Source organism: Ochotona curzoniae, unplaced genomic scaffold, assembly GCF_017591425.1.
Source record: "Ochotona curzoniae isolate NIBS_2020 unplaced genomic scaffold, NIBS_Ocur_1.0 contig_3520, whole genome shotgun sequence".
Classification (NCBI taxonomy): domain Eukaryota; kingdom Metazoa; phylum Chordata; class Mammalia; order Lagomorpha; family Ochotonidae; genus Ochotona; species Ochotona curzoniae.
The window spans coordinates 446,478-517,209 of NW_024465894.1; the positions used below are offsets into that span (position 1 = coordinate 446,478).

General features: G+C 50.4%; 1 protein-coding gene across 1 annotated transcript; it reads right to left on the bottom strand.

Annotated features, from left to right (window-relative positions):
• Positions 1-20,834: 20,834 nt before the first annotated feature.
• MC3R (melanocortin 3 receptor) lies at positions 20,835-21,906 on the bottom strand. The gene has a single exon (XM_040981042.1). It carries the CDS (start codon positions 21,816-21,818, stop codon positions 20,835-20,837), a length of 984 nt encoding a protein of 327 aa, XP_040836976.1. The 5' UTR covers positions 21,819-21,906.
• Positions 21,907-70,732: the final 48,826 nt, after the last annotated feature.

Genomic DNA, 70,732 nt, shown 5'->3' on the forward strand with positions numbered 1-70,732 from the left:
AGCAGGTGTGTTTGTGGGTGATGCTTGGTCGGAGATTGTCTTGCAGACAGTCTTCTGTGGGGTTCTTCTGTAATCCCCACAAAAGTGTGCTGGATGGAGTTTTTGACAAACTCATTTTTCAAAAAAGGAAGGGGCCTGCAGGAAGGGGCTTCTGTGCTTGGTTGTGAGAGCGGTAGATGGTCACACAGCTCCTGTAAGGTTGTGAGGTCCGGAGTGAGGGTTGGTCTGGATGTGAATGGAGTAGGCAGATGCTAAACTCACACACCATTTCCACCCCACCACTCCAACACCCCGCCACTCCATCATAATTGTTGCGGGTGAATCATGTCTACTTGCGCAAGTTTCAGCCAAGTTATGTTAGGTAATTTTTTACATAATATTTATAAAAACTTCCTGTAATTGTGACTCATGGTCATGCTTCTGCTCAGAATTTTGTTAAAGCTGAGCATTTAAAGGAGAAAAATGCCTGACTGATGCTAGAAACCTTTCAGAGAACTCAATTAAGGAAGGGAGATGGTCAAGGCCCTCATCTTGTTGCAAGTGCCCTTAGTTACTGAGCCCCAGCCGCACAGTTGCTAATTATGGCTCTGTTATAGTCCCCTTCATTTTTCTGGAATCAAAAAGCAATAACACGTACACAATGGTCAGAATGCCCAGAGGTTCTGTAAATGTATAAAGCGGTTAGAGCACACTGCCTTACCTCCCCTCTCCTGACTGTACCCCAGGGAGTAGCCACAGTCGGCTCTAATAAACACTCCTCAGGATTTCTCTGTTGTGAACACACACTTGAAAATGAGCAGTTCACATTTTTCTTCAAGTGATACAAGTGTGGAAAAAGTATATGGAAACATTTTTTTAAGTTTTTTTTTTTTATTGGAAAGGCAGATTAGATTTATGGAGAGGAGAAACAGAAAGATCTTCCATCTACTCGTTCACTTCCCGTATGATCGCAACAGCAGGAGCTGAGCTGATCTGAAGCCAGGAGCCTTCCCTGGATTTCCTGTGCAGGTACAGGGTCCCGAGGTTTTGGGCCATCTTTGCTTCTTTCCCGGGTCATAATCAGGGAGCTGGATGGGAAGTGGAGCAGCTGGGACACGAACTGGCACCCATACGGAATCCTGGCACTTGCAAGGTGAGGATTTAGCCACTGAGCCACGGCGCCAGGTCCTCCCCTGCTCTCTGATAGCCTGGTGCACCTGTCTGGGAAGGTAGCAGTGACAAACTAATCTGCGATGCTCACACCAGAGAATGGGCATCTCAAACTCCCAATCGCAATTCCTTGTGCTTCCCCCTCTGTCCTCCCACATATTCTTAATGGGCACAGGTTGTTTTTGGTGACAGGACTGTGCACCAGCTTTGTGCAGCAGGGGTCAAGCCATCACTTTTGATGCTGGTATCCCAGATGAGCACTGGCTTGAGTTTGGCTGCTCAACTTCTGATCCAGCTCCCTACTAATGTGCCTGGGGAAGCAACAGCACAAGATGGTTCAAGTGCTTGGGCCCCTGCACCCATGTGGGAGACCAGGGTGGAGTTATTAGCTACTGGCTTCAGCCTGACCCAGGCCCAGCTGTTGTAATCATTTGGGGGAATGAACTAGAGGATGGAGAATCTCCTCCATCTTTCAGGGACTATCTCTGCCTTTCAAATGAATAACTACAACAACAAAAACAATAAAAATAAGCCAGAAACCCATGGCATGCACAGGGCTGGAGTCACCGATGGTGCCTGGAGAATTTCATCTCCTTGCCTTCCACTTTGAATCAGTGTGTGGCATAGCAGTTAATCTTATGTGCTGACTTTATGGTGACAAGGTATTTGGTCAGACATTCCAGATACTTCTTTTTGGGCTGATGTATGAATTGGTACATTCTGAGTATACCAGAATGAAAACATAATGGAGGTTATCTCACCCCGTCAGCCGAGGATGAGGAGAGAAGGCTTTCTTGGGGGTTGATTGGCATCTCGTCCTGGGTCTCCAGCATGCCTGCCTGCTCCACAGATTTTGTACTTGCCAAGCCTCTCCAATTGTATGAGCCAATTCCTTAAAATAATTTTCTCTCTCTCCACACCTTCCATTGATTTTTTTTTAGAGAACCCTGGCTAACACATGTGGTAATTGTAAACCTTATTCTCCATGCTGGGATACTTTTTAGGTTAATCACCTGTTAAACACCTTTGATCTTTAATAGATTTTGTATTTTAATTTTGCCAACTAACTCAGTAAGGTCCTTTGTCACATTCTTTCCCTCCACAACAGGATCCAGTCTAAGGCCGTGCATGGCATTTTGTTCTCCTGCCTACTTAAGTCTCCTGGAACATTTCTGTGACCTTTCTTTGTCTTAAGGTTTTGGAATTTCTTGAAAAGAGACTTATTTATTTTGAAAGTCTTAGAGGGAGAGACAGATGCCTTCCATCTGCTGATTCATTCCCAAGATGGCCAAAATGGCCTGCACTGGGCCAAGGTGAAGCCAGGAGCCTTATCTGGGTCTCCCGTATGGTTCTAGGAGCTCCAAGGACTTCGGCCATCTTCTGCCTTTCCCAGGTACATTAGCAGAGAACTATACCAGAAGTGGATCAGCAGGGATATGAACCAGTGCCCATATATGATGGCATTGCAACTTGTGGCTTAACCCACTATACCACAATGCTAACCCAAGGCTTTGGGCGGTTTTGAGTTGCATGGGTACCTGCCCCTATTCCTCACTCACCCCCTTCTCTTAGTGATATTACTTCTTCTTTTTAAAAAATATGTATTCATTATTTTATTGGAAAGTCAGATATACAGAGGAGAGACAGCAAGATCCTCCAGCTGATGATTCACTCCCTAAGTGTCTACACTGGCCAGAGCTAAGCCGATCTGAAGTCAGGAGCCAGGAGCTTCTTCTGGGTCTCCTACATGGGTGCAGGGCCCCAAGGCTTTGGGCCGTCCTTGACTGCCTTCCCAGGCCACAAGCAGGGAGCTGGATGGGAAGCGGGGCTGCTGGAATTATAACTGGTGTCCATATGGGATCCTGGCACATTCAAGGAGAGGATTTTAGCCACTAGGCCATGGTGCCGAGCCCGACCCAGCATTCTTGAGTGGATTCTGTCTGACTAGTCTCTGTTTTTATGGTTGCAACCTGATGATGTTACAGATCTGCCACACCCTCTGCCAGGTGGCAGTTAGTACCCTACCAGAGATAAGGAACCAGCTTTTCATTTTATTTTTGTATTTATTTATTTCTCTGTTTCTCACAGAGTTGTCCCAAGGAGCCCTTTCTCATGGCTTACAATGCACCCTGTCCTTAATCATCTGGGGCCCAAGTAGTCCTGAATTCAGCTCAGTGGGGACTTTGTGGCACTTTGTGCTTTCTGGTGTGACAAGATGTCCCAGGGCTGCCTGTACTCTGCCTGCTGTAGACTGAAGGCAACCACTTCTCCCGAGAGCTCTTATTCCTTTCAGTGGGGAAGAATTTTGGAGACCCAGGTTTGGGCTCTGGATGTATGCATTGCTTTTGAGCTGCTTTTGCTTCAAAGTCTTTCCAGTAGACACACACACACATACATCTGTACATGGACACACGTGCACACATACAGACACATGACATACTCTTTAGTAATGGGTTCAGGGCCTGGCACGGTAGCCTAGCACCTTAAACGCGCCAGGATCCCACATGGGTGCCAATTCTAATCCCGGTGACCCCACTTCCCATCCAGCTTCCTGCTTGTGGCCTGGGAAAGCAGTAGAGGATGGACCAAAGCCTTGGGACCCTGTATCTGCGTGGGAGACCTGGAAGAAGCTCCTGGCTCCTGGCTTCGGATTGGCACAGCACTGGTCGTTGTGGTCACTTGGGGAGTGAATCATAGGACAGAAGATTTTCCTCTCTTTTTCTCCTCCTCTCTGTAATCTGACTTTCCAATAAATAAATAAATAAAAAAAGAAATGATGAGTTCATAGTGATGCCTTCAATTCCAGTGCATCCCGAAAGTTTGACCTTGCCTTTTCTCATTTGTTACTTATGTCTCGAACTGAACACTTTTCTGAGTGACAGGGTGCACTGTCAGTCATTCCACATGGACAGAGCAGAGAGGATCGCAGGGCAAGGAGGGCATGTGGTCATCTTCGTTCACTAAGTCAAGCCCTGCCTTGGCCATTTTCACTTTTTTGACCTTGTTGGACAAGTCCTTTAAAAATTTCGTAAGGTTGATTTCCTTTCTTTTAAAATGGAAGTTGTAGCTTGCTCTTTATAGTTAGTCTTGGGAGGTGAAGGCAAGAAGAATGTAAGCTTAGAATGTGAGCTTTCCTTTGAAAGTAGGCACAGACCTTTGGAATCCTTGTCATTCTGCTGACTGGTTGGCCCTGCTCCTGTCTCTTCTTGGGCGCTCTGCAGATGCCTTGAAAGGAGTCTCATTAGATGTCGTGGAGGGAACACCATTGTGGCACGGTGGGTTAACCACAGTCTGTGATGCTGGCCCCCATAGGAGGGCTGGGTTTGGTCTTGGTGGCTTCACTTCTGATCCAGCTCCCTGCTAATGGTCCTAGGAAGGTGGAGGAGGATGGCCCAGGTGCTTTGGTCCTTGATCCCCATGTGGGGGACCTGGATGGAGTTGCAGCTTCCTGGCTTCAGCCTGGGCCAGGCCTGGCTTTGTGGCCATTTCATGGGGAGGATTAAGCCAGTGGGCGGAAGATTTCTCTCTTACTTTCTTCTTCTGTCTCTCCCCTCTCCACAGCTCCGTGTTTCAAATAAATGTATGTATGTATGTTTGTGTTTTTGTTATGTGGAACTTGCCTTGCGCAGTGTGCCTCCCTGCCTCCTCCAAGGAAGTTTGCAATAACTTAAATTAGTAAATTTTACTGAAAACAAGACAAGAATGCAGAGATCAAATCTCATTCCTTGCTGCTTATTTTGCTTCAGATGAGGATTGTCGTTGTCTCTGTCTGCTGGCAATCTTCTATGTCTCTTCGCACGTTCATGTTCAATGATGCCATGGTAGACAAGCGCTCTAAGTCAGGGCTTGTTTCCTGGCCCCCTCAGTTATAGAATCTGGTCTGTTTCACTCTAAACTCTTGGTAATACTTTTGCTTGCTTATTTGATTGTGTAGGATCCATGCATTTGGGATCTTCTATCTTCTTGATGCTGTATACCCGCTACCTGCTACAACAATCGGTGTGACTTTGGTGCTTGAACAAAGCCATTTAACAAACATCGTTCATTGCCCAAGGGAGCGGGGGAGAATTATCATTGGTGCTGCTAAAGTCAGCCAAGACATTGTGTTGGAGGCAGCTGTCAGTGAAAAGTCTTTAATTAGGAAGGAGACGGGCAGGTATGTGGCAAAGTGGTTCAGATGCCACTTGGAACACTCATAGGCTACATTGGAGTACCCGAGTTCAAGTCTGACTCCAGGCTCCAAGGGTCTTCAAGGCCAAGGACAGTGTAACACCTGTGCATCCGGGCTGGTGCGGACAGCAACTGATCCCTGCTGCTCACCTGGGATACCTGGATTGGGTTTGGGGAATGGACCAGCAGGTGGAAACCTGCCCATGCTCCCCCTCAAATAAAAATAAACATAATTTTAAGCAAGGAGTGGGAATATTTGTAGTCCAGGATTACTCCAAGTTGCCAGGGAAGTGTGAATTCCACTGGAAGCTCAGGCCATTCTGCTTATAGTTTGGTTTTCAGGGCATATTTGAATTTCTTTGAGAGAAATTCAATGTGTGAAGCAGTGGGATTTCTGTTTTTCGCTAAAGCAAAAATGCCAATAAGTATAAATAGAAGTACATTTTTTAAAAAATGTGGCCTTTTCCTGCACCTATTGAGTGCTATTTTCTTCTTAGTACATAAAAAGCACGTTGCTGTTCCATTTCAAGCATTACAAACACCGAAGGGGTTACTAAGTGAGTCATCATTTTGCTTCTTACAAGGTCTGGAGCTATGACTTAATAAAAGAAAACATGTCGATGCTCTGTAGGGCGAGAGGGCGTGCTTCATTGTTTCATCCGTCCCCGGGTCCTGCTCACCAACCCTAAACAAAAGGCAGGTTCACAAGGGAAAAGCCAAGCGTGTTTACGTCATCAAACCTTCAGAAATGAAGGCCTTGGAGACCCAGAGGCAACATGGTCAGCCCTTCAGAGATGTGATTGGATGGAAGGTGACACTGGATAGGGATCGCTTGAGGGGGACCCCGGCCACGTTTGTGTGTCCAGCTCTTTGGCAGCCTCTGGTGAGCAGGACCTCTCTGGAACAAGGGTCTTCAAGGCCAAGGACAGAAGCGAGAGACCTTTCCATGCTTGGTGGCTGATTTGGGGGAAGGTGTTCTAGTTTCTGTGACCCACCTGGTGAAAGAGAGGTTCTGATCGCTCTGGTTTGCTTAGGGGAAGAAGGGGCTGAGACGGAAGGCTTGAGTCTGAGACACTCTAGCTTCCAAAGTTCACCGTGTTCAGCCTACTGTGACAGGTAAACTCGAACTCTGAGCCCCTCTAGCTGTTACAGCATGTGATCAGAATGCAGGCTTTGGTTGCCTTAACACCCTCAAGTGATTCTCAAATGTTTGTCTTCACGCGTTCACGTACTGTGGAGTTTATTCTCACACATTCGCATACAGTAGAGTCCTATAATGAGGAGAGACCATGGCCATTACCCGAGGAGCCCTGGATTCCAGCTGTGTGGTGGTGCTCACAAAGCTTCAGAATTCTCACCTGCTGCAGATGAGAAGTGAGACTCATGTGGAAGTGTGGAGATCTCATGAGTTGTGTACTTAATATTACCACCATGGTGCTGTAGAGCCCTTTCCATGTTTTTTCTTTAGGGATAGCAGTTCTTGCTGAATTGTTTATTATTTTTTTGGTGACGCGTATCTGATAACCGTCTGACGTGGGTTCGGACATCTCATCCCTGCGCCCCTGAAGAGGACAAAGAAGTTTTCTCTTGCTGAATCACAACTCGCCTCAAGTCTGCTTGATTCTACTTTTTTGGGACAGTTTTGGTTGAATCCTGCTCTGGTCCAGGTTCTGTAGCCCGCACAGGGATATGGAGGGGAACAAAGCAGGCGGGTCTATTTGGTGGTTGTGCCAGGCAGCATTGCTGGTTGTTGCACTAGGTAACTTCTGATTTTCCTCCAGATCTATCTTGACTCCTCTGCACCTGGTCACTACCTGAAAGGGTTGACCACATCAAGGGCCTTGTTGCCCCCTGGTTTCTGGTACGGCTCAGCCAGTGGGCATGGGCAGGAGATTAGAGATAGGAATGGCTGGGGGCGGTGGAGGGTTGGGTCCCTCTGGCTTCCTGGCTGCGCCCCTTGGCGGATAGCTGCAGTTCTGACTAGATCAGCCTTGTCTTTACTCTGCTTCACAGTACCCTCTCCCTTCCTCATCCAGCAGTGCTCTGAGTTACTTCCATATCTCTAGTGAGTCCCCCAGACGTAGACCTTGCCAACAAGGCTTTTATGAATCAGCCCTCTCTGAATTCTCTTCATTGGAAATATGCCTCTGCTTTCTCCTGTGGCACTGAGTACTGTAGCGTGAGATGCATATTACTGAAGTAGCATTTCCCACATTCAAAAGATTTCCCCAGGCTTCTGTTCTCTCTGAAATCCGTGGAGGTATCCAGTAAGGGGTGAGTTCCATCTGTGAGGACTTTCCATCTATGAATTCTTTTCTGTACAAGGAAGTGTGTATTATTTTGGAAAGAGTTTCTCACAGTGGCTGCACTCATGAGACTTCTGCACCATGTGGATTTTATGACCTCCAGTGAGATATGGTTTGTGGCTGAAGGCTCCCCTACCTCACCGCCCGACTACATTCACAGGGCTTGAGGCTGTGGTCATTTTCTTGAGTTAAAAATGCTGGTCCCCACCCCCGCCAGCCGTTACCTTGTTGTGGTTCTCTCTGCCGTGTTAACGAAGTTGTACTTCTTTCTGAAGCCTTTTTTACTTTAGCGATTACATTTCCTAGGCCTTTACTCTCATGTTGGAAGAGCTATAGCAGAATTATTTTCCACCTCCAGATGACGTGGTCCTTGCATAATTTCGCTGATGATGAATCAAGTGCAAATTATATTTCAAATTCAGTCTAAGAGGATCACATTGATGGGATTTCAGTTCTTGGGGAAATAAGTTTGGAAATTAAAATAGTTTTCCAATTGTTATACTTGCTGCCAAGTACCTTAGTCTGGGGTTTCCTGTAAGTGAATGCCACCTGTGTGGAAAGGCATGTCTGCTTGCCCCTTGCCAGCTGTTAGTCATTATTCCGTGTAGGTTTTTCTAAAGTAGAATGTAACCAGCTGCTCTTTGTGAATCTTTACCTGTGCATGAGGACTGGACACATCTTAAAAAATGGGTTGCTGGAGATTTGGCAAAGGAAATACTGTCTCCTTGTCTCTGTTCCTCATTGTAAGAAGAGACACGCTGGATTGAGCCTTCTTGGATTTATCGCTTTCTTTTCATTTTATTTATTTGAAATGGAGGGAGAAAGTGAGGGGATGGGGAGAAAGAGGAAGGATCCACTCCCATTCATTTTGTTCATCCTCTAACTGCCCATACCAGCTGGAGCTGGGCCATGCTGAAGCCAGGAGCCTGGAGCTGTGCTGGGTCTCCCAAGATGGTGGCAGGGACCCGAGTGCTTGAGACATCACCCGGGGCCTTCCAGAATATACATTAATAGGAAGATGAAGTTGGAAGTGGAGCTGGGGGTCCAACCAAAGCATTTGGATAAGGGGCCTGGACACTCCAAGCTGTCATACCACATGCCTGCCCTGATTTTCTTCCTTTCATCCCTGACTTTCCTCTGTTTCTGTAGAGGGTCTCTGTGCTTTTCTCGCCCTCATTGTGTAGAATCTATAGCTATATTCTGATAGTGTAATGGGTGCCTGACCCTTTCTCCTTTCAGAGTCTCCTTGGGGAAGAGAAGGATGCAGTGAAGGTGGAGCTGGCCCGTCCAGCAGTGGAGTAAAGCAAGGCAGGGGCATGTTGGGAGCCTTCATTTCTTTGAAAGGTGAGGGTGAGGTCAGGCTCCCAAATCTTGAGATACTTCTGGGGTCTCTAAGCTCTATGTTTGAAGTCTTGCTGCAGATGTTGGGGCCAAGGGTGTCTCCTCTCCAGAAAGATTCCTGCCAAGAGTCGTGGCCTTTGGAGCTGATGTGCAGCACTCCCTTCAGACCCCGAGTTTAGTGGCAGAGTTTTCTCTCTGCCAACATGTGCAGCATGCAGTGCGCGTTTGCCAGGAGGCCAGACCAGAGCTGACTCTAAGCTCATTCTCTTTATCCTTGCTTTCTTCCTAAGTAGTTCCTAAGTGTCTATGTATTTCTTGATAACAGCACCAGAGGTAGGATTCCATCCAACTCTTCTTGGCTCTTTTTAATCTGTTGCTATTTATCTTCTCACTGCTGATTCTAGGGTGAGGGAGCAGCCCCTGTCTGGAATCCTGTGCTGTCAGAGGCAAGAAATCAAAATGGCTGGGTTAAATAATGAAAAAATATTATTAAAGCTTCTCTTTGGATATGCAAAGTGTCCTATCTGTCATGACACACAAGAAGCAAAGTCCAAGAGCTGGAGAAGCTGTTTGCTTCCCACGGGGTACAGGAGCAAGCCAGGCATTTAAGTTTATTATGAAGAGGACCAAAAGTTATAAACATCCATCTAATTCAAATATGCGTTAGCTTCACGTTGGCTTTAAGCCTCAGTCTTTCGTTTTCTTTCTCCTGCCTTTAGTCCTTCTGTGTAGCCATCATATTGAGTTTTGCTAAGTGGGAGGTAGAGAGCCATGTTTGGGGCGGAAGCCTGGCCACCGCCTGATCCCGAGGTGTGCTCCGTGCACCTCTGTTCCCTGCCCAGACTGTTTAGGATGTAAAGGCAGAGGTGCAGCTTTCGAAATCCATCAAAACACCAAAGGCACAACTCGGCTGCTGGAGTGGCTAATGACCTGTGTGGCAGTTTCACCGGGGCTGGACAGTCTGACCTTTCTGCTTGGACATGTGTAATTATGGAGGGTTTTTTTTTTTTCCTTCCCTGTCACTTCGTGTTGCATTTAATCCAATCAGTTGGCTTTTTTGGAGTGTTCTGAACATCTTGCTATTATCCAGTCACAGAACTGTAAAGCTAGACAAGAGACAAGTGTTATTCCTTTTTATCTTCCTGAGTATCGTTTTACCCATTGAAATCCCCATGTAATCACAGTCACTCCTGGATATGTGGCAAGTGGTTCAGACTTTGAAATTTGGGATTTTCTTTTTCTAAAGACATGTGGTCTTTGCCTTTGTAAACAGCTGTGATCTCTCCTTCCAGTGCCAGCCGCGTTACTGGGTGGGGCTCAGGCTTTGGGCTCAGACCCTTCTAGCTTTGGGGTCTCAGTTATTCTGAGTCTCAGTGTTTGCTTGGGCAAAGTGGAGGGTTTCTGGATTCCTGTTGTCTCAGGATGAAACAAAATGAAGGGGACACATGGATTCAGGGCTGTGTAGGTATCAGCACAGTGAGTGCCACAGAGGCAGGCGGGGCTGGCTGCTGGCTGGGTGAGAACCCCTGGGGACAGCTGCCATCCTTCATCTTTCTGCCTGGACTACCTCTCCAGCCCTCCCCTCCTGCCTACCAGTCTGTCTTCCCTCTGATCTGGAATTGTCGTGATGGGTATTTTATCTCTACATCTACCGGGTCTTCCCTGACAAAGTACCACAAACCCCACTGGCTTCGGTCCACAGCAGTGTGTTCTCTATGAGTGTGGAGTCAGGAGGTTGGCAAGGCCAAGCTTGCCTCTCCCAGCTTTGGGTATTCCTTGGCTTGTGGCTGCACTGCTCCTGTCTGTCTTCCCCATGGCTCTCTGAGCCCAAATGTCTCCACTCTTGTCTTTTGAAGACAGCAGCCATTGAATTAAGGATGCCCACCCTGCTCCATTCAAGATGCATGCCTCACCTTAAGGTCCTTATCATAACCAGCTCTGCAAATGCCTTAGTTACCATTGAGGTCACATTTGGAGGTTCCAGGTAGATGTAGACTTTGGGGGTGACATTGTTTACCCCAGCATACCTCCCTGGTACAGGTGACAGTGAGGAGAGCTAAAGTGGTCCTAGTCTCTGGTGTGGGGCCTGGGTTGCATTGTCAGGGTTCATGTACGCTTTTACATTTTGATGTAAAAGCGAAAAATCACTTCCTCCCCCAGAGCAGTCACATGAAGGCTGCCAGAAGAGGCAGCAGATTTGCCCTGTGAGTGTCACTAGGTGAAAATACTCAGGGCAGTGGGGGACCACCTAGCGGTGCCCCAGAGAGTACCACGCCCCTGGGGAGGACCCTGGGTGACTCCCAGAGCGCAGGTGCAATCAGGAGGGTGAGGCTCTGATAGGAGAGCCTGGGTGACTCCCAGAGTACAGGTGCAGTCAGGAGGGTGAGGCTCTGATAGGAGAGCCTGGGTGAATCCCAGAGCTCAGGTGCAATCAGGAGGGTAAAGCTCTGATGGTTTCTGAGTCACTCTGTGGGAATAGTGGGGACACGAAGTGGCAAAAAGGCATAAAAGGGAGAATTCGGCATGTGGGAGCTCAGGGAAGCACAGGATATTCTGGCTGTGACTCTCAGGAGGCCCTTCCTTCTCTGTCCTACACTTGTTGGGTGGCACAGTCTTAGAATATGGGGCTTGGAGTTTGGGTCTCTCTGTTCTGTGAGTTTGGAGTAAAGCCCAGAACTGGAGGTTGGATCTGTGCTTCCTTTATGGGAATTCGATACTGTTGGTCAGAGCTACCTCCCCTGGGCATCTTCTATTTGCTGTGCCAAGCCCTGATAGCCACTGTTTGGGAGGGTACTTCGAAGGGGTGGAGAAATGGAATTAAATGGTAAGTTTGAAATCTGTGTATATGAAGGAATCTTTAGAAAATGCATATTATTAAAAAAAAATCCTTGGATTTAAAAATGGGTTATGCCAAAACGAACTTACTGTTTAATTCCATTTCCATGAACTTTTTGAAATGGCGTTGCATTTAGACCTCACAGCCACCGGAGGGCGTGAGCACCGTAATTACACTCAGGTTCCAGAAGAGGCAGCCGGGGCTCCTGGCTGGGAGTGGCGGACTCAGATCACCTGGGCGGTGGTGAGTGGTGGCTCAAGGCCAGCATGCCTTGTACTATGTTGGACCAGCTTGCGATAAATCAGTGGTTGATTCTCAGAACTGTGGTCATCAGGAGTGGGGCCCCTCCCTGTTGCGTGCCTGTGGCATGAGTACATGGCCACAGTGTGCTCGTTTCTTTTTCTGTAAGAGGTGCTATAAAGGAAATCAAACAGTTTGATGGGCTGAAGCATGCAGAGCGCTGCCATGGAGCCTGGTGCCCAGTAGGTCCTCGGGGAGTGTTAACGACTGCTTCCTGTGGTCTCTGACCCGAATGCAGAGCAGGGTCTCAGAATCACACCCACCCTGTTTCTGTGAGAGCTTTAGCACAGACTTTGTGCGCCTTGGTCTTCCTTGCTGTAAAATGGGAGCATTGAGTCCACTTTGCAAAGTTGTGTGATTGGAAATGACACCTCTTAAGAGCTCAACACAATGGCACAAGGTTAATGCTTTAGAAATTGTGAAAATTTGGGCTGGCAAGTACTCCCGGCAAAGACAGAGCATACATTGCAGGCTGTTGTCTCCATTTTCTACCCTGCAAGAAAGGCTGGCAGACAGACACGCTGTGTTCCCTGGAACTCCTCGGGGTAAAGCAGAGCGAGGCAAGGAGCTAGGGGGCTGTGCCTGACTCCATGGAAGAAAGAGAAAATGGCATCCTTGCTGGAGTGTCTGCTCCCTTGACAAGGCTGAGTGTCAGGGAGAGAACCGCCTTGCCTGCGGAGCCCTGGGATCTTCTGGAAGGGCAGAGGCTGATGATCTGAGACATTCCAGTTAGGGAAAAGTACCCTGCTTTCTGGTTGGAGAGAGAAGGGAATGACAGGAAATAAAACAGCCGTAGGGGTAGTGTTGCCAGAGGCGGCAAATAAAAACAAGTCTTGTTCATATCTTCTTACTCATTTCCTTTGTTGGATTGCCAGATAAAATGAGTGATAGTGTTTCAGTGTAAGTATTTCCTGTGCAGTATTTGGAGAAGGCTTATCTTGAGATATGGGTCAGCTGTTCTGCAATTCCAACTTAGCTGAGCATACTCTTTCAACCTACAGAATATATGAATGAAATGACCCCCTGGCAGCTGGGTCTGACACAGACCTGGGCTACAAAAAGGTGATCGGTAGTGCCCAGATAGGAGGTGGCACAGGGAAGGTCATGGCCCCGGGAGTCAGCAGCTTGAATAGGTCTGGGAGCCTGGCCCACAGTGTGTGGGGGTCTGGGCTGCTTTGGGGTGAGCAGTGATGCTTGGGCAATGGGATTCTGCACTGTTAGTCCCTTAGTACAAAGAGCCTGCATCTAATTGATTCTTGAGATAGGTGCAAGCAGAACTGAGCCTTCGCTCCTCGGGGTGCCAGGGAGTGTGTCGGGAATTAGAGTGTTGGTGTGGGCCCATGACAGTTGTTTTGGGGCAGCACAGCATCATCTGTTTCCTCTGTAGATTTATCTTGCCAAACAACTTTACTGAGGTATCACTTATGACCATAAAATCACCCACTTAAGAATGCCATCAGTGGTTTTAGCAATGTTACTGGATTGTACTGTGAGTCTTACGGCATGATGTTAGGTCAAGTCCGTCACCTTAGTAAGGTTCCTTGCACCTGTTACAGTCATTCCCGAATTGCGTCCCTACCACCAACCCCAGGCAACCACTGGCCTTGTTTTCCCTGAGTTTGTTTTTTGGGGTGTTAGATGCATGCACCACTTTGCCCTGGATCTGGCTTCTTTCCCTCACTGATGAGGCTTCTGAGCTCAGTCCTGTTGCTGGCTGAACGCGTGTTGTTGCACCAAGGTTCTGGGTTTGTCACTTCACCTGCTGATGACTTCACGCTAGGCGCTTCACTTCTTGTTATGAATAATCCTGCTAGGACATTTGCATGCATAACTTCTCGACTTTTTATAAGTAATTCTTTGAGCAGTTTTGTGAGTTGAAAGGGAGAAGGAGAGTTTTAAAATGTAAATATGCCTCAGGGATATGGTTCCCTTCTTTTTACTTATCGTAGTTTTAAAAGTTAGAAGTATTTAACTTAGATTCTGTTCTAATTCATAACAGACATCACTGGATTAGTTCTGAGGAGTACCATGACCCAGAAAACCAAAGCTGCTCACTAGAGCTATTAGGAGACCAAGGACAAGGCTGGAAACAAGGATGAAGCCCTGGAGGGTTGGAAACCCGTAGGCACGCCCCATTCAGCACTAAGCATTTTTTCAGTCATGGCATTAACAGTTTTATGTAGAACTCTCTAAGGCATTTCAGCATTTTAAATGGATGCGCTGAATGGTTACCTTGAAATTTAGAAAAAGCAAATGAAGCCCTGTGAGCTTGCAAGAATGTGTAGATTGTGTAGCTTAATCTGTCACAGAGCTCTCCTGAGAGCGACTGCCAAAGAGAGAGCAGAGTAAGAGGGGTGTCCTGGTGCAGGTCTTGGGAGGGTGGGAAGGTTTGGGCTCATCCGCTGTGGCCTGTGTGGCTCCAGTGGGGCTTCCGCTTGGGCTGAGTGAGAGTATCATGGTGCCTGGCTCGCCGACTGGCATGCTGTTAGTGTGGCTCATGTCTCCTTCCTTCTTTTTCTGGGTGGAGGTTGGGAAGGGAGCCCGTCAGGAGGGAGCAGAGGGTTCCTACAGTGGCTCCCGAACACGTGAGCAGTAGTCCCAACTGCTGGTGGACTGTGCTTAGGAGAGAAGGTAGAGAGAGACTTGGGGGCAAACACTGGACTTGGCTTTGGCTTCAGATTCCAGCTTCCTGCCAATGTGGGCCCTGCCTGGCACAGTTGGGTCCATTCCCACCCACATGGAAGTACTTGAACTCCTGGCTGCCGCCTGTGCCAGCCCTGGCTACTGGGGTGTTTGAGGAGTTAACAGCTGATGGGAACTCTGCCTCACAAATCATAATTAAAAAGGAGAGGAAAATAATCTGTCTGAAGAGGCTGAGAAAGAGTCCCAAGGCGTTCATTTCAGGACCCAATCCAGCGAGGCCTTGCCAGAAACCCCAGCCCCTTTTCTTTAAGCAGTTTTGAACTGGGATTTTGGTGCTTGCAGTTGAAATGTTCATGGTTCTACTTGTGTCTGGGATAAATCCAAGCCATCTGGATGCCATTTAAAAATGGAAGCATGTCATGTTGCCCCTCGCTGTTGGTGGAGTGGGGCTTTCTCTACTCAGCTGGGGCTCGCTGGCCACTGGCACTGAGAGACGGGTTCTTCCACCTTGGCCTTGGACGTCTGTCTTGTTCTTTAAAGGGTTTTTTTTTATATGTTTGGAAAAGTTAGAGAGAACACACACACAGAGAAACTTCTGTCCTCTGGCTCACTGCAGTGAACCAAATGACTGCAGTGGCTGGGGTTTGGTCAGGCTAGAACCAGGAGCCAGGAGCTTCTTCCACATTTCTAATGTGGCATCAGCATAACAGCATTTGGGCCGTCTTCTGCTGCTTTCCCAGGTGCATTAAGCAGGAAGCTGGATTGGAAGTGGAACAGCCAGGACTCAAACATGTGCCCACATGGGATGCATTTAACTTGCTGTGCCACAGCACTGACTCCTGCTCTGGGTTTTGTTTTGGGTCCCTGACAGTGACCTTGGATTGGGAGCAATGTCTGGGCCTCCTCGGCCCCACTGAATGAAGTGTTCCTTGTCACTTTCTAGGTCAGTTTCCTGCTGCAGGTCAATTAGGAGGAACAGTTCACGTAGCAGGGGAGGGGACCGAGGCACAGGGTGGCTTAGATGTCGGGTGAAGGAGGTGGGCTGCCACAGCTCTCTGCTCCTCCTTGCTGAGACCTGCACTTGGTGGGCTGGCCAAGCATTGTGTCCCAGGGCAGTCTTCTCACCTGCCCAGGACACTGCTGGAGCCAGGCCTGTTGTGTTTGCTGCCGTGACCTGAGCACTGGGTCTGGAAGCTTGGACCTGGGGGAGAAGACAAGGTTAGGTCTTACATGCTGCCTGGGCACTGCTGCAAGTGAGCAGTTGTGCAGCTGTTTGTGGCGGACCTGGCCTCTGGCTGCATTTGAGGAGTAAGTTACAGAAGATGGTGTGTTGTCCCGACCAGGAGGCCAGGTACCCCAGGGGGCTGTGTGCCTTTGGTGTTGTCTACGGTTATCCCAAAGTGGGTTACTATTCCCATTTTACAGGGAAGAAAATCAGGGCTCAGGAGGGGCAGCAGCACCAGCTTTGATGGCTTTCCCATCCGGATGGGATTCCAAATGTCCAGAATGTGACACTGGGGCTTTAACACAAAGCAGATCCCTCCCCTGGGCTGCACGTTCTGTGGATGAAATCAGATTCTCCTGCAATTAGTGCCCCGCAGATCTGTGACCCCAGCAGTGGTAATGCTGTGCTATGCCAACCTGCTTTCCCTCTGCCGTGTGCCCTGCATGCAGGGTAGCTTGTTTTTGTTCTGCTTGGAGTTTTCTGCTGGGCTTCACTGCTGATGGGGTCAGCTCAGCGTGAGTGACTCACGGGTAGACTGGCTGCTGGTGAGTCACACCGCGTCTGCAGTGCCACTAGCTCACCTGCTTGCTTCATTTCATCCCAAACCAGCGAGTGCCATGTGAAGAGGCTGACATTCCTGGATGAGAAACTCTGACCACCAGGGGTCATGTCTGCAAGTTTGGTTACATTGCTTGTGCACCTGTTGTGTGTCAGTTTCCGAGTTCTTCATTTTGAACAGACTTTTGAAGTTTGCCTTATTTACTTGAAATGAGTGCACCAGTCTTTCCATTTTCTGCCTCATTCTTCAGGCACTCACAGCAGTCAGAATGAGACCAAAGGGCAGGAGCGTGGAACTCAGTGTGGGCTTTCCAGGTGGGTAGCCAGAGCCCAGAGTCTTGAACCATTACCTGTTGTACCTCAAGAGCTGCCTTAGTAGGAAGCTGGGTCAGAAACAGAATGTGGACTAAAATTCAGAGACCCTGATATTGGAGACAGGAACCTTCCCTGCACCAATGCCCATCCCTTGCTTGCTTTACATCCTTGGATTGTGCTGAGAAGTAGTTTTTTTTTTTTTAAGATTTATTTATTTTTATTTTTATTGGAAAGTCAGATATACAGAGAGGAGGAGAGACAGGAAGATCTGTCTGTTGACTCACTCTGCAAGTTTCTGGAGCAATGGCTGCAGCTGTGCTGATATGAAGCCAGGAGCCCAGAGCATCTTCTGGATCTCCCACGTGGGTGCAGGGTCCCAAGGCTTTAACCGACTGCTTTCCCAGGCCACAACAGTGAGCTGGCTGGGAAGCGGGATTGCCGGGATTAGAACTGGAGCCCATATGGGATCCTGGCACATGCAAGGCAAAGACTTTAGCCTTGCCCGGGCCCGAGAAGTGGTTTTCCTTGCCTCATTTTACAGCTGAGGTAGGGTAGCCTTAGCGACCGTCACACAGTGTGTCACACAGGAGATGTGGGACTTGCACATGGATCTGTGCAGCCTCAGTGACTGCAGGGCAGAACTGGACGGGGCTTGGAGGTGGCCGCTTTCTGGCACCTTTGGGCTCATCTCGCACACTGCCATGACAGAGGGCCACACTCACAGTTCTGATTGTGAGTGCCCTCATCTTCTTGCTCATTTCAGTAGCAGAAAAGAAAGAAGTTAACCCGAGAAATGAACATGTGGTTACTTCCTTAGTGGAGAAGTCTGCAGGGGCAGGGAGCTTTGCGAGCCATGTACCCCTTCCTGGAGGGTGCGGGGAGGTGGCCATGAAGAGACAAACCCGATCACGTGACTGACGTGCCTTGAACGAACAGGCTGACCTGCAGCAGTCCGAGTGCTGGCTGTTTTCCAGGCACGCCATTGGCTGTGGGCACTAGCAAGGCAACATTCCCACCCTGCCATGCCCCCTCTTCCACCCCATCCCTTGGTAACTTCCTTTCTACTTATCTGTGAGGCTGACTGCTGTGATTACCGGGTGAGATCTGGCGGTGTCTGCACCTGGCTTACTTTACTTAGCACAGCATCCTCCGTCCACAACGCTGAGGGAAGGTGCGCTCAGCGTTAGCTGCCGGCTCCTCACTGTCCATTTAATTCTGCTTCTTTTGGCTTGTTCGTCCCAGTTTCTAGGTGTATGCTGGTTTTTGGATAACCGATGTTTATCCATGGTACTTCCTGATGGGAAGGATCCAGAGGAAAGGGCGCTGCTGTCCCCTGGGGTGAGGGTTCCCACGCGACAATGTGAGCGTCACGGAGGGGAGGGTGATGGTTAGGGTAGCATCCCTGAGATGTGGACACTTGGAAAAGGCTTCTGTGGACTGTGATCTGTCCCTTTGCAGCACTCTGCCGGTTCACTCACAGCTCCCTTGAAAAAGCAGAGTGACAAAGCACTCTTAACCCGTTGGTTTTCATGCCAGCTTTCTGGAAACTGAAAGGCCCCACTCAGCAGCACACCGCTCCCACACCACTGGTCCTATTGTCCACTCTGCTTCCACCAGAAGTGCCCAGGACACTGGACACGGGGTGGACTTAGGAACGTGGGTTGGGCAGCCTGAGTTTGAAGTACCACTTCTCTGCTTGCTGGTTGAGTTCCCCAGACAGCTCCTCTCCCTCTGAGTTTCAGCTGCCTCATCTGCAAAGCAGGGGTAACTTGACATCTCCCTTGAGGATTATGGTTGGGGCGGGTTGCAAGCAGCAGATGCCCAAGTGCGCGGCACTGTGTGGGTCGCGTGCATGAAGACTGGGGCTGCACGTTGTTCGGGGACTTGCTGTGTCCCCACACTTGAAAATGTGTCTGCGGCTGCCCTCCGGCCCCGGGGGCCCTGTCTTGGTCAGACTGCCAAGTCAGATTTTGTACTTGAGCAGACTCCCAGGGGATCCTGTGGGTGTCTCAGCATAGCAGCTCACGGAGAGCTCAAGTGTGCAGGGAGGGGAGCTGGTCTGCTTCGATCAGGGAAGCTGTGGTTAGCGGTATGTTTGGTGTGGGAGGAAGGAAGTCGGCCTTGGGTCAGGCTGTCCTGTGCGCCCCCCAGTTGGGTGGTCCTGGACAGTGACACCCCCCCCCACACACACTTCCCAGGATGAAATTACTGTGAAAATGATTCACCTATTTTAGATATCTGCTGACTGGACAAAATGAAGCAATGTAAAAACTGATATGAACTAGAGCAGAGTCAGTTATTTTTACCTTGTTTATGTGGTAAAAGGACGTCAGAATTCCTGTGGCTGTTACCGTAACTCTGAAAGGTTCTGGCTGCCCTGTTTTCCACATTGACTTAATGAGTGGAGCCAGACACATCCTGTTAGTTGATGACTGGTCCAGGAGCCACAGGCCTGGTCTTTTGGGAGGTGAGACGGGAGGGTGTCGTGTTTTGGCTGAGACACACTGCCCTGGAACACAGTTCCTGTGACTTGTGGCTGCCATCCCACTGAGAGCAGCACCTGAACGGCAGGGCACTGCCCACTGGCCCATGGCAGAGCCCCACGTCAGGCTCACACAAGTGCAGCAGCCACAGAAGCCTTTTCTTTAATTTCTAAATCTTACAGTCAAAGCAGGAAACACGCAGTTTTGCTTATATATTAGCAGAAGAATTTCCAAATACAAACAAGCCACAATATAATATGGAAAGGCATACAGCTGCCCACTAAGGACGGAGCATAACATGCAGGGGCATCCAAGGGGCATCCAAGGGGCATCCAGGAGGAGTGGGGAGGGGGAATCCAGCAGTTAGATACTGCGGTTACCTGGGTGAGGCAGGAGCTGTGCTGCCACGAGTGGACCGTGCCATGTGACCGGGCAGAGGCGTCCGAGCCACAGGCTCAAACACCGAGTTGCACAAGAGGAGTGGAGAGCCACAGGCCACCCTCGTTTACAGACAGTGTGGCAATGACACGATTGTTCAGAGTGAGTAAACTCTGGGGATGCCGCAGTCATCTCACCGTTCTTCAGACTCTGTGACATGACACTAAAGCAGTTTCTCAGGATCCTGTCACCCACAGTTCTCCCTCTTGTTTTAAAGGCAGAGAAGGAATAATGGAAACAACACTTCAGTAATACAATTAGAGTGGGTTTCATGTTAAAATAGCAAGGTCTCAAAATACAAGAACGCAGACATATTCTGGTAACCCAAAGCATTCTCTCTTTTGTTAGAATTGTGAAGGCTACCTTTAGCTTGAATGCAAGACTCCTGGAGCAGCAGCAGCAGCGTAGAAGTGAGTTTCATGGGCATGCTGGTGGGCATGTTGGGGTACCCGTGAGGAGAACAGCATAGCGTGGCATGCTGGTGGGCATGTTGGGGTACCCGTGAGGAGAATAGTGTGGCATGCTGGTGGGGGTATTGGGGTACCCGTGAGGAGATCAGCATAGTATGGCAGCCTCTACAAAGGGTTGCTCGTTTCAAGAGGATTGCTTCCCTTTCACGGATGGACAGACCAGAGTCACAGGCTCCTATGGAGCGAGTGCAAAGCTCTCTGTGGTGCTAGCTGCCGGGGGCTGGAGGCTTTGAGCCACCTGTGCAGCTCATGAGAATCCTTTGGTCAGTCTGACTTGAAGCATGAAGACAGGAACATGGGGGCAGGTGGCAGGTGGGCGGGCAGCACCCAGGCTCCGGTTGGGGGGCCACATGAGGATGGCACCCAGGCAGCTTTCACTGACTCACCTGCAGCATCTGTCTGGGAAACGAGAGTGTGTGACTTACCTCATCAGAGGCCTCTCGGAGCCTCTCGGAGCCTCCCTTCCCATGCAAAGGGCTCTGTCAGCTTTTCAGTCGGATACACGCAGGCACAGCTGTGCTTCCATCATTCACATCTTCCTTTCTGCACACCTTGGCCGGTGGGAGGGTCAGAGAGCCCCCGCTGCTGGCTGCCTGCACCCTAGCCCAGGCTCAAGCTGCTGCAGCCGCACAGGATCTCCTTGAAGGTGTTGCGCAGCTCCAGGCTGCGGAAGGCGTAGATGAGGGGGTCGATGACAGAGTTGCACATGATGAGGACCAGGTAGGTGTTGAAGTGTGCCGTGTAGCAGATGCAGTAAGGGTTGGCGGGGCACGTGATGATGAGCACCAGGTGCAGGAAGAAGGGGGCCCAGCAGAAGACGAAGACGCCCAGCAGGATGGTGATGGTGACCGCCCCCTTCATGCACGTGTGTTGCTGCGGGGCCGCCCCGTCGGCGGGCGGCAGGGCCGCGATGCGCTTGACGTGCAGCCGGGCGAAGAGGAACATGTGCACGTACAGAGTGCCCATGAGGAGCAGCATGGCGAAGAACATGGTGATGAGGCACACGATGACCATCTTGCTGTCGGAGTAGACGATGAACACGACGCCGCAGACGCTGCAGCCCGCCCAGATGCCCGCGATCAGGGCGAGGGCCTTCCTCGTGGTCATGATGCTGTGGTAGCGGAGCGCGTAGAAGATGGTGACATACCTGTCCACGGCGATGGCCAGGAGGTTGCAGATGGAGGCCATGAGGGAGATGCAGATCATGGAGTCAAAGACGTTGTCCAGGTGTTGGATGACCTGGTCCTCGAAGGTCAGGGAGTTGCTGTTGACCACGGCGATCATGACAGTCTCCAGGGCATTGGACACACTCACCAGCATGTCGGCCGCGGCCAGGCTGCAGAGGAAGAAGTACATGGGTGAGTGCAGGTTGCCGTTGTGGACCACGGCCAGGATCACCAGGATGTTTTCCAGCAGGCTGAGGACGCCCAGAGCCAGGAAGACCTCCGGCTTGATGAAGACCTGTTCACAGAACCTGCTGCCGCTGCTGCCACCACTCTGGTTGCTGGAGAAAGGGGCCGTCCGGTGCTCTGAGCTGTTAGCTAGTGTCAGGTGAGCAGAGCGCAGGCAGCACGAAGCGTTCATTGCTAAAGACCAGCTGCTCCGAGCCGGGTCTGGAGGCTGCTACTTGCAGGAAAGGGAGAAATCTCCTGCCAGATACTTCTTTTGGATGTTTGTCGAGTCTAGAGTTGGAGTTTGTTTTCCAGACTAAAAGGGGCTGGAAAGATTTGGGAGAGAGGAAGAGAAAATTAGTCACTTGGAGACACGTGGGAAGCTCTCCTGTGCCCCAGGAGGAGCAGCTGAACAGACTCGGATCAGCTGTCGTCTTTGTCCCTCGCAGCCCCTGGCGCTCTGCTCGCGTCCCCACCTGTCACCGGTTGCTACAGCTACCGTTCCTTCCATAGCAAGAGAGAGATGCTGTGCTTGCCACTGGCAGGGAGGGGGAGAACACTCGGGTTTTATACATCGACCGAGGGTGAACAACTCCTACTTAATCTTTAGTGCAGCGAAATGACCACTGAGCTTCGGGCACCCCTCTGACTGACAGCAGGTCCCCAGCTTCCTAGCTTCTGCGGGGAGACTGAGAAGCAGCCTGGTGCCCCCTGCAGGCCAGATCGGTCCACTGCGCATCGGTACAGCTGAGCGGTTGGTATTTGCCTGGGGACAGCAGGCCATCTGTTCCTCCATTCATTTGTTTGTGTGTTGTTCGCTTCAATAGACACTGACTGAGCACCTACTATGTGTCAGATCTCTTCTGGGTGCAGGGAATACAGGCGTAAACAAGGTCGTTGCTCTATTACTGGTCTTTTCTGAACTTGGGAAAAGAGAAATCAGGCAGAGGCAAACTTCAGTGAAACTGCAGTGAAGGGACTGAGGCAATAGAGAGAGTCACATGGAGGTTTTGGTTTCCCAGTCCATATCAAGGTTCTGTTTCCCCTATAGTATTTTCTATGAAGTATACAATAGAATTATGTCTAAAGATTTATACGTTGTATTGAAAAAAAAAGCTGTTCAGAAAGGCTGACAGTCACTTATGCCATTGAGGCATAATGCTTTGCCATGCAGGTCTTTCCTTGATGTTGGTGGGTGCTGGCCGGTCAGGCTGACTGTTGAAGGCTGGGTGGTTTGGGGAACTTCCCAATGAGGTCGTTCTCACTGCTTGCTTGCTTTTTTCTTCCTTCTTTCTAAGATTTGCCTTATTTTGTTAGAAAGACTGAGTTACAGAGAAAGAGGGAGAAACAGACAGATCTCCCATTTGCTGGTCAATCCCCCGATGGTTGTAATGGAGGGGTTGGGGTCATGCTGGAGCCAGGAGATTCCTCCAGGTATCTCTTGTGGGTGACAGGAGCCCCAACATTTAGGCTATCCTCCGTTGTATTTCCCAGGCCACTATCAGGGAGAGGGATTGGAAGTGGAGGATCTGGGATTCCAGCTGGTACCCACATGTGATGCCATTTTGCACGTGGCAGGTTTAGCTGACCCTCTGCAAGGCTAGCGCCTCGTCCCAGCATGAAGGTGTCTTTGTACCTTGAGAAGCTGTTGGATAGCATTATCACTCACAGCAGAAATTCCTTTCAAAACTGGATTCCTTGCTTGCTGTCCCTGCCACTGCCTCATCTACATCCCACAGTTTACATCACAGGGTGTGAGGAGTGAGGCAACCAGGAAGAGCCACGCCTGGGGAGGCAGCAGGGGAATCTCACCTGGAGGGGAAGGGGCGTCTGGCCTGATCTTGAGGAAGAGGAAGAAGTGCTGACACCTGTAGGAATGCAGTGGGGGGGTAGGGTCAAGGCTCCTGGCAGAGGGAATTAATGTGTCTGCAACCTGGAAGCACAGAGCATCCTGGCCTGTGGGCGTGGGTCGTCCTGCCAGCACCCTCTCCGCCCCTGCCAGCATTCTCATCTCATTCTGCTGAATGAGAATCACTGGGGAGTCGGGGTGGTAAGACATGTTCCAAGTGTTTGATGTTTAACAGCTGAAATGGTTGGGTATCAAGGATTGAGGCAGACTAGAGAGGAAACCTGGAGATTCTGAGGCACAGGAAATAGTTCCCTCTGGCCAGAACGTGAAACTAGGAGACACAATTTGAAAAATGAAGTGGCAAAGGTTTTACGTAAAAGACAAGCAGCACTTAGCTCCTGAGGGACAGGTCAGTGGATGTGGGAGTTTGGGCTGTGCTCTGGAGTGGAAGGGGCCACTTAGTAGGGCAGCAGTGAGATGGAGGTCTACATTTTAGGACAATTGTTTGCAGAATCGAGAACACATTGGAATGGAAAGAGCCAAAGGATGGAGTGTATGGCAAAGACCGGGGAGACAAAATGGCCTGGACAGGAAGGTGGTCGTGGAGAAGTAGACAGAGGTACTCAGGGAGGGGTAGTGTAATGGAGACCTGAGACAGCCTGGCTTGGAGAGTGTGTGGGAGTGAGGCCAGGAGCACCCCACTGCAGGAAAGATGAGGAGTGTGTGGGAGTGAGGCCAGGAGCACCCCACTGCAGGAAAGGTGAGGAGTGTGTGGGAGGCCAGGAGCACCCCACTGCAGGGAAAGTGGGGAGTGTGTGAGAGGCCAGGAGCACCCCACTGCAGGGAAAGTGGGGAGTGTGTGAGAGGCCAGGAGCACCCCACTGCAGGGAAAGTGGGGAGTGTGTGAGAGGCCAGGAGCACCCCACTGCAGGGAAAGTGGGGAGTGTGTGAGAGGCCAGGAGCACCCCACTGCAGGGAAAGTGGGGAGTGTGTGAGAGGCCAGGAGCACCCCACTGCAGGGAAAGTGGGGAGTGTGTGGGAGTGAGGCCAGGAGCACCCCACTGCAGGGAAGGTGGGGAGAGATGTTCTAAGCTGGCCAATGTGAAAGGTAGGATTTAGCAGGTATGGTAATGGGTCCCTGGGAATGGTTTAACACTAGCTTCATATTAGATTTGTTTATGCCTGTTAGTCAAATGAACGTGGAAGATACTGAGCTTGTCCCTTGCCCCTGCAGACACACACACACACACACACACACACACACACACACACACTCAGATTCCAAATGGATGCGTGTTCGGTCCACCCACCAGCCAGTGTGTGAGTGCGTGTGGTGTGTGTGAAATAGAAGACAATGCTAAATGCTTTAGGAACCCTTGAGATGGAGAGATGTTGAGCAACATGGACAATCGGAATTCAGAGTGGAAAAACAATCATCCTGGTAAAATCAAGACAAAAAGCAGGGCAGCATCTGCCACGGGAGAATGCACATTTTCTTCTTAGTTTGTTTACATTTATATGAATGCTAAATCAAATTCAGACTCAGATCCTGAACCACAGAAGCCCTATTTCGAATGCTCATGAGGCACATGAGTCTAGTGGTATTTCTATTGGACAGGGCAGATGTGGGAGTGTCTACCTGTCTAGAAAGTTCTCCTGGCAGCAATGCTCTACAGCATCCCAGCCATCTGGCCACAGCGATGGGCCAAGTGCTCTTTGCGGAGGCAAAGTCAAGCCAATGGAAGCCCTGTCCAGGTGGTCACAGTGGAGGTCAGCAAGGGGAAGGGGAGGCCCCCTGAGCACACAGCCCGCACAGGGAAGCTGCAGCCCAGGGTCCAGGTACAGCCCTGGTGGACTGGGCAGGTCTGAAGCATAAACTCCGTGCCTTTCATGGGAGTCATTGAATCCCATTAGCCCAGGTCTGAAACTCAGTTGTCATTTGCCATGCAAGAAGGGCCTGCTTAATGTGAGCTCGGAGTCCCTAAGCAAACATTGTCTCGAGGCTGTCATTCCTGCAGCAAAGAGAAGAGAGTCTTTGCTGGTGGACTCAAGGCCACTTCTTTTCTGCTCAGTCTCTCTTGGCTCAGATTCATGATTCAGGTGGTGAGAAGGAGGCGGGAGACACTGAAAGACAGGAAAAGGGGTCCGACTTCTGTAGCTCACGTCGGTTGTGACGGAGCAGGTGAAGCTGTGTCCACGCCGTCTTCCTCTGGGACTCCTGGTGCTGAGTGCCAGACCTCGAGGGACTCAGAGCCTTGAATTGTGTTTCCATTTGTGGAGCTTTCATTGTGGAGTTTCCATTTGTGGAGTGGCTCTGAAGAGTTTTCGGGTTATTATTATTATTATTATTTTGGATGTGTACTGTGTTTATGGTTGAAATTCTCCCCAGGAGGCTGATTAAATAGGCCTCACTTCTCATTCAGGCACCTTGCCCAGAGGAAATCAAAATATTTGTTATTTTTTTTTGCTCAACTTGCAGTCTATTATTCTCATTTTACAAACACTCTCAGTCATGATTAGGCTATTGTCAGTGTAAGGGACCGAGCAGGAGAGCACGGCCACGTGGATGGGCCCAACGTTTGCTGGCAGGTTGAAACTTATGGCCACAGAGCAAGGCAGTGAGCAGCAGTCTCCAGGGTCAGCCAAGTTCCCTAGGGTCCTGAGTTGTGACACAGCACAGGTGTAAGTAAGCATTCAAGAGGTCCAGATGGGCAGGGGGGACAGTATGATCGGAAGTGTCTTTATGCTGTTAAAACTGTACACATTGAATACACAAAATTTGCTCCCATACTATATATAACTAAAGAAGTAAAACAAACAAGGCAACGGAAAGTTCCAGGCCGTTACATAGAGTCTGGCTGTCCCACAGGGTCAGGCCAACACGTAGGGTCAGGCCATTACACAGGGTCTGGCTGTCCCATAGGGTCAGGCCATTACATAGGGTAGGCCGTTACATAGGGCCAGGGCATGGATGGACTGGAGGGACAATAGTGGTGAGAGTGAGCAGAGGTATGATATATGCTAGGCTCTCCATTAACCTTCTTAGAACTGGGAGTTGAAACGAGCTGATACAGCCATGTTACAAGGTTGGTAACACAACCATAGCTACTTTATAGGTGAAGGAGGCACAGAGAGCACATGTGCTTTGTCAGAAGTGATGCAGATAGAAGCTAACCAATTCAAGTCTGGCTTTCCAATTATATGTGCTTTAAGCTCAATGACCTGTGCTTTTCTAGGCATTGGAAGTGGATACTACAAACCCTGGCATGGGACTAGATTTTGACTTCGTGGACCTTCTGTGTGTAGAATAAATAAATGTCCAGGGCCAGGTAGGGCTCAGGTGTGGTCAGAGCAGGGGTTAGGAAGGCTGTTGTGATGAAGAGAGACGGGTAGGAAAAGGACCAGTGGTGTTTTATAATCAAAATGCTTGCTGATAGAGAAAATGAGCAACCATGCTCTAAGTGTGACTGCTTTGCTTGAGTCCTTATGTGGTATTACCAGCAATGTTCACTACCTTTTAGTTTTAGAGGCAGAAATCTCAATAGTTAGAATCATCTACATGGCTTTCCAGTTTTCCCCAACCTCCTTTGCAGCAAGTTGATGTGATCAAGTTGTGATATATGAATATGAGCGGAAGTGAGGGTATAATTTCTGTGTTGTGTTGTTCAAAGGGGTAAGCATTTTGTCTGTTGCGTTTGACCAATTTTCTACTTGTGTGGATAAGAGTGGGATAGAGAAATGAGAAGTCTCTTTGTTACAAAAAGATTTATTTGTTTCATTTGAAAGGCAGATTTTATATATAGAGAAAGCGAGGTAGAGAGAGAGAGAAGGTCTTCCACCCTTTGGTTCACTTCCCAGATAGCTGAAGTGGCCAGAACTGAGCTTATCCAAAGCCAGGAGCCAGGAGCTTCTTTTGGGTCTCCCACCCAGTTGTGGGTGCAGGGGTCTAAGGACTTGGGTTCTCTTCTTCTGTTTTCCCAGGGCACTAGCAGGGAGCTGAATCAGAAGTGGAGCAGCTAGAACATGAGCTGGTACCACACAGGCTGCTAGTGCCACAGTGTGGAGGATTATCCAGTTGTACCACTGCACTGGCCCCGAGAACGCATTCTTGACTCTGGAACAAAGGTCAGATGTTGTAGATGGCCAAACTTTCTTCTTAACCTTGAACTTCTGAGGATGACCACAAGGAGAGAGAAATGTCCGTTTTATTGAAGTTACTGAAAATTTGGATCTTTTTGTTGTGGAACTTTACGCACCACCTGACACATACTAAAGTATGACTGCATTGTTTTAGAAGATTTGTTTTGTTTGTTTGGAAGGTAGAGTTGGAGCGAGGGCGAGGCAGAGAGCCCTATGTGCTGGTCCATTCTCCAGATGGCTGCAAAGGGCAGGGCTGGGCCAGGCTGGAATTGGGATCTCCCACGTGAGTTACAGGGACCTGCGGATTTGGGGCCATCTTCTGCTGGTCTCCCAGGTGCATTAGGGGGCTTCACTGGAAGTAGAGTGACCAGAATCCAAACTGACGCCTGTATGGCAAGCCAACATCACAGGCAGTAGTTCAATCCATTGTGTCACCATGCCAGTCCCTATTGCTGCAATTTTATTTTCTCCACTGGAAGTAAGATGCTAAATAAAATCTTACTTTTTGTCTGTTGAGTTGTAGAGTGACTTCTGTGTGCTGTGTGTTGGGGATAAAAGATGAAGAAGTCACAATTCCTGTCCTTGTGCAGCTCATAGTCTGCACTTAGGGCTAAGCTCATGTGGAAGGAATCCTCATGTTACACAGACATCAAGGGAGTCCTAGGCAGGGGTGACATCTCAGCCAGGCAAGGCTTCTCAGAGCAGGTGCTTCTACCTGAAGACATGCATGGCTGCATCTGATGTAGCTGACATACAGTGGCCATGTGGGAATATTACAGTTGGCTGTGGTGGTGGAGAAGGATTCATATAGCAAACCAGGCAGTACACATGGAGAAATGACTTCTGTACTTCGAGAGCCCTTTCTACAGCTGGCCAGCTGGCTTTCCTGCGCCTGCCCAAAGCTGCAGAGGCAGTGTCGCTTCTTCCATCAAAAATGGTGCAGAAGTCTTTTTCCCAAGGAGCTTACAGGATTACAGGGTACAGCATGGATACTCACAGTGAATCCAAAATGGCTTAAGCAAAAAAGAAAAAAAAGCTGGATTTACTTGTTGTTTCATGTAATGGGAATTTCAAGGGTGTATGGATTCAAGCATAACTGGATGTAAGGCATGATGACTAGACCAGGATGCAGAGGGTCTTAGGCTGGCATGACAAATATCCGTCTGAGTGGGTTATACAATAGTACATTTTCTCGCAAACCCAAGGTTAAGATCTGACAGGACTGAGTTTCCTGTGAGGTCTGCCTTCCTAGCTTGCAGAGAATCACCCTCTTGCTGTGTCCTCTTGTGGTGGGAAGGAAGAAGGAAGCAAGCCCTCAGGTGTCCCGTGGTCACCACCCACATGAATTCACCTCAATCTTTTATCTTCTAAATGCCCATCTTCAAATACTGTCATGCTTGGAATGAAGGCTTTCACGGTGTCTGGGGGCACGATACAGTCTACAGCGCAGGGCCTCTCCATAGCTTGGTCCTGACGTCTTCATATCAGCCTCGTTCTTGAGTTCTGTGTGCTGTCACAGTGGCTGGTGGCCACACTAAAGCTGAGTCTCTGAGTTCAAGCGCCAGGGCCTCCCTCTTAGTGGACCGCAGACTCGCAGAGCACGTCTGAATCTGATGGGACCGGACGCACACTCCTGAGCCAGTTGCTGTGGTCAGGGGAACACAGCCGGAAGCTAAATAAGCAGCTAGCTGTACCTCGTCTCGGAGATCTTGAACAGAAAAAAGGTGACTCAGCTGAGGAAGATGTGGTGGAGGTCCCCGAAGGTCCTGGGTGACAGGCCCACACCCTGTTCACTGCAGTACTTAATACTCTCCACCATTTTCTCCTTTGTACCAAGGATTTCCAGAAAGCCACAGGAAGACAATTGACAGGATGGCTCATGGATGAAACGCTATTTGGAGTTTTAAAGTTTTAGTTTTCAAGGAGGACCAGTGCAGATTGGATAAGTGACGGCCTTTTCTTGTTTGGAAGCCAGTTTTGCCAGAGTGTGGCTGTGTGGGTTTGAGTTGGTCACTTGCTGCAGCTCTCCCAGCCTCCATTTGCTCGTCTGTGAGAAGGTGTGAAGGCAGCACGTGTCGCAGCAGGTTGTTTTGAGGGTGAAATGCGTTCTCTGTGATATGGTGAGTAGATGCTGACTAACAGCCATTATTAATACAGCGCAGCAGGGGAAGCAATTTAAAGAGGCAGCCAAAGAACATGTTATATTTCTAATTCTTGGGAAAATATCTGCCACTCTACAAGTGTCAGATGAGTAAGTGAATGAGTGAAAAAAGGGAGCCCCAGCTTAAAATGAGTGAGTGTGTGTTCTGGTCTTGAAGTGTTGGCATTTAGAAAATGTCTCTGTGTGTTCTCACGGAGTCTTTGTGAATGGTGCTGCCGTGTTGTGCATCACAACACACTCTGCTGCAGATGTTGGCTTACTCTTCGCTTTGCACCAGTGGTTCAGAGTTGCTTCTCCCTTTCTGTGTTGGAGTGTACAGGGCCCAGAATGCAGGCAGAAACTGGCCAAGCTGACCTCACTGCAAAGTACCCATCATGCCTATTTTGGGATGTAATTGCTTTCCTAAAGGGATAACCAGAATTGGAAATGACTAGGTGGCCTCTTTCCTAGCAGGCCACACAAAACAATTTTTGTTTCGAAGTGCTTTGGTAATAGGGGTATCCTGCTGGAAAGACACATCTCTGTGTTTTGAGAACTTTCTGAACAGGAGGTCTCAGAGGCTTCCAGACAGGACCTGGTGGAGAGCCAAAGGCAGGGAAGGGGGCCTGGGCTCTCTCCCCTGCCACGGCATGCAGCTGCTCCACATGTGCATCTGTCGTGGCCACATTACTGATAGGGTCTTGACTCAGGATTCAAGTTCCAGGGCTTGGTCTCCAGTAAGGATTGCCCTGTACCCAGACTTTGATATGAACAAGTGCACTTTATCAGGGCTGGGGAAAGTCCCCCCAAAGTGTGCTTTTATGAGGTTTTTGTGCACATTGAATTAGCATGCCCTGTCCTATGCAGTAGGCATTCAGTAAACTGTGGCTTCCTTCCTTCCTTTCTTTCCTTCCTTCTTTCTTTCCTTCCTTCTTTCTTTCTTTCTTTCTTTCTTTCTTTCTTTCTTTCTTTCTTTCTTTCTTTCTTTCTTTCTTTCTTTCTTTCTTTCTTTCTTTCTTCCTTCCTTCCTTCCTTCCTTCCTTCCTTCCTTCCTTCTTCCCTTCCTTCCTTTCCTTCTTTCCCTCTCCTCTCCTCTTCTCTCCTCTCCTCTCCTCTCCTCTCCTCTCCTCTCCTCTCCTCTCCTCTCCTCTCCTCTCCTCTCCTCTCCTCTCCTCTCCTCTCCTCTCCTTTCTTCCTCTGAGAGGGAATGTCTGTGTTCTGATGCAGGAAATGGAAATGACCACATTGTGCCAATTGGAAGTCTAGTTCTGTCTGGAGGTAGATGATGGCTGTGTCGGTAGAGGCTCTATTGTTGGAGGATTACTGTCTCTACCACTGTCTTGGCATTTCTCTTGTGCCTGTCATAAGATAGTTAGCAGTGCCATGCCACATCTGTCACAAGAAGGGCCTAGAAACCAAAAGGGAATATAGAGACAGAAAAGATTTTTATAGACTTATGATTTTGTCTTGTCCGCTAAAATGGGGGTCACATGAATGATCCTAGCTGCAAAGGAGGCTGGGAGACAAGTGAAGGATCCTACACTTGTTTGTTTTGAACGTGCTGTCCTTTTCCCTGCCAAGAAAGTTGTCATAGACTTGAGTTCTCTGGAGCAGATGCTGAGAAGGAGTTAGGTGTGTGTGGGAAGTTTGTCAGAGATGGATATCTATGGAGAGAAAAGGGAGAAAAGAGAACCATGCAGAGGAAGAAACTGAACTGAGGTGGGCCTGACAAGGCCTCCACGATCTGTGGGCAGCTCATAGGTGTGTACTGTTTAGCACCGTTATTCCTGTGGGGCTGAAGTGGCTGAACCTTGACACCACTCGCCCCACTACAGTCACCGCATGTGTGTTGGAGGGTGAGGAGGTAGAACGCATGAGCAAGATGGTGTCTTGTAGCTGAAGCAAACATTGGAAGAACCAGAACTGAAGGCTTCCTGCTTACCCTGAGGGGACAGGAAGTCCTTCCTTGAAGAGGAGTCTGGGTGGGGGTGGATTCCTGTCCCTAAAGGAGAGTTCCTACCAGCATGGACATGTGACTGGCCAGTATTGACAAGGACACGTGTTCCCACTGTGTGTGCCTGGGGAACTGAGTTCTCTGAGAGAGGTCTGTGGGAGGCCTGATGGTTTTGGGTCCTGGCACCTCTCAGGGCAGCCCACATGTGGGTACTGACTGTGGCACTTGTGATGACTCAGGCATCAGTTTAGGTCTGTGCTTGGCTGGAAGGTCCTGTTGTTACAGTGAGCTGTTAGAACAAGCGGAGGCAGAGTTAACATCCAAGGACGAGTTGGCAGCGGGGACAGCTGCTCAGAAGGAACAAAGAAACAACTCACTTAAAATGTTAGGAGGAGGATTGGGGCGTGCTTTATGATGATCTAAACATTACCAATGTACTCACAACATACAGTGGCTGACCAACGTGCTGTGTAATAGCTCAAACCATTTGTGTGTGTATGCTTGTATCTCCTCTTTTTCCCTTACACCATCAGATACCTTTCTCAGTACCAAGAAGCTGACCTTGGAGCATTTTATTAAGTAAACTCAGGCTTCATTTTTATCTCACCAGTTTCCCATTACATCCTCTTTCTGTCCCACGATCCCATCTAAGATGCCACATTGCATCAAGCTGTCATGAATCTTCAGTGATCTTCCCTTGCTTTGCATGGCCTTGGCAGTTTTGAGGTCCACTGCTCAGATGTTCTGAGTTTGGGTGTATTTTTCTCATGATTATCTTGGGGTTATGGTTTTATGAGAAGAGTAGCGCAGGGGCAGGTGTCTTCCCATCACATCATATTATGGGGCACATGATACACTCTTTAGTGTATTAGGATGAAAACTTTGATAACTCACTTAGGGTGATAAGTACAGTTGAGTTTAGAGTACCTAAAAGTGGCTCTAGGAATCTTCACATTTTTTAAGTCTTTTTTTTTTTAAAGATGTATTTTCTGTTTTTATTGGAAAGGCAAATATATGGAGAGAGAGAAAGATCTTCCATCCACTGGTTCACTCCCCAAGTGTCCACAGCAGTTGGAGCTGAGCCAATCCAAAGCCAAGAGCCAGGAGCTTCTTCTGGGTCTCCCCATCCAGCTCCTTGCTTGTGACCTGGAAAAGTAGTGGAGGATGGCCCAAAGCCTTGGGCCCTAGGTCTGTGTGGGAGACCTGGAAGAAACTCCCTGGCTTTTGGCTTTGGATTGGTTAAATTCTGGCCATTGTGGTCGTTTAAGAAGTGAGCTAGCAGATGGAAGAGCCTTCTCTTTGTTTTTCCTTATCTCTGTAAATCTAATTTTCCAATTAAAAAAACAAATCTTAAAAAATATTTTTAAAGAGTATGAGGGTAGTAGAGAAGGATTATAGCTTTGAACATCCATGCAATTCCCTGGTACATGCCTGACTGGGAGTTTCTTTTTCTGGGAGATTTCTTGGGCTGTGGCTTGCCATCTTGTGGGCCTGAGTCTTTCCTTGAGCCCCAGGTTCCAATATTTTTCATCAAGATCAAGGCTCTGACAAGGAGGATGCTAGGAAAGAAACATTTCTGTAGATTTGATGTGAGTTTTATTTAACTTCATCTTAACCTCTACTTGCATGCTATACTAGGCTGCTGATGTTTAGTGGGCAGGCACCCTTGGCCCTCTAGTCTTTCTTTAATTCAAGAAGCTCACTATGCCTGCTGTTTGGACTTCTGTGTAACCTGAGCAGTGCCTCACTGACAGCCCTCTTCATTCCTAAACTTCTCTCATAATGGAAGGGGAGAGGCCGTCATGGGCCCTTGGAGCAGTCTACTGGCATCTGCTTGCCATCTGCTCCTAGTCTAGGTTCCATGCTGGAGAAGGGGCTTACACTGGTTCAGGACCAGTGCCCAGCTACACTGAGGACCTGACTGGGCATCTTTTCCAGGAGTGCTCTCCAGTTACGCAGTGAGATGTGGAATACAAAAGCAGAGCAGAGTCACTTTTCTGACTTGATACAGCAGCGCAGACCAAGTACTCTCATCTCTTTGCACTTGGCTGGAATCTGTTAGGAAACTCAGGGTAAAAAGCAGTTTGGTGGGGGGCGGGGTGCAATCAGACTGGTACACAGGCTAGTGCTCTGCCTGTCCTGTGGTGCTGGCATCCCATGTGGCCACTGGTTCTAGTTCTGGCTACTAGCCTGGGAACTAAGCGGAAGATGGGATAAGTGCTTGAGTTCATGCTCCCACTTGGGAGACCCAGGAGAAACCCTTGACTCTGCATTTTGGATTGGCGCAGCTCTGGTTAGTAAGGCTATTTGGGGAGTGAACCAGCAGGTGACAGATCTCACTCTGAGTCTCTCCCTGTCTCTCTGTATCTCTGCCTGTCAACTAAAATGAACAATGTGTTCCCCCAGGTCCATTTCCTTATGACTGGTTCACAAATTGTGGCAAAAGAGCCAAATAATGATCCAAGGCAAGGATTTTCTTTGTGTGAAAGACAAAATGACTTATGATGCTCCCGGGCCTGCTGGATGTTCCTAGATGTAGTTCAAGGATCAGACGAGGAAGGCTCCAAGGTGTCCCAGCACTCTGTCCTTCCTGGTTGGAAACCCTCCGTCTGGGGACTTCTAATTGCTGAGAAGGGCCTGCAGCCAAGAGCCAGCTAGGAGAGGGACCCCTCTGTCCTGCCCACTTTGTAGGCTCAGTCCAGACTTGCCTCTGCAGCCACAGGCAAGGAAACCTCAGAGAGGGGCTCTGCTCATTGCTGCCAGGCACCCTGCAGCATTCCCGCAGCTGCAGAGAGAGGGCTCTGGTCCCAGCGCATAAACTGGCCAACTAGCTGTGTCTCCTTCTGCCAAACACGTGGATGAGCCCACTTGGATTGGTCAGGTTCTAAAGTCAGACGTGAAGAGAAAGTACCCTCCCCACTCTGGTGAGCTGTGGGAGGGAACAGCTGTGGGAGGGAAGCTGCAGGCAGAGAAAGCCCAGGCCTTTCACGGGTATCATAAACGCTCATGTTTCGTAGGCTGAGAATTATATGGGATACAGGGCCAAACAGAGCAAGCAGAGCTGTTTGCATATGTGAAATGCGCATATCCCATGACTGGGACACAGTAACCGAGCTTTGTTTATCAACACCTTACCCAGGCCTTTCTTTATTGTAGAAAAATGATCCTTGCAGGCATTGCTCTTAAGAAGAAGCTGACACTGGTTATGTGTGGGAGGAGGTGGAATGCAATGAATGGTGATAGAACATGGCACGCACTGTAAAAACCTCATAGTCGAGGCCAGGTTAGAGGAGTTAATTCAGATGGGTTGACCCTGTCTGTGTATATTAGACTTGGCTTATTTACTCTGTGGAAAGATTGTAGAAATGGTAGATCCAGTCCTGGAAGACTTCTCATGCGAACGCATACAATTCACAACCTTGGTGTCCTTTGGAAACCCAGAGTTGGCTCTGAACGTTTTCTTCCTGTTGAATTCACAATGCAAAGGAACATTGGTTAACAGAAATAGATAGTAACCATGTGTAAAGTGGATGTGGAAGAAGACAATCAGGTATTTCAAGGGTGACTCTCTGGCTTTGTTTTACTTATTTTAAAGGCAAAGACACAGGGAGAGGGAGGCAGTGACAGCTCTTCCATCCACTGGTCCAGTCTGCAAATGCTTGCAATAGCTGTGACTGGGCCAGGCTGAAGCCAGGAGCCAGGGACTCAGACTTGGTCTCTTATGTGCATGTATGGCAGGGACCAGGTACCTGAGTCATTGTGTGGTGTTTCCCCGGGGTGTGTTGGCAGAAATTGGAATCCTCTGGGATGCAGAGCATCTCATGTGGCCTCTGAGCAGCTGCCCCTGAGTGCCTTCCTGTGGTGTCAGAAGCTTCTGAGTCTGATGCAATCCCATTTCCTAGTGTTGCTTTGTTGTCTCTGCTTCAGCGGTCTTCCCAAGGAAGCCATCACCTACACCAGTGTCTTGAAATGCTTTCTCTGTATTTTCTTCCAGCAAGTTCATAGTATCAGGTCTTAAATTTAGGTCTTTGATCCATCTTGAGTTGATGAGAAGTAGGAATAATGTCACTGTTTCCACGGATATGCCCAGTTTCGTCAGCACTATTTATTATAGAATTTATCTTTCCTCCAACATATAGTCTGTGCATTTCTGTCAGAAATCAGTTGGCTGCAAGTATGTGGGTTAATTTCTCCCCTGCCTCTCTGGCCCATTGAGCCGTGTCTTTGTTGCCATGCCAGGATCATGATGTTTAGAATGGCTGTAGCTATGTAGTATGTGTTGAAGTCAAGTGTTGTGATGCCTCCAGCTTGATGATTTTTTGCCAAGGATTGCTTTGGCTAATCTGTGTCTATTGCGATTCCCTATGAATTTTCTATTTTTTTCTGATCTGATAAAGAATGTCATTGGTATTTTGATAGATGTTGCATTGAATCTGTAGATTGTTTTAGGTGGTATAAACATTTTAATATTAATTCTTCCAATCCATGAGCAAGGAATAGCTTCCATTTTTTGTCTTTGATGATTTCTTTTATCTGTGATTTACGATTTTAATTGTAGAGATCTTTCACTTCTTTTATTAAATTTATTCCTAAATGTTTGATTTTTTTGAGGAGGAGTGGCTGCTGTTAGATTGCCTCCTTGATTTCTCTTTCAGTGAGTTCATCGTTAGCATGTAAAAAGCAGCATTTTTGTATGTTTATTTTGTAACTTGCAATTTTATCTAATTGGTTTGTTGGTTCTAACAGTTTTGTTTTGGTGGAGTGTTTAAGGTTTTTCTCTGTACAACATGATCTCTCGTTGGCAAACATGGGTATTTTGACTTCCTGCTTTCCAGTTTGATGTTCTTTAGTCTTTCCTAATTGTTCTTTATTTTGTGGTATGTAAATTTTATTAGAAAAGGAAATTATCAATGCAAATAGCAGCAAAAAAAAAAGAGTGAATAAGAAAACTCCCTGTAGTCCCCTGTCTGTGACCTTTGTCATGTGAGAGGCAGGACGACGGGACCGATTCAGTGGTACAATGGGTTAAACTGCTGCTTGCAAACAGGTGCTGGGTTCAGTCCTGGCTGCTTTAATTCCAACCCAGTTCCCTACTAGTGTGCCTGAGAAAGCAATGGACAATGGCCCAAGTCCCTGGCGACTGTCACCCACACAGGAGACCCAGAAGAAGCTTCTGACTCTTGGCTGTGGCCTGATTCACCCCTGGCCGTTGCGGCCACTTAGGGAGCGAGCCAGTGGATGGAAGATCTCTTTGTCTCTCCCTCTCTCTGTGACTCTGGATGTCTAACAATGGTAAATTTTAAAGACACAGGAGGAATTTAATTTGTGACACCCCCCCCACCCCCAGGCCACCACTGTCAAGTGCTTTCCCCATCAGTCTAATAGCTCTGGGTTCCTACTAAAAAACAAGGTTGCATCAAGAGCACAGAAGGTTGCATACTGAAAGGAAAGGCCTCGAGACAGTGAGAGGGGATGCAGGCTTTGAGAAGGTGGTGATGCTCTAGTTCATTTGTAGTTAGCTGCACTTTCGGACCTCCACTGTGATGCAAAGCACAGTGACTGAGACACCAGACACGTTTGTAGTCCTCTCCATGAGTGTGCGCAAGCTACTTGATGTTTATATGGAATTAAGCTATTAGCACTTTCTACAGCAGTAACTGCACAGCAGGGAGACCAGGACAAACACAAATCAAGGAATGGGATTTTTCCAGAGCCTTGCAGTATGAAAAGACAGTAAGCATTTGACTCCATTCACATGAATGAGTTTCTTTGCAGGAAGACATTCAAGTGGAGGAAGAGGTGTAAAAGGGATTCTTGAAGGGTGGGGAGGTGTCGTATGGTACCCATTCAATTTTCAGCCCCTTCTCTGGCATCATATTCTTCTGCACTGTCTGATGTCCACGATGTTGGTTGTCTCTAGGCAACTGCATGGTGGGGCCATGTAGGATGAGTCTTCATTCAGTGCACAGAGGTCTGCAGTGGCCTCCTCCAAGGATGTCTGAGCCAGTGTGCTGGCAGGCTCTCAGTTGGGAAGGATCTCACAGTGTCATATCAGAGACAGTCAGAGCCAACAGGCGGGTTGCTGATGTGGGTTGTTATCTCCTGCTTGCTTGTATCAGGTTCCTCTCAGTAAGAACTTTGGGAATTATCTATCCTTTGTTTTCCATCATCACAAGTACTGGCTAGAAGGCCATTTTCAACTAGACGGCTGTACTCTGCACTAATTGCTCTGGCTATTAAATACTTACCCATCGGTCCCAGGACCACAGCTCCAACCCCACCTTCTCCCCACAGTCCTTAATCAGCTGTAGCTTGTTTCAGAGGTCCTGGTGTTCTGCTCAGGCAGACCTGCAGCCCTGGACCACCCAGAGCAGGTTCTACCCATTGTTGGACAGCTCAGTGTCCTGCCTTGTCATAGCCTTCATGCACATGACCGTGCTGTTGCTGTGCAGGTCTGCTGGGCCAGCTTAATCTTCCTCATCAGCTCTGCCCTCTCTGTGGCAGGGGTTAGGGCCGGTGGAGGGCGAGCACAGAGGATTGGGAGGAGTTCTCCTTGAGAGCTTTCCATCTCCACAGCCATGGCAAGACGTTGATCTGCTTGGGGCTCTAGCCCGGCACAGTGTTATCTTACATATTTCATCTCTTAGAACATAAATTCCAGCAGGTGGACCACCTGTGGTGACATTTTATTGTCCTGGTTATTGTCTCTCACAATTACCTGGGTCATGTCCTTGCCCCAGGTGTCCCCAGCAAGAGCAAGCAAGCTCATTTACAGAAGCAGAAATCAGCTATTAGCATTGTGCTGTATTAATCTTTTTTAGTATGAACTTGTGTCCTTACAAACCTGTTGAATATCAGAATCCAGAAGTAGATGAGATCAGACTGCAAGCTAGTGGGAGAAGCAATGCTTTGTTCTCCCTCTTCCAGTACACTCAGAGAGGACTGAATACTCCCCCAGTGTTAGCAGCAACGGGTAGGGAGATGGTCCAGGCCCCCCTACCCTCAGAGGCTATCTGTAAAATGGGACCAATAATTCTCCCTTCCTAGCTGGCTGTGAGATAATTATGTCAAACACCAAACACAATGCTTATTGATGACTGGAAGAGAAAGTTCCTGGTTCAGGTCAAACAGGTTCTGGTTCTACAACCAGACATTTCCCAGCTGTGACAAATGGACAAGTGATTTGGTCTTTCTGAACCTCTGTTGTAGGGTAACAACAGCACAGGCTTTGGGCGGCATGGGTGCAAGAGAGGTGTGACAATTCTGCAGAACCTATGAGTTCTAGCACATTCTAGGTGCAAGATAAGCAAACTGCCTTTCCTGCAGTCTCAGGAGCGTGGTATAGATGAAGGAGTGAGAATGTTGAACTTAGTAATACATTGGCATCTGGCTAAACCTCCTATTGAGAGTCATCAGCTGCGAGTTTCCGCTTAACAATTTCAAGAGGGTCAAGCCAGGTGGCTTTTAACTGGAGTCTAGTTTGCTGCTTTGGGCACATAGGCATTTGGGGAGACATCTTTATTACTACTGTTGTAGACCCCAATCCTGCCTTCACTCATCTGGCACCTGGAAAGTCAACCTCTCTCGCTGCTCTCTCATTGAAGCAGCGCCCCTGCTCTTCCCTCACTGAGCTGGAGGCTGTTGGCAGGCTCAGGGCAGCAGGCCACAGCTGCCCATACGGCCCTTCTCGTTGGTCCTTGTGTCTGTGTTCGTGGTCACTGATGAGCCAAGCAGAGCTTCTGCAGACCAGGAAGGGGTTGCCCTGTCCTGGGAGCCCGGAAGAAGCCTGCCTGGCTCTGTTTGCAGCTCCACACAGGGTGGCTGAGACCAGCGAGGGCGGCGCTTTGGGAACAGTGACATGCACAAACTCGCAGTGCTCTGGTGGAAATGCAGATTGTAACCTGGTAGGCACGTGCTGTACTTACTACTGCTGGGACTGTGCCTGGGGCAGTGGGCCTAGGGAGAGGGCTGGTCCCTGGGCTCCAGGTGGCAGAGCCTTAGGGTGAGGCGCCGTGAGATCTTGGGCATGAAGTTCTCTTGGGCTGCTGACATTCCCATGGCCTCACACAAAAGCCACAGTCGTAGATGCACAAGCTGCCAGGGGCTGGGGTGGGCATTTCGGGATAATCTCTGTGAGTTCATTAATAGACTCCCCTGGGTCCTGAGAGGCTCTGAGAACCTTGACAGCCCGGCGGAGTGACCCCAGCCTGAGCCCTGAGCGTGGGTGAATTTCCTAACCCGCTTGCTTGAAGGTAAACTTGACTTGTGGAAAAAACAGGAGAATATGCACATGTTTGTCTTCTTTCCACTTACCCTCTCTATGGTAAAGCCCACATCCTTGGTTAGATCTGCCATGTCCCTTTTGTCCTATAACATAGCGTATTCACTGAGTGTGAGCAGCTGTGGGAGCCGGCCGTCATTCTGTGCCCAGCAAGAACTGACTGGATTCTGGGTACAGACACCAGAGGCCTAATAGAAATGGGTAGAGAGAGCCTGATGTGGTAGCCTAGCACCTAGAGTCCTCACCTTGACGTTCCAAGATCCCATATGGTTGCCGGTTCTAATCCCAGTGGCCCTACTTTCCATCCAGCTCCCTGCTTGTGGCCTGGGAAAGCAGTTGAGGATGGCCCAAAGCCTTGGGACCCTGTACCCGTGTGGGAGACTTGGAAGAGGCTCCTGGCTTGGGCTTTGGATAGGCACAGCTCCAGCCATTATGTCTACTTGGAGAGTGAATCAATGGACAGAAGATCTTCCTCTCTTTCCTCCTCTCTGTATGTCAGACTTTCCGATAAAAATAAAATAAATCTTAAAAAAAAAAAAGCAATGAGTAAGGCAGATGGGAGCCGGGGTGCACCAGGTGTGGGGCCCACACAGTTCTGAGGTCGGAGATGTGCATGTTGGGCAGCAGGAAGCTCCATTTTCTCTGTTCTTAAAGCCTCAGAAAGAGACGGCAGACGCCCTCACCGCTCTGTCTTGCTCGCAGTCTCCCCCGACGGCCGCCTCCGAGGGTCTTCCGCGGGGCCAGCTCCAGCTCTCGGGTTGCAGCTGCTCCTTCTAGCCGGTCTGGAACTTGTCACAGGAATCACTTGGAAGGGATGGCCTTGGAGAATCGTGAAGATTCTGTTCGTTTCTAGTTCCGCCTCGATTTTCTGTGGGTGGAACAGGAAGAGCCCTCCCGTGCTCAGCAGAGCCTCTGTGAGGGAGGATCTGGGACTGTCTTGGTTTGATTGAGGTTCAGAGCTGTGTCACACACTAAGGTATGCACACCTGATGAATTGCAGCAGGGTATCATTATCTTGATCTTGGGGAGAGACGTGGGTGGTGAGAGCAGGCGGCCTCACTGAAATCACAGCACGGGCCGAGATGGGCTTCGTACCTCTGACTCTGAAGCCCGTGGTTTTAACTGTTAAACAAGCACCTAGAACAGTCGCTCAGTACACAGCTCTGAGAAGCAGCTGTGCGGATGTTTGATTGCAGTTAGAGTAACAGCGTTGGAGATGAGGTAGTTCCCTGTCTCCCCACCGGAGGAAGGGTTGTGCAGGCGCATTGCTGGAAGACAAGGCCAAGGGCAGGCATGAATCATGTCGCGCCCAAACAATGGAGTATTATCTTGCAAAAGGCACACTGAGCTCAGATCCTACATCTGTCAGAAGCAGAGCAGGAGGCTCTGGAATGATTTCTGAAGCACAAAAATAGGAACGTCTTTGCTGAGTACATTGAAAGGGAAGGAATGAAAAGGGAGAACATTTCCCCAGAAAACGAGAACGAGCAGCTCGTCTCCATCATTGCGCTGCATTGTCTGCCTGAACGTTCGGCCGTTAAATATCTGTGCCATTTCCCAAAGGACTTCCTGGTTCCTGTGTGTTTTGAAGGGTGCTGTGCTCAGTCATTATCCCTGCACCCATGTGGGAGACCTGGAAGAAGCTCCTGGCTCCTGGATTCAGATTGGCGCAGCTTTGGTCGTTGTGGTCACTTGGGGATTGAATCAATGGACAGAAGATCTTCCTCTCTGTCTCTCCTCCTCTCTGTATATCTGACTTTCCAATTAAAAAAAATCACTAAACTTTTTTTGATTCACGTGCAATTCTTGTATATTTTTCATGGGGTCAGTGCAGTATTTCAACACATATCCGCAGACAGACGAATCAGAGCACATCTGCACTTCCGTTCCTGATCCATGCCCCTCCCTTGCGTCCGTTGTGAGGTTGCCCCTCTGTGCTGTGGACCACTGGGATGTGTCACTTCTGCCTGACTGAGCTTCGTTAGCCGCTATTATCGCTTTTCTTCCCAAACTCTGGTAGTCACTGCTCTCAGTTCAGACCAGCTTCTTCTGGTTGGAAGTTCCATATGTCACGGGGGAGGGGCAGACATTTAGTGGTTGAGAAGCTGTGTGGGGTGTGTGCATCCTGTCATACAGAGCCTGGCTTGGAGTCCTGGCTCCATGTGCAATCCAGCTTCCTGCCACAGTGTCCCCTGGGAGGTCGCCCTTGGTGTTGCTGCCTCCTGCATGGGAGTTCTGAATCTTGACCTCGCCATGACATGGCCCTGGCTGCTGCAGGAATTTGGGAAGTGAATTGGCAGTGGAAGACCTGTCTGTCTCACTGCCTGTTTTGTTTCTTAATTTCAAATAAAAATAAAACAAATAAGCTTACAAAAAGGTGGCAGATCCTCTTCTGACTGGCTGATTCTCTGCCTTTCAAATACAGAAACACTTCTATGTGAAAACAGGGAGGTGATGGCAGTTGTCTCCTGTATCTGGCTTATTTCAGAGTTCCATTGATTTACTACACACGTCAGCATTTCCTTCTTTGTCTTGGCTGAGTGTCACATTGTCCGTTGCGGTCCATGGGCATCCAGGTTGCTCAGCTCGCTTGCCCTGTGCGGGCAGTGCTGCGGGGACCCAGGTGCAGCCACTGCTTCCCTGCCTTGCCCTCCCTGCTTGTGCGTGTGTGCCAGCACGCGCAGACACAGTGGGTGCTCTGCTTTCTTAGAGTCTTCGTACTCTTTTCCATAATGGCCGAGCCAAGTTTAGCCTCACCAATAGTAAGCCTGCATTTTTCCACATTCATGTCAGAATTTTGTGTTTTGTCTTTTTTGATAATGTTCAATAACTGGAGTGAGAGATACTTCACTGTATTTTTTTTTTTTTAAATTTGTATTTCCCTGATGGCTGGCCATGTTGAACGTTCTTACATATCTTGGCCAGTTGTATTTCTTCTTCTGAGAAGCGTCTGTTCAGATAGTTTGCTCCTTTCTGAGCTGGATTCTGTATTTTGTTTTCATGTTTATGTATATTCCGGGAAGTAATCTTTTGTCAGGTGCATAGATTGATGGTCCTTGGGCTTAAGGCAGAATCCCTTTGGCTGGCTATTCAGTGAGCTTTCCGTAGCTGTTAGCATGAACCCATCACCCTTACCATGAGAAGCTGGGGTTCAGATGTCTGCCTGACGTTGGAGAGCCAAATCCTGTTCGACCTCTAACGTAAACATTGTTTAATGTAGTCATAATACACATTTAAGACTGTCAGCATGAGGTACACTGGCCGGATTTTCCTTAAGTCTCGCACGTGTGCTCCCGATGACCCTTTCGGCTTCTCCGTGACCTGGTGAGGGGCCTCCATTTCCGTGAGGTGATGACCGCTGGGAGCATGCTGTGCGTCATGCCCCTGAATCTCCACGGCCACCGCGAGCTGTGGAGGAGGCAAGCGAGGCGCCGGGTGCCTGATGTCGCACGCTTCCGCGGCACCAGACGTGAATTTACACCCAGGTGGAAGTCTTTGCATTCCTCCCCATGGCTTCCACAATCCCTCGCTAGGTTTCAGGGCTGCTCCACTGCAAAACCCAGAACAGCAAATGAGAACAAGCATGGGATTCCATCCTTGAACCCTCGGATTCTGTCCAGTGCTCAGTGTATCCAGTAGCGTTGGAATGTGGCAACAGAAAGGTCTGTCCACTGCCTCCCCGGTCAGCCTGCCCTCTCCCAGGGACCGTGTTTCCTGTTGCCTTTGAGCTGTGTGCCCCTGCCTGCAAAGCTCAGCTTCGGTTTTTGGAATGATCCTCTGGGAGCTAGCAATTTGTTTTGCTGAGAACAGCTCTAAATATTTGACCAAATTTTCCTTTGAGCACTGGGGCTCCTCTAAAAAGCCGGATTTGTTTGGACAGTAATTGCACATCCAATCAAACCACACCCCCACCTCCGTCCCCTGGCGTCCAGGAGCTGCTTTCCCGGGGCGATTGCGTGTTCCTCCTGTGGCTGGCATCAAAAGGCACTGGCGTGTGGTGCCACCTTCTGGCTCAGCCACTTCTTGGAAGCTCTGGGAATTGTTGGAAAGGGATCCTGGGAGAGGACGCCTGCTCCATTATTTATGAGGCTGGGGTGCTGGCGAGTTTAGGCAATTAGTGGAGACAGTCGGCTGTGCGCTCAGCCGGGTCTTGGCTTCAGTGTGTGGAATTATGCAGGTGTGCTGCTTAACGAGGACGGATTGCAGGGAGAGAGCCGGCTGCCTTCCTTCAGTGCACTTTGTGCCTTCAGGGATGGCCAGGGTCTCTCTAGACTAAGCAGGTTGGCCGCTAAAGGCATCCTCCCACCCCTGGCCACTAAAGGCATTTTACTCCCCCTCTGCCTCCATCAACCCTCCCCCCTAAAGGCACCCCACCCCCTTCAACCCTCACCCCAACCCCTAAGTAAAGGAAAGAAAAATATTTGTGAATCTTTTGTTGGAGGCGAGGACAAAGCAGGATGCAGAAGATGACTCCTAATCCAGTGCCTTCCCGGTCACGCTCCTCATTAGAATGTGGAAGCCAAAAGCTGGCGGCGGGGGAGTTAATTACTGATCCCAGATAACTTCAGAAAACAGAAAAGACCTCGCGCTAGCCCAGCTACAGGTAGTGATGATGACTGAAGGCGGGGAGGTGAGTGTGTCCAGTGGGAATTCCAGCTGTAGAGGGTAGCATCTACGTATTGCCAGCCACAAAAGGATTCAAGGCCTTGGTATAAACTTCCCCACCAAGGAACAGAAGTGTTTCATGGGAAACAGTGGTCAACAGTTTTTTTCTGAACTTGCCATTCCAGCCAACAAGGAGCCTAGAGAGCAGGAGCCCATGTGTCCCAGCCTCCTGTCACCGGGACATCTGTCACTCTGGTTGTTGCCTGGGTAGGTGCCATGGAGGCAGCTGAGATGTTCACCATTGTTCCTAACTGTTGGGGTCTGGGCTAGGCACCTGCAAGGTGACCATCTGTCATTGACTGTGCCTCCGGCATGGAGAAGCAGATAAGATTGGCTGGTGCTTGCGCTTGCCGCCAGGAGTCGGCTGAGACAGAAATGTGTCAGCTGGAGTGCTTGGATGGGTTGCAGTGCCATCCACTCTGGGTAGCTTAACACGGAAGGAACGTCCTGGTTGGCTGAAGGGTACTCCTTGAGTCAAAGAATCTGTAGGACTTTGCTTCTAACAGAGTGAAGTCCTGCAGTAAACATGGTCTCATTGGCTTTGGTCGGTGTCAGCCACTCACCTCTTGGCAGGTGGCATACGCTGGCGGCTGGGTGGGTCTGCCGAGGAAGCAGAGCCTCCATCCAGGTGGGTCTGTGTGCTGGACACTGCAGTGCCAACGCTGTCTCTCCAGCCTTTCTTCTTGGCTTTGCCGGCTGCTGTGCTGCCTCTCCCAGTTCTCGTCCTTAGCTGCTCATGACAAGTGCCTCATGACCTGTTCATGTGTGTCCACATTCTGAGTACGAAGGGGCTTCTGAGGGCTTGGTGTTGCTGGCCATGTCTGCGCCAGCTTGGTGAGGTCTCCATCTTTCTGACTGGGGACAGCCACTGCCCAGGAAGAAAGGGACGGTAATGGCAGTGTCTCTCTCCCCCAGGAGCTATGTGCTGTGCCAGGCGGTTCCCCAGTGTCTGTCCGCACACACACGCGGCTTAGCTGTGGGCCAGGCAAGGTTTTGGACATGCCTGCTCACTAACGAGGTGCCGGGGTCTATGGGGACTAGCGTTCAGTCCTGCGCATGCTCAGCTCAGTGCCCACAGTCGCCCACCAGGCCTTGTCTGCCTTGGGTAGAGCAGCCTTGGGGTGCCTCCACGCACCTGCAGCTCCTCCTGGGACTCAGACATGTGGGATCTGTGGGTGCGATCTGCCTGGGACCCCTCAGTTAACAGGAGACCTGAGAGGCCTGTTGTCAGACATGGCTCTGTCCCCATGTTTGGCCACAGTGAAACCAGACATCCAAAGGCAGCCCCAGTGCATCATGGTCTAATGTTGAGTGTTGGCAGGTTGCACTAGAGCCCCTCGTTGAGGTGTTTCCTCAGATGCCGAGTGTTTACTGGCCATTCGGATGACAGAGAGAATTTTTGTGTTTCAAATAATTTATTGTAAGTCTGTCTTTGTGTAGAGGGCTATTCCTTATTTTGGGGTTTACATCCCATCAAGCTAAATTTTTTGGTAGTAGAAACAATTCTATTTTGTGTGAAAGATGAAAGTAGCAAGCAATAAGTTTTATTTTACGAAAGATTTGGGTCCAGCACGGTAGCCTAGTGGCTAAAGTCTTTGCCTTCTTTGTGCCAGGATCCCATATGGGTGCTGGTTTGTACCCTGGCTGCTCCACTTCCCTTCCAGCTCCCTGTTTGTGCCCTTGGAAAGCAGTGAAGGACAACAGTCTAAAGCCTTATGGCCCTTTTATGTGTGTCCATGTTTCTTTTATCCATTTTCAAAGGGATATCCCCTCCCCCCCCCGATGAATTTTTGTGAAACCTCCCTACAGAATCATTTCAACAATCCAGGTACAGAATTCTGATCAGAAGCAGCTACTGAGGAGAGCGTGTTCTCTGTACTTCCACTAGGTGTCACTGTGGGCCTGTGTAGGGGACAGAGTCCCTGGTGAAAGTGAGGCAAGCCCAGGGTGAGGGCACAGATGGGCACGTGGCCCGCCCTCCCAGTGTTCTTACAGCACGTAGGAGGTGGCATTGATCTTTGGCAATCCAGCCTCTCGTGCTTAAATATCTTTCTCGAATGAAACTTAGATCACAGTTGGATCAAGGGGCATGTGCTGTGCACCGGGTTAGGCTGCCACTTGGGACGCCTGCACCCGGGATGACTCTCTGTGGCTGACCCAGCCCTGCTAGTGCTCCCAGGAGGCGGCCAGTGCCACCCACGTGCTTGGGTTCCAGCAGCTCCTGTGGGAGACCACGAAGGCGTTCTAGGCTCCTGGCTCCAGCCTGTCCCAGCCCTGGCTGCCGTGGAATGAATCAGCAGATGGAAGCTTCATCGCTCTCCTCTCTCTCACTTCCTGCTCTGGGCCCAGACTCTTGCTTCCTGGGCACTGCAGTGTGCATTTTGTTTTTGCAAAGATTGCAGACACAACATGTGACGCGTTGTTTCGTTTTACCGACAAGGCTTTCCCCCGTCCGGCTGCCCAGGCTGGGCGTTTGGCTCCTTTGATGCCTACTGAGTGAACCGCGTGTTTTACTGTTCATAGGTGTTTGTATCCAGTTCTAAGAGCTGTGTTAACCACACTGTGTGTAGGAGGTGCCCATTTCCAAGTATAGAGCTCAGACTTGTTTTTTTAAGTGTAAAAACACCCACCCAGCTAGCGGCAGTGTCAGAAAAACTTAACCATTATTCCTGCTGCGGCCACTCCTCCCCTGGGCCCACCTGAAATAGCCCCTGTTCTGAGCCCACTCTGTCGCCGTTTCCTTCATGGGCTTCCAGACCAGGGTGGCCCTCGTCTGACACTGTGCTGCGTGTGTAGTCTGGCTCCGCTCTCCGTGCTCAGTCTGTGGGCTTCATCCACGTGGCGAGGCTTCTGATTGTTTCCCTGCGTGGTGCAACACACAGCTGTTGATTCAGTAGTGAGGAGCTTTCAGCTTGTGACTGGGGGCAGTTGGTACTGCGGTGGGGTCTCTGCGGGATGGTGCTTGTCTTGGGGAGCATGCACAGTGTTTCTGGGTCTGGGGGGAGCAGGTGCTCAGCTCTGGCAGGCGCAGTCAGGTCCCGTGTCCCAGAGATGCCGGCTCCGTCGACACCCACACCATCTGCTCTGAGAACTCATCCTCAGGAACCATCCATGTTTTCTGTCTTCCTGTAGACCGTGCGGGGCCAGGGGGAGCCAAGTGTTGAGTTTATAAATGTGTCCGCAGTGCAGGGTTGTGTAGCTCACGGCTCTGCACTCAAAGAGCTCAGAGCTGTTTATCGAGATCTGTTTTGAAATGTGGGGATGTTGAGGTTTCAGCTCCCTGCCCGCGTGAGAAATCCAGACCCAAGGTTTGACGAGGACAGGAGAGCTGAGGTGGAGAAAAGGAATTGCTAGCGGTGCCATTTAGGAAAGAGTGTAAGTGAAACCTGAGTCTGTTGGGAGGCGTTTTCTAAAGGATCTCTTTTCCCTCATCCAGATTCGTGGGAAAAAGAAATTCGATATATTTTCCTTCTTCCTTAATTTTCAAGGTGATACTTGCCATTTTATTCCAATTGTCAAGATCCTTATGCCTGCTATCAGATTGTGAAGCATTTCCTGAAACATCAGAATGCTGATATAATGCAATCTCCAGCTGGTTCTCTGTTACTTTCCCAGGGAAGAGGGCAATACAGGGGGAGTGGGCAAGGCCTAAAAGGTGGGAGACCCTGTCTAAAGCTCCCCCACTCCTCCAGCTGGGGAGCAGAGAGGCAGCAGAGGGGCTCGGTGCCCCTGGGCTTCTCTGGGCTCCATTTGGCTAGCCCAGGCTTGTGAAGTGCATGCCAGCCAGCAGGGAGGTTCCTGGTCCTGGCAGAACAAGTTCCGGGAAAGGCCAAGATGGTTCCTGGTGCTGCAAGCCAGACCTGCTCCTGCCACCAGGTGGCAGCAGAGCCCGCGGTTTTGACCCTGGGGTCTGATGGAATTGGTGCTAGCACCGAAGTCTTCCCTTCTGTACATTTACTGCGCAGTAAATTTAAAATTGCATTGTTTTAAAAAAAGGGCGTATTTGTTTGAAAGAATTACATACAGAGAGAGGTCTTCCATCCTCTGGTTCACTTGCCAAATAGCCACAGCAGCTGGAGCTGGGCCAGACGGAAGCCAGAGCTTCATGTGAGTCTCCCACTTGGGTAGAGGGACCCAAGCACGTTCTCAGGTGCATTTGCAGGGAGCTACACCAGAAGAGGAGCAGCTGGGACTGCAACGGGAACCCATGAGGAATGCCAGTGTTGAAGGCAACATAGCATGCTGTGATGTAACTGCGTGCTCGGGTTTGGGATCCCACTTACCGCCCGAGAGCAGGGTTTTAGCCTGTCAGTCAGAAAGTGCCACCGGAACCATAGCCCTCACATCATCCTCACAAAACCACAGCGTCTGTCCACGAGCGTGACTTCAGGGGTCTTGTCGAGCTGGGTGGGGCCAGAGGAGGCACTTTAGTTTGGAGGGTGGGGGGCGTGGGGATGGGTGCGCAGGTGCTCAAGCGTTCAGATGTCCTTCTTTGGGCAGGAAGGGTGAATGGCAGGGTAGGACTGTGCACTTGAGGTGTGAAGCCGAGCCGCCCAGGGATGGAGGATGGCTGGGGAGCATGCTAGCAGGCTGCCGGGTTGTGGGTTTGTCCGCTGGGTGCTGAGAACATGAAGAATCCTCAGGTGTGAGGGCTGGGCTCCGTGAGTGCCTCTCGGGCGACGCTGCCTGGTACGTGGCCACACAGAGCCGGGGCCACAAAATCTCAGGCTTGGCTGCCAGTGGGTTTCTTTGCTTAATGTTCTTGTTTTTATTAATCACTGGCTCAGTCATGTCGAAGCAAACAGCTTCCCTGGACTTTTGGGGCAGCCAGTCTGGGATCCCAGAGTTTCCCAAAGTCATCCATGGGCTTCAGGGCTCATACATGTGGCCCCAGTGAGCCCCAGGTTCCTCTGCGGTTCTGCCGAGGCGTCGGAATGGATTGTGGAAGCGGAGACCAGACTCCAGTGAGGCTCTGAGGCGTCAGGAAATGCTTTGACCAGTGCTGTGTTGCTGGAGGCTGTTAGCTGCATGCTTATGTCAAAGGGACACAAAGAAGAGTCTCTCTCCTTTCTCCGTGTCCTGTCATTCTCCTTGCCGTGGGATGACGCCTGTTTGCTTCCTTCAGTATTGGTTTATTAGGAAGCCTTTCTTGTCCTGCTCAGAACATTTACCGTGTGTTGTTGAACTCAGCCAGTTCAGCCGGGACACTGCTGCCTGCTGTCGGCTCTGCCCCAGCCCTCCCTGTCACTTCTGCCCCAGCCCTCCTGTCACTTCCACTGGCACGCACAAGTCACCACCCACCTGGTTACCAGGCCACAGCTTCACCCACAAGTTGGGTTCCTTCTCTCCTGAGCATTTATTTTCTTGGCCACTGTCTTGGTTTCCTCAGATCTGCAGCCCCAAATCCTTAGCTTACATGACACAAAGGGGCTTTCTCTCAGTCTAGGGGCTGGAAGGGCAGGGTCAGAGGACCAGCAGGGCAAATGTTTCTTTGCCCTGCTGGCTTGTAGATGTATCCCTCAGGTGTGCTTACATGCACACACCCCCACGGACTCTTCGCGCCTTACACGCTGCACGCCTGTTGGATTGCGGCCCACCTTGCTACCCTCCCTTAGCCTCAACTGCCTCTTTAAAGACCCTGTCCCCAAATAGTGTCACAGTGGGGTTAGGACTTGTTGAGTGGGGAGGGGACATGATTTGGCACACACCAGGCGAGCGTCTGATGCTCCCTCTATCCTGGAGCGCCGTGCAGCCTTCGTGGGCCCAACAAGCATCAGGAAGATGCCTGCTGTGAGACTCGATGGTGGTTTGACAGAGGTGGCTGGTTCCTTTCCACCCCCATAGGGGAGTCTGTTTTCTTGCCCCTGACCTTTCACGGTTGGCAGATGTGATGGCAATGAACTTGAGGGCTGGAGCCTCCCTCGTCAGCGTCAGTGCTGTCTTTCCCCAGTCACAGAACATGTCTGGCCGCTACCAGCGCCCAGGGAGTGAGGGGCTGGGGGCGTGCACCTGACCCCACTGCAGCCCGAGGCCACCCCAGCAGGTGTGAGAGGCGAAGGCTTCTCCCTGGGCGTCCCTGGGGTCTGCAGTCGTTTGTCCCTCAGCACTGCTCTGAGCACAACCCTAGGCACTTACTGAGTTCTGGCTTCGTTCCCACTCCAAAGCGTAACTGTTTTTATGCAATATCTCATTTAATTTCCATAAGAGCCTGATACTGTGATGACAGATGGCGAAGTGAAGACTCTGGCAGAGTGGGCCCTGCAGCTCAGTGGTGGCAGAGCCAGGAGTTGAGCCCAGGCTGGTCTGGTGCCTGCATTATGGGCCCTTCAGGAGGGTCTCAGGGAAGCAGAGCAGTCACTTTTTATTTCCCAAGCCTAGAGTGGAATTTGCACGCTGCCGATTCCCCCTTCAGTGAACTTGCCTGCAACATGGAAGCTGCTGTGTGTAGCATTTCTTCAAGCTGCCCTAGGCTCAGGGCACGTGCAGCCAGTGGCTCCTTTTTCAGTTCTCCGGATCACATGCTAGGGTCACGTTCATCCAGGGAGGCCACAGTCAGCCAGTGTGTCTGTGGCGTGTGGCCGGGCAGCTCCTCACTCCCCCACCCCCGTCCTCCTGTCCTCGCCAACCTGGCAGGCCACACAGCACTTCCTTGCTGCTTCTCGCCTGTTCTTTTCCCACCTGCTCGGTTTGGGGGCATATGATTGAATCAATTAATAGAGAACTTTCAGAATCACAAGTGTGGTGATTAAAGGACAGTGTAATTAACTCCTTCAGACTAATTGAAAATTTTCATTGAAAAGGAGCAGTCAGGCATCTCCTTAAACAGCATCTTCACATAAAAACAGCGCTCATGAAAACATCCTCCAGTCCGTGGCCCTAAACCCGGGACCTTGGAGGAGAATGACGTGGACTTCTTCCTGCTCCTTGCTCCCTTCAGCTGTCCTCGGAGTTACCTTGCTTGCCCCCTACTGTGCCGCTTGCAGTCCCAGAGCCTGCCCTGGAGGAGTGGGCCAGTGGCCAGTGGTCCCGCTGGGGTGATGTGCCTTTTGGCTGGGGGAGAGAAGCAAAGAGGGGCAGTGTGGCCACATGGCACTTGCTGCTCGGGCATCCTCTGCTGCCTTTTCCGGCACTGGAAGATTCCGTGGACGTGGGGATACCTCGCACAGTCTGTGTCGGCCCGTCGGGTGGGAATATCCCATGCACAGGCTTCAAGGCTGCTCGCATGATCAAGTCTAGCTAATCAGATGTCTGCTTCCCTGATCGCAGGAACACTGGGTGGCCTGGCAGCAGGACTCTGGTTTGTATCAGTGCAAAAGCCAGCTGTGATCTCTCCTGGAATTTAGAGCAGAGAAAGTGTTTCCACCGAGACTGCTGAGCTGCCAGGACAAGAGCCTGGACTTGCTGCCCCTGGGAAGGGAGACCACCTGCCCAGGCATAAAGCAGGGTCAGGGGTAGACGACTTGGTACCAGGGAGGGCCTGGATCCTGCTCTGCCCGAGTGACCTCTGCCCAGGAGCTCTCCAGGCATGCGTGCCAGGATGTTCAGGGCACTTCTTCCCCCTTTAACCCAGGTTGGACTCAGCTCTGTGTCTTTCCAGTGGAGAAGAGCAATTGCAGAAGAAAGAGTCGGTTTTGGGTAATGATGAAGGGTGGGCCAGGTGCTTCAGTGGAGGGGCCTACCTGAGCCTCCCCCCAAGCCCCAACCTGCCTGGAGCTGAGGATCTGACACACCCAGAAACTGCGGGCTTGGCACCACAACTCTGCAGTGCCTACTCCTGCCAGAGACACCATCAGAATGGGTGTGACCCGGGGCATGGTGGTTTGCAGTTTGAGGTTGGTCAGGTCAACTCCCAGTGAATTGAGGGCAAGGGAATGGCCCCTCTTGTGCCCCAGTGTCCCCACATGTGAAGTGGGCATAATGGCTGTTACTACCTTGGAGGCCTAAGCTCAATGATTTGATAATTGGGTGCCAAAAATGTTGACAGCCCCCACAGAACTACCTGCTGTGTTGAATGGAGAATCAGGGCACTCAGAAGAGATCTAACTGCAGCAGGACACATTTTTGTAAGGAGAAGGTCAGTTCCATCACCATTCTTGTGTTAACGGCTTGCTCATTCAGACTGCTGGTGAGGGGCCAGTTGAGATTCTGGCGTGCTCACCGCTGGCTCTGGGGGAGGCCTCCCTCTGGGGCAGCAGCTGCTGAAGGTTCAGGCTCCACCAGAGGGCGCCAGCTGCAAGGAGACCGTGTCACAGTGACCACAGAGATGCTTCAGAATGTGGGTGCCGGCTACACGGATGGTGAAGGGCAGTCGGCCAGCAGCCTGCAGCCACATCCCAGACTTCAGCTGCTGACCAAGATTTGGGGGTATTGCTCCCGTGAACCCCATGTGGCAGATGGGATTGTTTTTTCCACTGGATGCCCCCTGGGAGGAGAGGCTGGGGCATTTTCCTGAGGGGACAACTAAGACGTGACAGGTGAGACGGGAGTGAAAGATGAAGTCTTCCCGTGGCCTGGCCACGCGGTGGGATGGTGCCCGAGTCCCTGCTCCCACTTCCCCTCCGGGAGAGCTGGTTTTCCTCTGGTGAGCTATGAGCACACGGCTCTCCTGTCCCGGCCGGCCATTGGCGCTCACCCAGCGTGACTGCCTTGCTGCCTCCGGCCTCCGCTCACTGACACCACCTGCAAGGCCATAAACAAAGGGAGACAGAGGTAGAAATATGTTTATTTTAGTGAAAGGCATTTTTGAACTCCGCCCTTCCTGTGCCCTTTTGGGAGATTTCCTGTAAACCTGTACAGGACACTGAACGGGGTCGTGGGTCAGGCCTGGCGCGGGAGAGATGCCCAGTGGTTTATGTTCTTCTCTGTAAAGATTTATTTATTTGTTTGAAAGGTGGAGTTAGAAGAAGACAGAGATGAAGTTGGAGAGAGAGACACACACAGAGAAAGATAGAAATATCTTCCTTTCTCCAGTTCACCCCCAAGTGACCACCCCTGGGGGGCTACACTGGACTGAAGCCAGGAGCCAGGAACTCTGTTGGGATCTCCCTTGACTACCAGGGGCCAAGACACTTGGGCCAGTGTCAGCTGATTTTCCAGGTGCATTTATTTTTAAAAAGAATTTATTATTTATTCAATATAGTTTTTAAATTTTTATTTTTATTGCAAAGTCAGATACACAGAGAGGAGGAGAGACAGAGAGGTGATCTTCCATCCAACGATTCACTCCCCAAGCGGCCACAATGGCTAGAGCTGAGCCAACCCAAAGCCAGGAGTCCAGAGCCTCTCCTGGATTTCCCATACGTGGGACTTCCTTCCCAAGGCTTTGGGCCATCCTCAACTGCTTTCCCAGGCCGCCAGCAAGGAGCTGGATGGGAAGTGGGGCTGCTGGGATTCTAACTGATACCCATAGGATCCTGGTGTGCTCACGGTAAGGACTTTAGCCGCTAGGCTACCGTGCTGGGCCCAAGAAGAATTTGTTTTTACTGAAGAGGCAGATTTACAGAGAGAAGGAGGGATACAAATATCTTCCATCCATAGTTCACTTTCCAAATGGCCTCAATAGTCTGAGCTGAGCTGATCCAAAGCTAGGAGCCAGGAGCCTCTTCCAGGTCTTCCACATGGGTGCAGGATCCCAAAGCTTTGGGCCATCCTCTGCTGCTTTCCCAGGCCACAAGCAGGGAGCTGGATGGGAAGTGGAGCAGCCGGGACATGAACCGACACCCATTTGGGATGCTGGCACTTCTAAGCAGAGGATTGGTCAGTTGGGCCATGGCGCTGGCCCCTCCCAGGTGCTTTATTTGGAGCTAGAGCTGAAGTGGAGCAGCTGCGACACAAGCTGGAGCTCCAGGAAGGGCTGCTCTGTTGCAGGGCACAGCTTCGGCAGCCAGAGCTCTGAGCCCAGTGGTCAGAGCTTTCTCCACGTCCCTGTGAGCTGGAGGGAAGGACTCGGATCCCCCACCTCCGCACAGTTGGAGCCTTCAAGACTTCCTGTCACTTCTTCTCCTTATCCTTCTCTCATCCTCTTTGACAAGCAGGGAAATAACAATTTAATTTTACAATTAACGTTTATCTTTGCCTCTCTACCTGGGCCCCATGTCATTATGAAGACTGCTCGGTGTGTATCTGTGCCAGTTCTTTGGTTAATAACGCGTAGCAGTTTGCCGTTGAGCTCCCAGTGCGAGGCAGCCTGGAACCAGCACTAAGTAAAGCAAACACAGCTCTAACCTTTCCTTCTCTGCCTCTGCTGCTTCCTGAGAGGAGCCGCACAGCTCCTCCCCGCGCACAGCTCACTCACGGCTGCAAGGAGCAGGTAATAAACATCCCGAGGCTGACAGGTTTCTAGGGACCCGGGGAGGGTAAGGCAGAGGGGCTGCCAGCAGTCAGAGCTGCGTCTGAGTGCCCTCAGAGCTGGGCCCCTCCGCCTCCTGCCCTGGAGTGGAGCGCTCCCAGGGCACCCTGCCTGAGCCCCTGTCCTGGTTGGGATGGCCTCGCCTTGGGAAGGCGGCCTGCCGTGTGCGGGCAGAGCTTGGAGTGGGCTGAATCCACAGACGGTCCGTGCCTGTGAGAGGAGCACAGTGGGGAGGGTACGGGGGGAGGTTTTGGGGGGAGCCTAAGGCCCCTAGGGCCTCGTGCTCGCCAGCTGAGGCACGTGGAATGGAAGAAGTCAGGGTTCTCCTGCGCATCTCAGCTGCTCCTTTTGTATGTGAGCCGCTTGGCTTCGTTCTGCAAAGCAGCAGCCGGCATCTGTTAAATGCTTTGTGTGTCCTGGGCAAGGTGGTGAAATTCTTTCTGTGTGTGAACTCATCTGATGCCCACGCGGAGTCATCTGGACAGCTGTTGGCATCAGCCGTGGAGCCTGGGACTGAGCTGGAACCATCCGACTGCTGGGCTGTGCTGCCTTCTCCGTGGGATTTCCTCAGCTGTAAAGTGGGTGCAGGACACCAGTCTCTATGCCAAGGCCCATGTGAGGGCACCTACAGCACACAGGAGTCAGGTCTGGCCAGCGCTGGTCGCTGCACCAGCTGCCGCTCGTGTCCTGAGAGCAGTGGCAGCAATGGGAGGTCCTCTTGTCCCAAGGGTGGACACGGTCTGTGTGTGCAGCGGGCCTGCTGGGGATTATGGGAGAAGGGTGGTGTTATTCCTGATGACATCTTTAACCCCTGCAGTCAGCCATGCATGGGATGATCAGCCATTTGAGCAACAAACCCCTTTTGTGCTGCATGTCATTTGTACCGGGTCTTTGCCTCTTGAAAATGAACTCATGGCTTTTGTACACAGAGCCAGGTCAGAGCAAGGTGGTTGATGAGCAATCCCACCTTAGCCATGCATTTGCCTGTGGCTCTTAATTAGGGCTTCTTGACCTTGGCATATTGCCCTTTTGTTGTGGGGCCTGTGTCCTAGGCAACGATCGGACATTTAGCAGTGCCTCTGGTCTTGCCAATGGAGGCCGGTAGTCATCACCACGACCCAGTTGTGGAAAGTGTCCATGTCCCGGGGGAACGGAATTGCCCCCACATTGAGGAGCACACGTCTGGGCTGTTGTTAAAGCTCACTTCTTGCACTTCTTGGGTCTTGGCTTTGCAGTAGGAGTTGGGAGCAGAAGGTTAGAACTCTGAGAACTTTGGTGTTGGGCAGCCATGACCGAGGGTTGCAGTTGGCTGTGAGAGTGAGGGAAGTTTCTGGTATCGATTGAGCATGGCCCTGGGGGCAACAAGTGCTCCCTGTTTGGGAGCGTTCGTGATGAGCCACGGAACAGGCCGGTGAAGGGTTGAGTCATTTAGCTCTGAGGCTGTCGAGTGCTTGCTGTAACGGTCCTTGATCTCTGGTTATGGTGTCACCCGGCGGCAGCCGTCAGCCCAGCCACCTGGCACAGCTGCTCACGGCTTTAGCAGAGAGCGGGAGGGCTGCAGACGGAGCGCAGATGGGGGTGACATCCGTGAGATCCCAGATCCACTGTCCTTCCTGTGCAGCTGACATCTAAATCATGTCAGAATTAATCTGAGTGTGCGTGCTTCGTGCTCTTTGCCGAATGGCTCCCGCTCAGCTCAGATGTCACCTCCTCGGGGAAGCCTTTCCCGATAGCGCCGATTCCTGCCAGGGGACCAAGGTCCGTGATGTGATGGGTGCCCTTAGGAGCCCTCCAGCTGTTCTGGGTGCCTCTGCTCTCCTGGGTGCTCTCAATGGAAACACAGCCCTTTGTGCCAGAGGCTCGTGGACGGCCGAGCCACTCTGACTACAGAGCAGGGAATGCCTGCATTTGTGCTTCCCACACTGCTCCTCTGCCAAGGCCTGGTGGACTCTGAGGCATGATTTGTCTTCTCACGCCCTCCCTGGCTCGGGGAAGCTGCTGGGAGGCGATCAGCGTAACGTGGGGCTCAGCCCCTGGCTTGACCTCCTCCCCTTCTGCGCCCTACCACCTCCTGGGCCTGACACCCCCAGGTCAGTGCCAGCATTGCCCTTCTATTGCTGTGCACCCTCCTGCCTACTCCTGGTCAGAACTTTTACATGATTATTTGTGGTGGTCTTTGTTGTCTCGTTGGCTGCTGCGTCCCTGGGGCCTGGGATAGCATTGCCATCTGTTCCCGGCTTTGAGCTCATCGCGGCCAGTGTCCTGCTCTTGCTCTCTTGGTAATAGCAGGAAGCTCTAGAAGGCGGAAGCTGTGTCTGATTCATTTTATTTTCTTCCCTGAGAAGAGGTCAGGCATTGTTATCAAACGAATAAACGGCCTCCTGGCGTCTCTGAGCGCTCGGTGTCTGCGCCCCTTTCCTTCTTGTCTTTGGCACCGGTGGATGGGGTCTCTGACCTGGGACTTGCTCCAGGGTTAGGTGAGAACAACCTGTGCGGGCGTTAGGATCTGCTTAGGGCAGTGGGCACAAAGCCTTCCCGAAGAGACCATTCCTCACGCTCATTCAGCTTGCACTATTACGTCGGCACCGTGCCGGTTCTGGAGTCTGACACTGCATTGTGCGTGGTGCCTTGGCAGGTGCTAGAGCAACCCCACGTGGGCCTGTCTGCACCCCACGTGTGCTGAGAGGTCGGGGTTGATGATAAAACACCAGCGACACGTGGCACCGCGGTATCTTCAGTTTGGTTTCTGTCTGATGCCAAATCCTGTGTAGCGATGTCCTCAGCTGGGAGGACTTCTGGACGTTGCTGTGAGCCAGTCATCCCTGGCGTTGTGGAGCAGCAGGCGCGCAGCCGCTGACACCGCAGCCCGAGACTGTGGGGCACCGCTGCCCTGCTTTCTCCTCACCCCACAACAGTGACTGGAAAAAGACGCTGCTTTTTTTTTTTTTTTTAAGATTTGTTTATCCTTATTGAAAAGTCACGTTTATAGATAGAAGGAGAGATAAAGAGGAAGATCTTCCATCCACTGGTTCACTTCCCAAGTAGCTGCAACGGCAGGTACTGAGCTGATCCAGAGCCAGGAGCCAGGAGCTTCTTCCAGGTCTCCTACGTGGGAGCAGGATCCCAGGGCTTTGGGCCAATCTATACTGCTTTCCCAGGCTACGAGCAGGGAGCTAGAAAGGAAGTGGAATACCTGGGATATGAGCCGACACCTGTATGGGATCCTGGCACATGCAAGGTGAGGGCTTTAGCCACTAGGCTACTGTACCAGGCCCAAGGCTTATTCATATTGAAAACAATTATTTGAAGGTTAGTGACGGGGCTGGAGAGAGAGAGACAGAGAGACTCTTCCACCTGCTGGGTTACTTTCCTAGGGCTGGACCAGGCTGAAGACAGGAGCCAGGAGCCGCACCTAGACCACCCACATGGGTGGCAGGAACCCAAGTGCTTGGGCGTCCTCCCTTCCCAGGGGCACCTGAGGTTAAGCTGGATCAGAAGTGGGGCAATCAGGTTTGAACCAGGGGATGGCGGCATTGCCAGCAGTGGCTTTCACTTACATCACCACGTGGGCTCCAGATTTGTTGTTTTTGACAGCACTTGTTCTCAGAACGGTGCCCTGAAGGTATTGATTGATTTGTGACATTCACTGGTAGGTAAGCGTGTGAAACTAACGAGACTAAGATTGCAATAATGATTGATACAGCTTAACCTGAGGCAGAGAAGGGACCCAGGGGAGGTGGGCAGTCTGTTCCAGGGAGACCGTCCCTACACTGGCCAAGAGCCTCCGTGCTGCCAAGTCACTTATTTTGAACTGATTAAGCAGAGGGGCAGGAAGGCCTGGGCACCCTCGGGAGACAGAGGCCTCCCATTTGCTGCCTTGCCCACTGAGAGTCCACAGTGCCCCTTGGCCAGGCCGCATGCTGCAGCAGGAGCCGGGAAGGCAGCCACATCTACAGAAGGGCAGGGGCCCAATTCCTCTGCACCGTCGTCGCTGCCTCCCGTGGCCTGCACCCACAGCAAGCTGAGTCAGGTGCCCGGTCACCGCAGCACCAAGCGCGGGCACTTCACACAGTAGGTCAGCCACACCCTGTGCTGCTGATGCAGCAAGAGCTTATTAGCTGTAAGTAAACACTAATTCAACTTGGCTCGAACAATCTAGGGAGCCCACTGGGTCAGATAAGTAAAAAGACCAAAGACTGTCTCCGCTTCAGCTGTAGGGGGATCCAGGAGCAAGAGGTCATGTCTACCACCGTTCAGCTCTGTATTTCTGTCTGCTCAACTACCTTTGCCCTTCTGAGTCTGCAGGGCAGCTCAAGTGACTAGATTGTATTTATTTGAAAGGCACAGAGGTAGATAGATGCACACACGCACACATACATGCACACACGTGCACATACATGCACGCACACGCACACACGTGCACACACTCACAGAGCGAGTGCATACTTCCATGCACTGCTTTGCTCCGCAGATTTCAGCACGAGCTGGGGCTGAGCCAGGTCAAGGCAGGGGCTGAGAAGTCCTTCTCAGTGTGTGTGGGGGGCCTTTGAGCCCTCCTCCGCTGCCGCTCAGGGTAGACCTTGGCTACATGGGAAGGGGAGTATCAGCATGGAATGTGGGGTTCACAGTGGCAGCCTCATCCCTGGCACCCCAACATCCTCTTCGTTTCGTCCCTCTGAGAGTTATTTGACTTATTTGAAAGGCAGAGTGACAGAGAGAGAGAGTCAGAGGGCCTGGCTGTTTCGAGTCTGACGACTGTGTAGTGTAAGAAGTGTTGCCGTGTTCTTTGCCATTTCCCTGTAGTCCAGGGTCCGCTCTGTGGGGGGATATGTTTTGTAGTCTTTAATACATTTCCTTTGTGATTTGCTGTCGAGAATAAAGAGTGTGTTGATGAAACTGGGCAGGGGTAGGCTGGTGGGGGTGAATTTAGAGCAAACATAGAAAGAAAGCAAACACAGAAATGTTAGAAGTGTGATTGGGATTTTTTAAAAAATGAGCTGCCACTTGCAAAGTAGGTGGTTAATAAAAAATGTCATTAAAATGCATGCAGGAGCAAGCTGGGTGGATGGAGACATCCTCAAACGACTTCCCTAAGAAGGGGGTGGCATTGCTGAGCACCGCGCATCCTTGCCAGCGTGACCAGTGAATACCACTTGGAATTGGTGAAGTGGACATTTCCTACCGGGTGGTAGTGAGAGAGGAGTGAGGTGTGGTATGTTTGCGAATGTAGCAAACCACGGGGGCGTGGTGGCTTATACATGTCAGGCAGCCAAGGATGCACCAATAGCCACGCCCTCTTGTGCCTGAACCCCTGTGAGTTCTGGGGGTTATTGGGAACCATGGAATATAATAGGGGTGTGTGTAAGGAGAACCAGGTTGCTCAGGAAGTATTTCTGTTTGAGCAGTTTTTGGCAGATGACCTGCAAACATTCATGAAGAAAGACATGTGTTGGGCGTTCTTGTCTCATTGTAAATGAATGTGTGTTTACATACCTGGTGTTACATCAGTGGTTTTTGTTCTTAAAGAGTATCCTCCACAATTGCATAAATTCCCACACAATTTAAATCTGCCTCTGTTGAAATATTTTACATCATAATAATCTGACTTAGGGAGGGGTACGTGATGGGGTAGATTTTGAAAACATGGGGCGCAGGAGTTAGAAGTCAGTGAAGGGAGTGCTTCCCTTCTGCCCTCCCTTTGTTTTACAGCTATGCTGTCCCAGACAATGGCCTAAGTGGAACTGCCACATCCCTGCTGTCATGGGTCTAACAGTGGAGTTGGATCAACAGACAAGGAAGCAAAGCGTAAACGTTGTCTTGCGTGGGGGTGAGTGTCGGGAACAGCATTGGAGCCAGGGCACACGGACAGCACGGTGTGCGTAGAGGATTGCGTGGGCCACATGTTCAGTGCAGTCTCTTTAGAGTGGGGGATCTCGTGCTGCACGCTGGATGGGGAGCCTGTCCTGGAGACTGGAGGAGGGTCCCGGGCTGTGTCAGAAGCCAGGCAGGGAACAAGGCGTGTGAGCGATGGGCAGCAGGCGGCTGCTGGGAGGAAGTGGGGAGAGACATGGAGCTGCAGCTTTAGGACATGGCCGTCGGGTGGTGGACTTCATTGCCATGGTCACAAGTTTGGGTTTTATTCCAAACCTTAGAGAACACCATTACAGGATCTCCATTGTGACAGCTGTTAATGAAAGAAACTCAAAAAGCCCACTTAGAAGAAAGTAGTGGTTACTGGGTGTCCCCCTGGCTGCCTCGAATTTGCCAGGCACCCTGTTTCTTGGGTCTTGATGGAAGTAACTTGTTAAGGACATTCCTGTGGACACCGAGGATCATGTTGATCAGAGTATGTAAAGCGATAACCCAGGAGGAGTAACTGCAGAGTCCACATTGATGCTGCACAGCAAATTTGCACCTGTTTGGGCAAGAGATTGAGGTGAGGACTCTGCTGCGCTCTGAGCCTCTGCTCCTCAGAGTTCCAGAAGCAGTGTGGGGGGAGGCAAGCCGATTTCACGATTCATGAATGGCAAATCCAAGTAAGTGTGTGCAAGTTACTCCCCACCCCCAAAGAGAAGTCGCAGAACGCAGCTTTCATGGAGCACTGTCTGTAGTTGGTCATGATACATGGCTGTCTGGATTCATTTTCAAAGGTAAAAGTGAAGAGAAAATTGGTTTAAAAGTATATTTGGGAAAGGACCCCGAGTGCCGCTTGAATGGTAAGGAAGGCGATGGCCCTGTTTGAGGACAGAATTTCTGGCATTGTAAAAATTATTTCATTGGTTATGAGAATCAGAAACTGGATTTGTTATTTTGTGAAAAGATAAAGCTGGAACAGAAGGCTCTCCTGTGACTCAGGGGAGGATGAAGCCAGGGGCGGCAGGTACAGGAAGCAGTCATTGCCCAGGGTCTTGTTGTCCTCTTGGAGTTTGCCCAGGTGAGGACAGGGCTTGACACGGATGGGGTCCTCCCAGACTGTACAGAAAGTCAGGATATTCCCTCCAAAGACAGCAGGGTGAGCTCGGGCAGCCACGGCACGTGCTTGGTAAGCGTCGTTAGCTATTCTGTATCATCTTTCTGCTTTCCGTGTGTGCGCATGCAGAGTCCATGTTCGGTGGCGATCTGAGGGTTCAGCACTGATGGATGAGAGAATGCTGATCCCACAGGGTCGTTCCCTGGGTGCGTCAAGCGGTGTGAGTGAGTGTACGTCATGCTTGGACCAAGGAAAGGCATTCTTAGGTTTACAGGGCACCCACTCTGAGGTCTGGGAACAACGCAGTCAATTTAAGTGCCCAGCAAGGCGATTTGCTTAGCAAATCGGTGTTTTGGTGTATTTCCAAAGATATTCTTTATTCACCTTAGTTTATTGAAGGAAATCTGAGCCCCTGATAAACAAAGTATCTTAAGCTGCAGATTTGTCCAATCAATTACAGAAGTGGACTTGGGCACAGCTCCCTGGCACGCCTCCGACAGGCTGGGTGGCCTCTACACGGGGCAGTGACGTACTTTGCTCACCATGGTCTGCACAGAGCCTGGCAGAGGCAGTGGTGAAGTGCCAGCTGTTACTGTTAGCCATCACTGTAGCTAAGAAAGCAGGGTTTGGAACTGAGTAGGTTTGGATGTCATCACTGCCCTTGTCCCAACAGGGACAATAAGAAACTCGTGTCCTAGTAGAGTCCCCCTGCTGATGGCGTGAATATCAGAACGTGATCCCGGACGCCGAGCTCTTATGCCCTCTTGCCCTGATGTGCCCCCTCGGTGGGAACATTGATGAGCTGTCTGCAGTGCCACCATGCTTGTCAGCTGGGCTAGAAATGTTTACGGCTTGTGGTGTTAGGACGCCTGACAGTTGCTGCAGGCCGCTTTAACCGCACGGAGAGGCTTCGCGAGACTTCGCTACTGCTTTTCTCATGCCCTCCGTAAAGTCTCACCTTCTTTTCCCAAAAGAAGAACTGAGAAGGCAGAAGGTGGGTGCAGCTCTGCAGAGCAGGGGCCTGTGCTGCTGAGGAGCAGGGAGCCACGTTTGTGTGGGCCCCGCGACATGTGTCCCAGCGTGAACACAACTGTGGATGGCAGGTGTCACCACGGCTTCCCTTTCCATGGTGTCAGTTTCCTGTACCAACCAGCACCTGAAGTTATTTTATGTTTATTATAGATTATTGTGGTCAGCCTCCCACCGTGTCTAATCTATAAGTTGAACTTTACTGTCAGTATGTGTGTGTAGGAAAGCACAGGTTATGTCAGGGCTATTATCTGTTTTTCAGGCACCTGCTGAGGGTCTTGGACTAATTCGTCTGTGGGTGACATAGTGGGGTTGGGGAGATTGCAGTGTGACTGAATGTGGACAAACAAATGTGGCTATGTTCCAATAAAACTTTATTTACAAAGGCAGACATTGATCCAGGTTTGGCCCAGAGGCTTAGTTTGCTCAGTCTCACTTCAGTAATTAAAGGAGAACACATCGGCACCCATGCGGGCAAGGCAGAGGTGGGGCTTCACATTCTTAAAGATCACCTTCCTTGATGTATTATTCATGGAGAAACCTCCCAGGGGTTCAAAGCATGAAGCATTTCAGGGAAAAATCCAGTCCTTCCAGTACCACGCCAGGCCCGTGCTTTTCACGTCTCTTATTTTACGTCTATTCCATGTGGCAGTTGGATCAATCTTCTGTCGATTTCTGGACAATGCTGGATCCAGATAATAAATTCCTGGCATTCCTGGCATACCTGAGGGATCTTCCCAGAACCCTTGGAGTTCTTTCTTTAGATGTCATCTGTAAGGTGGTTTCGTGTGGGGTGGTGTGCTGGCCTGGAGATGGCCCAGATTGGGTGTCTTCCTAGCCTCCCAGGAGCAGCAGCCGGGACAAGTTGAGGCAGTCCCCAGTGTAAGGAGAGGGCATCCTTACGTCCCCCTGGGCTGACCGTCCAGTAACAGCTTACTCCAGTCACAAGCTCCGTTATGTTTGCTTAACATTTGGGCTTCTGCCAGGTAATTTACCTATAAGCTATGCAGAAAAGAAAAAAGAAACCATCCATCTAAAGTATTCATATTTTGGCCTTAATTAAAATGCAGAATAAATATGTAAAGGCTAAAGAGCATGAATTATAGATACCGAGGTTTCTATATTAAAATCGGTTTTCATCTATGGAGGCGCATGTATGTTTATAGCAGGGGGAAGTGTGTATACAAGGCTGCGGAAAGCAATATAATTACGGCTGTGTGTGCTTAGCAAGATGGGCAATGGATCTGTTGTAAGAGAATGGATGCTCATCTACCTTTCCCATTTCACTGCCTTCACGGATTGTTTTTCCACCTGGATTCTATAAAGGGCTAATCCTGACCCTTGTTATTTAAATTGCTTCACCGTGGCTAGAAAAGCTGCCTTCTGCCTCTTAAAAACCTTCGCTCATCTGGTCGGAGACACAAAGCCTCTTTGTTCCTCGCTCCAGCTTGGAATGCTGGCTGCGAGGACTGGGCCCAGGCTGGATGACAAGCCTTGGCTGGGTCTGAGCCGAGGTCGGCCCCAGCGCGTGGAGCTGTGGGAGGCTCTGGGCCCTTTCTCCGTCTCCCGTGACGCTGGGAAGGCAGGTGCAAAGCTGGAGAGCTGATCCTAGCGCTGGAGCGTATGGGGTCCTTCCCAGGCCCGGGATGGGTCAAGGGAAAGAACGCCCAGGTCTGAGGTCCCCTCTGTGCCAAGTTCACAGTTGGGGTTTTAAAAAAAAACTCAAATTTACGAACTGTTTGTTAATTAGAGGTTATGTTAGCACATTGTTTTAAAGCATGACATTGGGAAGAACCATGCTGCGAATTCATACATGTTACTCCAGAACATTGAGAAAAACCCATCACTGAAATGTGAGGCTAGCAACTGTGCTCTAAGCTCTGTGGGGGAGGGGAGAAAAGTAACTGCCACGCCGAGGGCACAAAGCTTGTGTCTTGAGCCTGTGACCTGGGGGGGCTGAGACTGATTGGGGTCACACCTGCGGGGCGTGGAAGGGGGTGCTCCCTGGGGTTGCAGAGGGTTAGGTGCAGCTCTGTGTGCTCTTGGGGTTGCATCACACATGTGCTGGGCCATGACCCAGGCTGCTGTCCGCCTGCTCTGTGTCACATCCAGCAATGTCGCCACATTAGCCTCAAAGTTCCTATTTTCGACAGGGATCTGAGAATGGGTGAGGAAGGAAGGTGGTACCCGTAGGACTGGAAAAAATCCCTGTGAGTGTTACAGGGTTTTTCTTGCATTTTGTTTGATATTGCTGTGGTTTCCTTCTAATTTAGTGCTGGGGACTCTCTGTTGAGAGTGGCTTTGTAGGGCAGCCCTATCATCCGAGAATTCTGGTGTCAGAGTTAGTTGGGAGTGAGGTGGCCACTATGGCCTGTGTGTGCTGTGGGTGGGGCTCAGCAGAGGCAAGTCCTGCCCATAGGGTCATGTTGGGAGTGAGAAGCGGTCCTTAGGACCTGTGAGTGCTGTGGGTGGGGCTCAGCAGAGGCAAGTCCTGCTGTGTGTGCTGTGGGTGGGGCTCAGCAGGTCATGCTGACCTGCAGGAAGGTAGTCCTCAGGGGACAGTTGTATCAGGAAAGGCTCCGGAGACTCTAAGTCAAGGAGCTGGGGGCAGAAAGGAGACTAGAAATGAGGAGAGTGAACCTGCTTCTGATATGAAACAGTCCAACTGTATTCAAAATGGATGCTAAAGCCATGTACAATTGTAGGTACATGGCCTGGTGAAAAGAAAAGGCAGAGAGAGAAGGGGAGAGCTCCCATCCCCTGGCTCACTGCCCAGGTGCCTGCCAAGATGATGACTACACCAGGGTGAAACTGGGAGCCAGGAACTTAACCCACAGGTTCCACGTGGGTGGACCCAAATGTTTGAACCATCACCTGCTTCTTACCAGGGTGCACCCACCAGGAAACTAGAAATAAGAAGAGCATTAGGAGCTGGAATTGGGTTGAAGTGTCACCACCATAGTTATAGGTTGCCATGCCCCCATGCATCACATTTTGTGGTTGTCACGTTGAGAGATTTTCCCATACTTTGGCTGGCCAATAGCACCTCTGGAGCTATGAAGGTGTTTGGAGCAGGCAGATCACCAGCCTGGGATCAACCAACTGTGTCCCTTGCTGACCGCAGGGGCAGCCATGTGTCTTGGGATCAATCAACTGCAGGGGCGGCCATGTGCCTTGGGATCAACTGACTGTGTCCCCCGCCGACTGCAGGGCGGCCATGCACCTTTTGTCATAGGTGGAGGCATTTGGGAACACAGCTGCGTGTGTTGCACCGAGAATGCTTTGCGTGTGGGTGCAGCTGACGGTCTGCGGCGGGCATCTTGTGATCTAAGGGAGTGGGGGCAGTTTTCTGCTTCACAGGCAACACCTGCTGGCCCCTACCATGCACAATAGGGAAACAAAATCAACCCCAATTTCTTTGTGCAAGAAAATATCTGAATACCCTGGAATGTGCATTCCTAGATCCTACACTCCCAACACTCCCATGGGCAATTATAGCTTCGGGTCAGCCTGGGGCCCTGCCTGTTGGACCACTTCAAATATGGTCATCTGGCGAAATTCCAGCAGGAAAATCGGCAAGTGTGTGTGTTTGTCTCTTGTTTTCCCACTTCCCCGCCTGCAACACACATACACTTCCCTCATTGCTGCTTGAAGCCGTATAGCAGAAAGCGTGGCATGCCAGACGAATTCTTTCCTCGTTCTGCAGGGATAACGGTCAGGCTGCTGACATCGTATTTTCACTTGCAACACCAGCTAACTGAAATGTGTCCGTGACTCTCCACTTACCAGGCTGACAAATATTTTGACAGATCTCACAAGTAGAACTGTTTTCATTGGCCTGCTCTGTTTGTCACGTAACAGTAACACCTGCCTCTCCCACTCTGGGGCGGCTCTGCTTGGCCCACACTTTCAGCAGTTGCAGCCATGAGAACCGAGACACTTGAAAGCCTGTTATCAGCTGTCCCCGTCACTGTGACCCTTTCTCCCCCAGGAAAGCACGGAGCAGCAGGATTCTTACAGGGTAATTGCCATATGTACAAATGTACTAGATGCCAGCTCATGTGGGACACCCTGTAATTTTGCAGTAGCTGAAACAAACAGCTATTTCTTGGTTATGCCTCCCTTGGACTGTGCTTACTGCATTGGCAATTCCAGCAGGCACACCTATTCCAGCTGTCTCATGAGCAGCCCCTCTTGCTTTTGCACTGTGGGCCTTCATGAGGCAGAGCTTGGTGCCTTTTGTTTGCAGCTTAGAATTAAATGATCTTCCAAAATTCTTCCGCTTGGTGGAAGACTTAAAAAAGTTTGTAAAATGCATTTTCTGAAAATAATAGCCTGTAGAAGCATGTGTGAAATATAGTGCATCTTTAGCATCCACAAGAACCTACAGTTTTGATAACTTTAATTGGGTCCCTGAAGGAAAATTATTCCTGGACTAACTAAGGTGCATTCCTTAAAATATGGCAGAATTTGGCCTTAGGAAATTTCTTTTAATTCTAATTTATCAAAATGACTGGCTGTTTACATAAGAACTGTTCTACCAAGGATTATCTATTTAAGATGTAATTGTATACTGAGAATGCATTGCAAGCAGAGAACAGACTTAAAATTCAGGCATGCCATTGGGAGGCCATTCAATCTCTGTGGACACTTACTCATTTGGTATTTCTGTTCATTTTCCCAGTCTCTTATTCCCCTCATTCTTGGATGATCTTTTAAGATAGGAAGTTGATACTTAAGTTGGCTTCTTTTAACTGGGGTGGGGGGGCAGAAAATATGGTGGCACAGATGGGTTTGTCACTGCAAAGTCATGTCATCCCAACTTGTAGCAGGCACACAGTGCAGGTGTGGAGTCACCTGAGTGGAACCACGGAGTAGGGATGTGGCAGCCACATTCCCTTGGTAGATGAAGCGTCAACTGTGGTATCCTCTTCACTCAATTTAAAAGGGTCCCTGAGTCAGGCGAAGTATCCCGGAGAAGCGCATCACAGGGGACTCAGACTGGAACGTCTGTCACTGTGCTTGATCTGGGTGGCTTAAAATAGGCCAGTGGGAAGCAGCTGACAGCGGAGGTGCAGATGCGCAGGCTCCAGGAGGCTGCCTTCTGCTGGGGAGTTGGCCATGTGCACGAAGTTCCGTTTGACTCTTCTCTGCCTCCTGGCTTGCTCTAGGGTTGCTTCTTCATAGGCTCCGCCCTTGCCTCTGGCAGGCTCTAGACTCATGGAGTCATCTTATCTTGAGCTGTGAATCTTCCAATCCTAAGCCAAAATAAGCTTTCTCCAGCCAGAGTAGTTCCTCTGGACACTGTAGTTAAGCTAGTGATACAGAGGGGTACATATCATTTGTGGAGTTTCAGCTTTCCACTGTCCGTCACCTTGGTGGATGTTGATATCATCTGAGGAGATTCTCCCCTTGCCGCTTGGTGTAGTGGGCAGTCCGAGGCACCCGCCTCTGATAAGGGCTGTGAGGACACAGGTGCTCCTCTACTGTCCGAAGACATCCATGACTGAAGCTGCTGTGGGGCATCTCAGCCAGGGGAAGGGGTGTCCCTGGGGGACTTTTGGAGATGTCTGGAGACGCTTTTGGTTGTCACAACTGGTATGTGTCAGGCAGCAAGTGGGTAGAGGCCAAGCATGCTGTCAACTATCTTACTGGACACTGCCACAGGGAAGATTCGCCCCTGTTGTCAACAGTGCTGTGGTGAGTCCTGGGCTATCTGGATTTCCGAGTCCAACAGGTAAGGAGAGGATTCCCTGGGAAGCTCTTCCTTCTGGCTTCAGCATCAGCAGTAACTGTGGGGTAGCATCCAAGACTTCTGGTTGCAGTAACTGCATTTTTCTTGATTGATGACTAAGTACAGTGGTTAAGTGATGGATTCTGCAGACGGGGTAACTGTGAGGTACAGCTACCGTGGCTGTGACAGAAGGCACACCCCTTATTGTCTCCATGTACCAGTTTCCGTATCTCTAAGAGAAAATAAAAGCATAAAGATGAAGTGGGTTAGTATTTGCCCAGATTTTAGGAGAACATGTCACATAACATGCTTTAGTGTCACATAAACAAAGGTGAGCTTCTCCTTACATGTATTAGCACATTTAATCCATACTGACAACTCAGGACTGGGCAGGGGAGTGATTACCTTTTACTCCAGTTCTGCACATGGAGACAGTGAGGTGCAGAGAGATAAAATAGCTTGCTTGGTATCACTCAGTAACCAGTAGAGCTAGGACCCGACCCCAACCTGAAATCAGAATTACAATAACATTCCATAACCAATGGACACCTGGAGGCTAATTCCTGTTTTTCAGCAAGTTATTCTTGCTGAATAATATTCAGTCTGGAAGTGGAAAGCCACCTGCAGAATTCCTGGGAGCAAAGCAGCCCTGTGCATAATGGGGCTGGGTACACGCTTCTCACTGAGGGCTGGAACTGGGTGCGGAGTTGTCTTTCCATTTGGACCAGCTCAGAGGGAGCTGGTCTCCAGCTACAGCCACATGACAACCATCTCTTGGAGTTAAGTGGATTTCCTACTAGTGCCTTGTCCAGCCTCTGGCTTCAGTATGGAGTGAAATATTGACACTTCCTGCTGTGTTCTCACTAGGGAAGGTCTGGGCAGGTTTCTTTGTTCCAGGTTCTCCCTTCCTTGAAATCTGCTTCCAAACCAGTCCCAGTTCAGTTTTGAGCAATCCATAATGCCATTTTCAATCTATTAACAGCTCATGGATTTGCTTACATGCATCGAAGAAAGTATAATGCTTTGCCGTGACTGTGCGTTCACAAGTCCTACTGCTGGCAGCTCAGGGAAGGCTCCAGCTCCCTGCAGCTTAGATTCCAATGTGTGTGCATGTCGTGGAGGACAGGTGCCTTCTTCCCCTCACCCTTTTAAAAAGATTTATTTATTCTATTGGAAAGTCAGATTTACAGAGAGAAGGAGAGACAAAGATCTTCCATTCACTGGCTCACTCCCCAGTTGGCCGCCACAGCTGAAGCTGAGCAGATCTGAAGCCAGGAGGCAGGAGCTTCTTCCAGGTCTCCCACTTGGGTGCAGGGTCCCAAGGCCCTGGGCTGTCCTCCACTGCACCCTTAAGCCACAAGCAGGGAGTTGGAAAGGAAGTGAAGTAGCCAGGACATGAATTGGTGCCCATTAGGGATCCTGATGCATGCAAGGTGAGGACTTTAGCCACTGGGCTATTGTGCCGACCCCTGTTTCTTCTCTTAAGGAGACACAGACACACGAACACTCCTTCCTGCTGGGCTGTGTGACTAACAAATTTTTTTTTCCTGGAAATTTTACTTCCATCCAGACACCTGTATTTCAAAATTGTACAAAGTCCTGTATATTTGATATTGTGTGGACTCTCAGTGGGTTTCAAAGATGGATTAAATTTACTGGCAAGATTGTCGATAGAACATAAAATATGAATGAAATTGTAACCTCACGGTGAGTCCTGAAGGTTCGATTCCCCTGTAGGAAGCACTGTTCTCCCTGGGTGAGGGAGGAGTGGCCCCCACCCCAGCGTCTTGCTGCATTTGTTTCAGATCAGCAATGGAAAAAGCAAGAGAATTGTGATGGTGGTGAAAAGTAAAAAAGTGAGGCTCCTAAGAGACCTAAGATTTGGTGGGAAAGTAGCAGTGCGGGAAGGTGGATGGGATGGAACTGAAGTCCGTCTCAGTAAGGCTGTGTGTGTGTGATTAATCACCGAAACATAAGGCAGGTTTCCATGAATCTTG

Coding starts and splice junctions, on each gene's coding strand:
- MC3R (XM_040981042.1), bottom strand. CDS start 21,818: ATGAACGCTTCGTGCTGCCTGCGCTCTGCTCACCTGACACTAGCTAAC.